General features: G+C 32.7%; 3 protein-coding genes across 8 annotated transcripts in view; 1 reads left to right on the top strand and 2 right to left on the bottom strand.

Annotated features, from left to right (window-relative positions):
- The window catches only part of LOC106422526, a 2882-nt gene extending 2366 nt beyond the window's left edge, over positions 1 to 516 (top strand). For 3 of the 6 annotated variants that reach the window (XM_022705220.2, XM_013863315.3, XM_013863316.3), the window contains exons 4-5: positions 1 to 24; positions 114 to 516. The exon at positions 1 to 24 is cut by the window's left edge and continues 142 nt beyond it. In XM_022705220.2, the coding sequence (XP_022560941.1) occupies positions 1 to 24; positions 114 to 330 (241 nt within the window). In that variant the 3' untranslated portion in view covers positions 331 to 516. Of the gene's footprint in view, positions 25 to 108 lie in introns of all 6 variants that reach the window. The other 3 variants (XR_007325139.1, XR_007325140.1, XM_022705217.2) reach the window with 3 other exon arrangements.
- A 15386-nt stretch (positions 517 to 15902) lies between these two features.
- On the bottom strand, positions 15903 to 18626 carry LOC106422550. The gene is made up of 7 exons (XM_013863341.3): positions 17885 to 18626; positions 17701 to 17787; positions 17228 to 17449; positions 16952 to 17110; positions 16811 to 16864; positions 16565 to 16708; positions 15903 to 16464 (listed from the first exon to the last, which is right to left on the bottom strand). The coding sequence occupies exons 1-7, from the start codon at positions 18029 to 18031 to the stop codon at positions 16081 to 16083; spliced, it is 1197 nt and encodes a 398-aa protein (XP_013718795.2). The 5' UTR covers positions 18032 to 18626; the 3' UTR covers positions 15903 to 16080.
- Positions 18627 to 46376: 27750 nt separating this feature from the next.
- On the bottom strand, positions 46377 to 47738 carry LOC106422529 (heat stress transcription factor B-4). Its single transcript, XM_013863320.3, has 2 exons — positions 47312 to 47738; positions 46377 to 47217 (listed from the first exon to the last, which is right to left on the bottom strand). The coding sequence occupies exons 1-2, from the start codon at positions 47588 to 47590 to the stop codon at positions 46504 to 46506; spliced, it is 993 nt and encodes a 330-aa protein (XP_013718774.1). The 5' UTR covers positions 47591 to 47738; the 3' UTR covers positions 46377 to 46503.
- Positions 47739 to 72089: the final 24351 nt, after the last annotated feature.

The raw sequence follows: 72089 nt of genomic DNA, 5'->3' as shown, positions 1-72089 counted from the left end.
ATCTACAAAGCCTGTTACTCTCAGGTTTCAAGAGATTGTTTCTTCTATATAGTTTCTTGAACTGCTACTAACTAGGCTTCGATTGATTTACATCCTTTTGGTTCTTAGTGCAGGAACAACATTGGTGAATGTTCTACTCATGATCTTCCCAGTAACGATGAGACTGCATCAGATTCAGCGGTGGAGAATGGTAACGGCGGTAAAGATGCAAAGGAGGATCAGCTCAAGGAAGCAACAACCATTCTTCAGAAAAGAGTGTTCAAAGCATTCTCGTCAGCAACCCGATGGTATGTTGTTGTTATCTACAATGCCACCAATCAAATGAGTTGACATTTGGTCGAATGCTTTGAACATTTTTAATGATTGTGTGGTGAGTTTCTTTCACTTTTTGGTTGAATGCTTTGAACACTCTTGTTCTCTCTAATCATTGTTCACTTTTTTTATTCACAACACCAAATTTTATTCACAACACTCTTGTTCTTTCTTTTTTATGAAAATCTAAAACAATTACTAATCTTTGTTTTTATGTTTTTATTTTAAAATAAATGTTTAAAATGTTATCTTTTACTATGTTTTATTTAATAAATAATTTTTTTTTTAATGTTTAATATTTTTTCTTAAGAACTTTTAATTAATAGACTTGCATTGGAGCACATAAATGTTATCGTCTCTTAGCGGAGTCTCTTAACTCACAATAACTCTTAAAAAAAAATAAGAGACCCTAAATGGGTCTCTAGGTTAATGATGCTCTTAGAATATGGATGTTAAAACTCCTCTCTCTTCCCATTATACCACAACAATTTTTTATTATTTTTTTACAAATCATTCATAATATATCATTAAGGAAGAAGAAAGACTTGGTCAATCTTTTGCATAATTAAAAAGGAAAGCAATAAATGTTTAAAAGATTTCTAGAATATTTTCAGCTAGATTTTCGGATATTAGTTACAAATATAGTATTATCCACGTTCTACCATAGTTAGAAAACAACAGAAAGCATAGTAATAGTATACCACATAAGTAGATGAAAGACCTTGTGGAAAAATGTATGCTCTAGAAATGTAGATATATGTTTGTTATTTAGACCTTATGATCTTCTCGACTTACAAAACATATAAGGAATGAAAGATTGTTTATTTTGCCTTAGTAAATGGAAATGTATTTGATATATTTGGTGTTCAATCTCCATTAGATGATTGTGTATTCAGTGGATTGTAAATTCTAAGTCACCGTATATGGTAGATCACGTTTAATAACACTTTTAGCACATTTTTGAACTCATTATTCCAAACATCTTTTGAATCCAAAAATATTTTTCTTATATGCACATGCTTTTCTACATCAAGTTTTATATATTTTTCCAATTACTTAAAATGACTCTAATCATATTAAAAATTACTAGACTAACTCATATCTCTATAATATTATTTGAGAAATCGGTTTCCTACGTGTCGCGCTCAGATTAAGTCTTACGACGGTTATTTACAGAGGTATCCTTAAGGAATTAAAAATATTGAATTTAAATACTATTATAAATTTTTTATTTAGTTTCCTTTTTACTTTTTCTAAAAAATATACAAAAAAAGAACATTCATAAAGTTTAAAAATGAATTTTAAAATGAAATATACGTATATACAATATAATTTCATTAGAAAGGAAAGTTCACAAAATAATAATATTCCGTTTAAAACATATGTTTGTTATTATATAACGAAAATATACTTTCAAAGTAATAAAAATATTTTATATATATCTAATTTTTTTCTTAGATTAAAACTGAATATAGTTTATATAATGTGATTTCACAAAAAAAGGTTCACAAAGATAAATAATCTTGATATAAAAAAAAATATTATTCCTTTAAAAATACTTTACACAACATAAAATAAATATATTTTGAAAGTAATAGAAATATTTTCTTTATATCTATCTAGTTTCTTAAATGATTACATAAAATAATTAAAGAACATAAACCGATATATGTTTAATTGACTAAAAATAGTTTACAATTATTATTATTTAATTTTTTTCATAATCTTTAACTTACTATAATATCTTACAATTACAGCAAAAATACGTATAATAATATGATTTCACAAAAACAATCACAATTTTAGTGCTGACTTTTAAGAGATATTAAAAATGAAACCTAAAACAATTGTTAATGATAAGAATATGTTGATCAAATAATTACAGAATCTTTTTAAATAGCATAAACTTTTAATGAGGCATATATATTTAAAAAAATATATTATTTTTTGATAATGGTTAGTTTCTTTTTAATTTTATGTTTTCTTTATGTTTGTGGAACTTAATATACCCATAATCAAAATACCCAACCAAATATGAATTCTCATTTTTAAATAATTTAAAATAATTTTCAGTTTTCCTTTCAATAAATCTAAGGCATACAATTATTTATAATTTATAAGATATTTTAATTATTGTAAATATTGATATTATTAGCTATAGTTATGTATGTAATTTCTTATTGATCATCTCTTTATTTCCTAATATTTTTTTAAAAATCAACATATTATTTTGATAAATATTATAAAAATACATGCACATTTAACTGAGAAATAAAACTAATTTAATTTAACTTATTTAAAATAAAAATAATTATACTTGAGTTTGAATTTGTAAGAATATATGTAACTCAATATACTCATAACGTGAGTGACTCGACAACATAACATGAGTAACGACAGTAAAAATATAATTTTATGATAAGAATCTATTTATTTTTATACATATAAATTACAGGATGACTCAAAACCTATTAATAAATAAAAATAAAATATTAACTAATTTTTACAATATAATTTTATATATATGCATGAGACTTCATAATATTATCGTTATATTCATTTATGTAATTTTGAATCAAACACTTTAGTTTATTTTTTTTTATTTAATTCTAATCACAATATATATTACGTTATACATAGTCTCACTAAAATATATTTACATATCTAAAAAAATATACAATCTAAATGTAAATAAAAATTTAATCAAAATTAAGTTTATTTAGAATAAAATATTATAGTTGAATTCAGAGAAATAGATGCAATCCAATATACCTAAGTAATAAACAAATTGATTGTTAACCCAAAAACAACCAAACTGACTAGATATAACCCCTGTTCGAAAACGCGGGTAAGGCGTCCGATTAAGCGCCGGCGAGACGTTGGGCGGTGCTTGGCCGTGGCGATTTCGCCATAGGCGGTGAACAAATCGCAGGTTGCAGTATAATTTTTTTTTTTGAAGTTTTGAATGTTCAAAACTGATGTTTAATGGCAAATCTACGTATATGTGACATAACTAACACGAAATCACACAACAATTTGATGATTTACATGAAAATAGTTGATGGCCGCCATGGAATAGCCCTGCAGAGTCGAAACCCTAAAAAAAAGTTATGGGGAAAATGATGAAAAATTACAAATATGCCACTCAGTAAAAGAAAAAATAAATAAAAAAAGAAAAAAACATTGGTGGCGTCAAACCCGGGAAATGAGCCATTAAACAAACAACTCCTACCGCTAGACCATTGGAATTTAGTGGTATCTCTTCAAAACAAAGTCTAATATTACATATATTATCCGAAATTTTGAAAAAAACATTAAAAACTAGGCCCCGATTAATCCCCGATTTTCTACCAACTCGCTAGGCCCACATCAATCGCCCGACTCACGCCTAGCGTAATTCCGAACAGGGGATATAACATATCCAAATCATATGTCTAATTAAAATAATATGATATTATTAATAGAAATTATACATATAAAATATAAATTGATTTAAAACCAAAAGTAAATATCAATTAATTATAATATATTAACTTTATAGGAAATTTATACCGGTGCTAATGCACGGGAGAATCACCTTGTAAAATGTAACTACTGGAATGACACAAGCAACAAGCAAATTTACGAAAAAACCATCCTTCACTTAAATAACCACAAATTTCCCATTAAAATTAGGACTAATTAACTCAATATACATGGGGGCGTCGGAAATTAGGTAGTTGTGCTTTTTTTTTATTAATTGGCGAATCGTGTATGCGGGGTGGAGAGAAAGTCGATCGTGTCCTCCGTAGAACCTGAGAATTATAGGGAGAGTAGGTGCAGAGTGAAATAGGGAAGTGTCAGCAACAGCAACTGATAGTGGAGAGGTGCCAGACTGTACGAAGTTGACTTTTGTGAAATTTGTATGGCGTAGATTTGGTTTACATTGTGGTGGTAAGAAAAGTAACGTATATGGCCATGTAGAATTGGGTTAATTTGTTTCATCTTGTGGTGTTAAAAAATAAACGTTTGTGGCCATATACAATTTCACCGAAATTATGCGGTTTGTATAGTCAATTAACTAGAACCTTTATCCGAACATGTTTCATTAAGTCCGGTTATCTAATTAAGAAACCAGTTTAAAACGATTTTTCAATAACATTAGTTTCATCAGATTAGATTACAGGGCACATAGTTAGGACAATATAACTCGATATAATCTGGTAGACTTAAAACAAGTTCAACGCCAAAGATTGGAGTGAAACTAATGTTTCAGGATGTTAACGATTACAACAATAACGAGAACGAAGAAAACCCATGACATAAAAAATAAAATAGCGTAGGAGTATATCGCCGTGGTCGCAAGGAAAATGAGCTTTGACTTCTTGGTGAAGGAGTGTGTTTGATACGAGTGCTTGATCCGTCTGTTGGGGGTGGTTTGTGTGGTTTGTAATAGTAGTTTGTAGACTGGTGATTTGGGATCGTAGTAGACGTATTTCATCACGAGCTTCTAATAAAGTCCGTTTTTGCCATCCATAAGGCTCTTCTTTATATCAGCCCAATCAAAAAACCCATGAGCTTTGCAGCGATAGAGTTGCAGTTTCGAAATTCCGGTTTAATATTTACTCTAAATATACTAACCGGTTTTAAAACAAAAAGACCGGTTTTTTTAATATTCCTTACAAATGAAAGCATTCAAACACGGTATGTATATATGTATTTGATCCACTAAAATCGAAGCCCCATTAGTAACACTTATTTGATGAACTGCAACACCAATTAAAATCCAGAGGTTTTTGATATATAAAAATAGAGTTGCAGTTTCGAAAATCCGGTTTAATTTTTATTCTAAATATACTAACCGGTTTTAAAACAAAAAGACCGGTTTTTTTTAATATTCCTTACAAATGAAAGCATTCAAATACGGTATGTATATATATATTCGATCCACTAAAATCGAAGCCCCATTAGTAACACTTATTTGATGAACTGCAACACCAATTAAAATCCAGCTCGAACAAATAGTAAGTGAATGCAGGGATTGAACAAGGTAGTTTCAAAACTTACAGGACAAACTGATGCATTCCGTGGGGGCGTTGAGTATTGACTCAGACTCCCCATAACTTGAGAAATTATAGCATCGTTAGAGTCACAGTGGGGTTGGACGATATCTACCTTATGTTGTGCATTGTTAGTAGTGTCAACGTTGGGCCGTGTGGGTTGTGTTGGGGCGGTTGAGACCGGTTACAATGGCGAACTCGCGAAGAGAAAACCTAATCGGTTTCCCAGCAAACCGAAACCAAGCTTTGTGTTTTTTTCCCCACTTTTAATTGTCTAGATAAGATATACCTAGTAAATCTTCCAGAAAACCCAGGTTTCTCGCTGATGTCAACAATTTTACCAAAGGGAGACATGCGTAGTGTCTGAATCTCTTCATCTTCGAGGGAATTAAGAATGTGATTAATGGCCCTGGAGGATTGGTATGTAAACATCATCTCCGGAATGGGAAGCACTGCATCCGTAACATCGTCTTCTGGAAGATCTACGATGCGAGATGAGACCATTTTGAAAATGAATTTCAGAGGTTTTGGGAAACTGAACAGTCTAAGGGAAGTTATCAAAAGGTTTGGGGGTTTCGTACAAGTTGAGAGGTGTTTTACAAAAATTAAAAAATAAATTTAGATATTGTTTGGCTTTTGCAATATGTAACCGGGAACATAACTATTACAGAAGCGTGCTTGACTTAGCTGACAACATGTCAATCTAACTGTCCGATAGGCAACACTAGGGATAAGAATGGTATTTTTATTTTTCCGGTTTATTGAAAACGCGGAATGTATTTTTTTTTTTGAGCAACCAAATTTCATTTAAATTAAATGGGCTAGGCCCTAGAAGAGTTCATATTACAAAGAGTAGCTTTTGCCAAGAGGTCTGCTGGCCCATTAAGCTCTCTTGGGGTAAAGGAGAAGACGCAGAAAGAAAACGTAGATGATAGAGTTTCGATATCCGAGAGAACTCCGTGGAGGATCTTCGGTTTTGCGATCGAAGTGATGGCTCGAACGAGCACAAGAGAGTCTGATCGGAGCCAGATTTGAGTGTAGCCAAGTTGGATGGCGTGTTGAAGAGCAGATCGGACGCTAGGGCTTCAGCCAGGAGAGCCGATTGCACATGAGTCTGGTGTTGTGACTCCTGGAGAGTTGGGGATCCTGGAGGTGTGAAGATCCATCCAAGTCCCGTCGATTCAGAGGCCTGATTCCAAGCTGCATCACTATTACAGAGGATTGTTCCTTGCGGTACCGTTGGTGTCAGCGCAAAAGCTATTCCCTTTTTTATGGTTCTCGGAGGATCGGAGGTAAATTGGGCTCGCTTCCATTCTTGTGCATCTGCCATTGCTCGCGACACTACCGCTAAGGGTGATTGGTGTCTCGATTCGAACACTAGTTGATTGCGTGTTGTCCAAAGAGCCCACAGGATCCAGAAGAGGACATTCGTAGAGACGCCTCTTGGAGGAAGACAGATCCATCGTCCCGAGTCTTCAATTGCATTTATGATTGATGGGCATGCAGAGGAGCAGAAGCGTGATATCAAAGGGACGAGACTCCAAACCTCAGAGGCAAAGGTACAATGTAGGAATAGGTGATCCATAGTTTCGACCTGCCCACATTGAATACACATTGTATCACTTAGCACTCCTCGCTTTTGCAGATTGAAACCAGTTGGAAGCGCTTCGTGGAGGATTTTCCAGATTAGGAGTTTCAGTTTTGGAGGGCTTTCCACGTTCCACACTGATTTATGCCAATTGAAAGAAGCTGGGACCACCGGTTGATTCGTTGCAGGCAAGAGGCTCGCTGATGCTGCTGCGTATCCTGATTTTGCTGAATAAGACCCCGATGCTACAGGGTACCAGACATAAGAATCTTGTGCGCCAGTTACACTTGGTCGGAGAGACAAGATCTCCTTAGCAAGATCAGGTAAGAGCTCTTGTAGTCTTGTGATATTCCAAGTTCCGCTCCCTCTTAGGATTAAGTCAGAGACATAAAGGTCACTCTCATCTTCTTTTGTAGGACCAAAGGGGAGTATGGCAGAGGATGGTGATATGCATGGTTCCCCCCATATCTTGGTGGTCGATCCATCTCCAATGAACTTCCCAAGGTGCTCGACAAGTAAGTCTCTTCCAGCTTGGATTCCTCTCCATCCATGTGATGCTTTTTTCGTTAGGCTAACCTTCAGTAGACTATCGTTTTGACAATACTTGCCCATCAATACTCTAGATAGTAGACAGTTAGGATTGTTGAGCATTCTCCAGGGAAAGAAGCTGGGACCACCGGTTGATTCGTTGCAGGCAAGAGGCTCGCTGATGCTGCTGCGTATCCTGATTTTGCTGAATAAGACCCTGATGCTACAGGGTACCAGACATAAGAATCTTGTGCGCCAGTTACACTTGGTCGGAGAGACAAGATCTCCTTAGCAAGATCAGGTAAGAGCTCTTGTAGTCTTGTGATATTCCAAGTTCCGCTCCCTCTTAGGATTAAGTCAGAGACATAAAGGTCACTCTCATCTTCTTTTGTAGGACCAAAGGGGAGTATGGCAGAGGATGGTGATATGCATGGTTCCCCCCATATCTTGGTGGTCGATCCATCTCCAATGAACTTCCCAAGGTGCTCGACAAGTAAGTCTCTTCCAGCTTGGATTCCTCTCCATCCATGTGATGCTTTTTTCGTTAGGCTAACCTTCAGTAGACTATCGTTTTGACAATACTTGCCCATCAATACTCTAGATAGTAGACAGTTAGGATTGTTGAGCATTCTCCAGGGTATTTTAGCTAGCAAGGCTGTGTTGAAACGTTGTATATCTTTAAACCCGAGACCTCCCATACACTTAGGGTTAGTTAGTTTTTCCCAAGAAACCCAACACATCTTCCTCTTTCCATCATTTGAGTCCCACTAGAAACGAGTCAATACTGATTGTAATTTCTTGCATATACTAACTGGTAGTTGAAAACATGTCATAGGAAAGGTGGGTATTGCTGAGAGGACTGCTTGAAGGAGGGTCATCTTGCCGGCTGTAGATAAGTACCTCGACGACCAGGAGATCGCACGCTGTTGGATTTTATCAACAATGGAGACAAAGAGGTCCTTCTTGCGTCATCCAAAATGATCATGTAAACCTAGATACTTGCCTACTCCAGCCTCTTTAGTAATATTGAGAATCTGCTTTGCTCTGTTCTTTGAAGCTAATTTGGTTTTCTTGGCAAAGGTAATTGATGACTTATCTGAATTTATTCTCTGGCCGGATGCTTCTTCGTACAGGTTTAGGATCTTGAGCAGGGTGGAGCAGCTTCTCTCATCTGATCTTATGAAGAACATTATGTCATCAGCAAAGAGTAAGTGGTTGATCCTAGGGCAGTTAGTTGCTACTTTGACTCCTGTTAGAGTTCCATCTTGTTGAGCCTTTTTGCATAGTCCTGACAAAACCTCACTGCAGAGGATGAAGATATAGGGGAAGAGAGGATCCCCCTGTCTGATGCCGCGTTGAGGGACAACCTTCCCGAGGGCTGAATCATTTATCAAGAAGGAGTAGGAGACTGATGAGATACACTCCATGACCCAGGTAATCCATTTCTCGTGAAACCCCAATCTTTTTAACACTGTCTTGATGAAATTCCACTCTAACCTATCATATGCTTTGCTCATGTCAGTCTTCACTGCCATGGAGCAATGTTTCTTTGCATCAGAGGTCTTGAGATAGTGGAGTGTTTCGTGGGTGATCAACACGTTATCCGAGATAGCACGTCCAAGTATAAACGCGGATTGATTCTCTAATATTACAGCTAGTAGAATTGGCTTCAATCTCAAAGAAAGGATTTTCGAGATTGCCTTATAATAGACATTACAGAGAGCTATTGGCCTGTAATCCGAGACTAGCTTGAGGGGTTTGATTTTTGGTATAAGCCTTATGAATGTCGAGTTTATTGTAGATGGCAGATTACCAGTACTGAAGAAGTGTTGTATCTCACGTGTGATTGCAGGTCCAACAGTTTCCCAGTTGGATTGGAAGAAACTAGCAGAGAATCCGTCTGGGCCAGGAGCTTTATCCGGATGTATAGAGAACATTCCCGCTTTTATCTCAGCGGCCGTGGGGAGAATGATCAGCTGCTCATTCATCTCTGGTGTGATCTTTAGCGTCAGTGCTTGATGGACAGTAGAAGTACAGTCTCTGTTTGAAGAGGTAAAGATTTCTGTAAAGTACTTTGCTATACATTCCACAATCTGCTCCTCCTCATAGATAACATCACCGTTTTGATCTTCTATAACTGATAAGCGGTTTCTTGCTTTCCTCCCTTTTGTTGCAGCGTGAAAATAGCCCGTGTTCTTATCTCCGAGGGAGAGCCATAGTTGCCTGCTCCTCTGTTTCCAGAACTCCTCCTCTGATCTGTATGCTTGGAGGAGAGAGAGATTTATGGCCGATATGTTTGCATCGTCTGCAATGGGGGCCGAGAGAGCTTTGTCTAGAACGTCTTGGAGGTGCTCAATCATCTTCCTACTGTTAAGGTGCTGGGTACGGCTCCACTCAGCAATGGCTATGCGGCATTGGGATATTCTGGAGGTGACTTGAGAGCCAGTGTGTTCATTCCAAGCCTTTTCCACAATCTCTTTGTTTGCTAGTTGGAGCGTAATCTTCGATCATATCTAAACATTTTCCTTGATTTTTTCTTCGTAGGATCAAAGATGGTGAGAAGAGGTCTATGATCCAAAATCTCATAACGGAGATAATGGTTGCGGCTATGAGGGAACAGGTCTGTCCATTCACTGTTTGTAATCGATCTATCCAATCTACAATGGACTACATGTGTTTCACGTTTCCCTCTCCAGGACAGGCAGTTACCGGTGTGTTGGACGTCAAAGAGATCGCATTGTGACAGGAAACTTCTGAAAGGTACGAAGCTGTTCTCTGATCTATCAGTTCCTCCCAATTTTTCTGAGTTTTCAATCATTTCGTTGAAGTCTCCTGTCAGGAACCAGGGTCCTGGTCTTGAGGAAGAGATCGCAGCCAGAGAGTCCCAAACCTCCTGTCTTTTTCTCATATCAGGTGCACCATAGGTGAAGGTACAGTTAAATGCATGCCCCTTTACAACTGCAGTTGTATCGATAAAGTTGTGCCGTGAACTAACAATTTGAATGTCAATACAGCTGTTCGAGAATAAGGCGAGACCACCTCCACCATGACCGTGTGGAGATACCAGATAGTGAGAGTTGTAGCAGAGGTCTCGTAGCTCATTAAGAATGAAGCTGTTGGGATTTTTCGTCTCCATTAAGAAAAGTACATTCGGAGAGTGTAGCTTATGGAGATCTTTGAGTCGCTGGACTGTCTTGGGATTCCCTAACCCTCGACAGTTCCAGCTTAGTACAGCTAAGGAAGAGGAGGATCTTGGGTGTGAAAATCCTTCTGAGGTTTCACACTTGCAGGTACGCTCTTCATTACTGGTCTGCCATTGCTGGTAGTAGGGATCGACCCAACGTTTGATGAATTTGTTTGGTTTTATCTAGAGGTTGGTGTCGTATGGTTAGCTGAAGAAGAATGAGCTGACGAGAAGTTGCGTTTTTGAGAGTTAGCTCCAGTTAAGATTTTTGACCTGGGAGATTGCTTTTTCTGTTTTGGAGGTCTGCCTCTATGTTTGGGAATAGTCATTCTAGGGCCAGGGAGCAAGATGGGATCAGATGCTGGTATAAGAGGCGGTTGGGTGCTAGCATTTGCTACTCTAGTGGCAGCTGCAATGATTGAAGCCGCTGTTTCTTCCATGATGCCTTCCGCATTGCTCTGCAGAACACGTTGGCGACGAGCTTCTCTTTCAACTGGATCAGCACAGTTGGTGTACTGTATAGAGACATCTGCCAGTTCCTGCATCACTTCTTCTGTTGTAGGGACTCGGGGGGGGGGGGGGGGGTGGGTAGTCGCTCACTGCAAAGTTCCTTTCCAGAGATCTCACTGGCTCAGGGAGAGAGTCCTGAGCTTCTTGAATTGGTGTATTGGGGTCAGTAATATGTAGATTGGCCAGAGATCTAACGCGGAATGTCTACTTACCTAAATAACTCTCATTTCATAGTCATCCAGTGCAAAAACTCTTAAAATTAATAGCAATATATGTTAATATATCATAAATTAAATAATTAGAAAAAGGGAAGCTTTGTTTGTTGGGTCTTGTTCTCGAGAGAAGTCGGAGACATCTCCTTTCCAGAGTCGGCTTTTTCGTTATCCATCTCCGACTCCGACAACAACTTCTCCGTCACAGCTGACATCCATTTCGTCATGTCCTCCTCAAGTCGCTGTCATCCCTTTGATTCACAAAACCCCTAGCTCCGATTTGGGTTCGACTTTAAATCTCCAAAATCGAAACTGTAAGTGCTAAATCCATGCAATTCCAAGTTTTTATTACATGTTTTTAACATATATTGTTTGATTAAGACTTAACTGAAAGTGTGTAGGACTTTTTGATTCGTTTTCATAGAAATAACTTTTGGCTGGTAATGATTCATGTAGGTTAAAAGTAAATTGAAAGGTTTAGCATTCTCAAACGTTATGAATGTACTTGTTTCCTCTGGTGCCTGATTCCCAGGTATGCTACATTGCCTGTTTAAGTTCCCTCTATGTTCAGATAAAGATCTTGAGTGATTGCTTTTATCTGTTTAGCTTTGTGGGGTTCATCGCAGCACATCCCTTTGAGCCAAATCAATTTTCAGTTGGGCTTACTGTACTGATGGTTGGGTTCATGTGATCGAACCAACAGGACCAGAAGGGAAGTGGGGAATGTTTCTACCGCCAGAAAACGGTGCGGGACCTAGCGTCTCCTCATAACACGGGTTAGACCTACAGCCGAGCTGAGGTGAGGTTCTGAATCAGCAAAGCTCCGCACCATGATGCAGCCTACCAAGTTATTATTGTATTTACTGTTTTCATAATACTCCCTCTGTTCCTAAATATAAATTTTTTAGGTAAAACACACTTATTAAGAAAATTACTTTTTATCTAAAAAGTATCATTAAAAATTTAAATTAAAAACTATTCAACCAATTACAAAATAGAACTATTAAATTTGATTGGTTACACAGTTTTTGATAAACTTAAAGCTACATAGAAATATGAGAACATCCTACATATTGGAACATAAAAACTATTCTAAACATCTTATATTTAAGAACAGAGGGAGTAGATGTAAGATGAAAGCAATAGAAGTGTCTTCCGTTAATTGTAGTGTTTTGCTTGTTCCCGGATGGATGTATAAGGTTTGTATGTGGTTTCTTTCACTTTTATAGTCTCAGATGAATATAAGGGCTCGTTTGCAAGTACTTCTGGAAAGAAAACTAAATAAAATGTAATGTACCACCAAAGACCAATGACCAACGTGTAAATCTAATGTAATACCACCGAATGTAGCACCAACCTAAATGAAATCTAATGACCATAGCCTTAAACTAAATCGAAACTCATCACTTAAGAGGACATGTTTTAGAATTATGCCCCCATTTAATTATAAATTCTACATGTGTGTTTCTTCCTTGGCAGTTTTTTGATGTGATCCATGTTTCTCCAATCAATAAAGATTGCAACAAGTGATTAAACCACCATGAAAGGGGATAATTTGATAAGAAAGAAAAGAGGGATGAAAGAGATGACAATTACCAAAAGTTTCCATAATTCTGATCTTGATTAACCTAAAAATAAACCAAATTCAAAATTAATGTAAACCGGATCGAAATTAAACATTAAATTAAGTTTGGTTTACATATTCTCAGATTTCCGTCAACAAATCTGCCACAATATAAATTAAATAGTATGCCACCGCTTAAAATAAAAAGTCTACAAAAAAAATCTAAGTCGGATATATAACTCTGTCATAAGAAAATAGGTCGAACATAAGAAAATAAGTCGATTAGATAAGAAAATAAGTTGACCACAAAAATCTACCATTTATAACAAATCTGCTTCCTCATTCGCCAGACATATCCTTAAAAGCCGGTTTTCTATTCAAATCGAACAATTAAATCTGTCGTGGAAATAAATCTAACGTTTCTAAGAAAGTTTGACACCACTTTAACGGTAGATTTATTTTTTATACATATTTTATAAACAAACTTATTACTCGATAGATTTTTTTTTTTTTGAAAATAATTCTGCCAACGATTAAATGCTAAGGGCACTTTGATAATATATATGTTTTGTTATAACTATGGGCAACAACAATTTCGACAAGAAAAATATTCTAATAATTTTTGAAAAATATGAGTCATTCTAGTAATATTACAATTAATTTGTGTCATTCTAGTAAACTTCTCTATTTTTTTGCATTGTAAAAACGTTGATATGAATTTTTATATATCATGTCATGCCCTGCTATGCCATGTCATGTTTCAAACTCCCGGTCTCTTTGTGTAAACAAACTCAGTCACTCCTTACTTGCTTTTGGTGGGACGCTAATCCGGAAAAGAAAAAGATGTGTTGGGTATCTTGGGACACATTAGCTTTGCCAAAATATGCAGGATGTCTTGGCTTTCGAGATATTGAAGCCTTTAATGATTCTTTGCTTGCAAAGCTTTGCTTGCAAAGATAGGATGGAGGTTGATCAAGGAACCACAGTCACTGCTAGCTCAAGTTTTATTGGGAAAATATTCCCGGAACCAGTCCTTCTTAGAGTGCACAATACCAGCCACAGCCTCCCACGGATGGCGAAGCATACTGGCGGGTAGAGAAATCTTGTTGAAAGGACTAAGTTGGGCAGTCGGGGATGGAGAATCAATCCGAGTGTGGGACGATCCATGGCTCTCGTTTGTGTCTCCAAGCCGACCTATGGGACCACCAAATATGAAGGACCAGTCTCTAAAGGTCAAAGATCTGTTATGTCCCCTCACAAATAGATGGAACCTGGATAAGATCAGAAGCACACTACCTCAGTATGAGGATATTATTTTGCACATAAAAACTAGTTCGATACAATCTCCGGATACTCTAATTTGGCTGCAAGAAAAATCAGGAGAGTACTCTACAAAAACTGGTTATGGCTTGGGTATGACGTCTAAGCTGATGAGGGGAGAAGCAAACGATCCAGTTCACTGGCTGCGTGATATATGGAATGTAAAAACAATCCCCAAGTTGAAAGACTTCTTTGGAGAGTAATAAAAGGAGCTATACCGGTCAGCTCAAACTTGGAAAGGAGAGGGCTCCCGAGATTTAACTGTAAAGCGTGTGGAGCGCATGAAGATGACCTGCATGTTTTTCTCAACTGTCCTATTGCAGTGGAAGTATGGAACCAGATACCGCTTGCTCATAAACCCCTCACTTCCATCCCTTATTTGGCAATGCTAATCAAACAAGGAAAAGACTATGTCCCTTTGCCACCGACGGGTCTAAATGCCCCACTATGGCCTTGGGTGGTTTGGAACTTGTGGAAAGCAAGAAACAAGCTAGTCTTTGAAAACAGAGCCTTTACAGCCCAAGAGATTTTTCTGAAGAGTATTAAAGATGCGAAGGAATGGAACGATGCACAATCGGTACGAAAAGCTACTACTCTCAACAACTTCTCACCATATCGGCCTCCAGTTTGCTCTTCTTGCCCCCCTCCGACTTTTCCGGCAGATATACTTGTTTGCAATGTTGATGCAGCGTGGAAAGCAGTGTCTGGAGCTTGTGGCATTGGTGGAATTTACTCTGGTGATAATGTTCGAAACCTTCCCAACGTTTCTGAGGCTCATAGCCATGTCTCTTCAGCTTTAGTGGCAGAAGCCTTAGCTGTACATCGGGCAGTTGCCCTTGCTGTCTATTCAAACGTGTAATCCTTGGCTGTTCTATCTGATTCCCTCTCTCGGATCAAGATGTTGAAGAAGAGAGTGACCCAACCTGAACTGTTCGGTATCATGTTTGATATCTATCACTTTAGGACTTTCTTTGATGTAATATCCTTTGATTTCATTTCTAGAAACTTCAATGCGGAAGCTGATTCTGTGGCAAAATCAGTTCTTGCTAGGTTTGTAATGAACTCCATTCATGGAGGGTAAACTCTTGATAAGTAATGCATGTTTGTTTGATCAAAAAAAAAAGAATTTTTATATATAAAAAGTGTAGTGAAAGCCTAAAAGTGACAATTTTTTTTTCTACAAGGACAATAGTATAGCTAGTTTAGTTGTTCGTTTTTTGCAGTTTTCCCTAAAATAAAAAACAATCAACCTTAGTCTCTTTGGTCTCGTTGTTGCATAGTGTATCCCACTGATATCTCACCGCGTCTGCTCTCTCTCTCTCTCTCTTTTCTCTCAGTCAAACTCTCCATCGCTCACACCATCTCTATCTCTCCTTGGACTTCATTTTCATCTCTAACTCGTCGAAGGGCATCATAGCCAGGCTCACCTTTCTCCCATGTTAGAGTACTCTCCTTCCGATTCATATTTTATTCTGGCAATTCACTCTCTTTCGGTTTATTTTCCGTTCCTTTCTTTATGTATAGCTGTTGAGACGACACTCAGTTATCTACTGCCATGTTATAAGTTTCTGGAACAGTTAAACCCAAAATATGTTATAAGTTTCTGATGTTAGAGAGATAACCAATCAAGAAACTTATATAAAGAGTCACCTAAATATTCAATCCATTAAACTATCTGATGATTTTTGATTGCGTTTTATCGGTGTTAAGACCAAAAGGATCATTTAATAATCACTTGGAAATCACTAACACTATATGATAGTGGAAAATAACATAGATGACTGATAATGGCATAGTTGCATCTACAACATGTTAATATGTAATCATGTACAATACAGATTTCGACCAGGACCACCATAAAAGAAATAATCCCCCCAGTCAGTTTCGTAGGCATATCTTATATTGTAACAACTCTCTTGGGTAGTGAAATATTCAGGAACATGATCATGAATTGGTTTCCATGTATTACATTCATCATATATCTTAAGTTTTCTAAAATAACTAGCTCTTTCATATCCTTCCGATGCAAAACCCCCACTTCCCATGTTTGTCATTGTATGTTGTAAATTAACTCTATAATTTGTTATTTCGCCTCCCCATGTAATTTCGGTTGCCCCATTTCGTAGATGATTGAACAATATGGAAGGCCAATATCCGATAAATACATGGTGATTAAGTTTCAACCACCAGTTCCCTGTCCGGGGATCCTATGATAAAAAAAAAAAATTTTAGTTCTTAGCTTTGAAATATATCTTATGAGTATAATTGTTGTAGTTATGTTGTGAAAGAATTTTGTATTATATTTGCCTTCCATATAGTTGTCGGAATCTCATATTGCTGACCACCTAAGGTAGAAACATGACCAATAGGTTCTCCTAAGACATATGCTTGATTGACAGGAACAAAGCCTGGACAATCAATATTGTAGCAGCCTGAACGGTACCCATCTGCCTATTTCCATGTTAGAAAACATACATAAAGAACAATAACCATATCTATAAGTATATATTCCAACAAAATATAGCCAAAAATGAAATAATATTATCAACTCACAGTCCAGTAAATAAAGAATCTAGCGTTGTCATCACCATAACGTCCTGGATAGACCTAATTAGAAATAACGCTTATTGAAAGACTACAAAGAGAATACTATAATATATTTATAAATATGGAACTGAAATAAGAAGCTAAGACCTGCCAACCAAATTCAATAGTGTTAAGGTTAGAAGGAGGACCCGCCACAAGCCACATTTGTGCTAGGCTAAATTCTCTTGGCATTTGCACATAAGGTTTCCACACATTTATAACTGCTTCGGCTCCACGAAAGATTCCATTTACGCGGAGGGTGGCATACTATATATGTTCATACACATATATATGAATTACAAAATACAAATTTGTAGACATGTACGACTAAAGAGAAAGCAAAATGGTCTTCAAATGGTTATTGAATCATATAAATGAATGCACCTCATGGATTTCATTAGTCGAATTGGCTGGTTTTCTTCGAGGAATGTTGTTGGGATATTTTTTGCCGTAGCTTTCTATTGATTCCGCTCGTAAAATATCTTCTCTTGTCGTTCTTCTGATTGGAATAGTATTTTGGGGACATTTTCCATTGATTGTCCAGAGTTGAGTCACTATATTTGAAGTATCATTGTTCCATTTATCGGGGTCACCACTTGGTTTCATCTAAAACATAACATTGATACATATATATATATGAAAATATATCAAATTAAACAGAGGAAAATTAAACCATGTCTTAGTTCTACTAATCCGAATTTGACAGTTTGACATGGGTGCTTTTGTATCACAACTATTTGTAATGCTTTTGGAGTTAGAAAATTATAAACAAAATTATCAAAATCTTATATTGAACATAATATATACGTTCATGACAAGAAAAAGTGAAACTTAAAAACCGGAAAAAAAATTCAGACCTGAATAGTATAGTTTTTAAATAAAGGATGATCATAAATAGGATGACTTTTCATATGGACACAATCTATTATACCTCCGTATGGACTCTGCATATATTAAAAGACGTACGTTAGTAAGAATTAAACGCAAATGAAATTGGTGTAATTAGGAGTAATTTTCTCTATAGGACTAAAATTAATCAACCTTGATGGATTTAACAGCAGGTTTGTTGAGTTTCTTTAAAAGTAGATCTATTTTAGCATCATGAGTATCTGAAAACTCTCCATCGATGACAATTGCTGGTATGATTAGAATGCCAAGCACAAAAGTCACTATGATTTGATTGATCATGACTTTTTAATTCTATTTTGGACTGCTACTAGGTCTTCAGGTTTATATAATTAACGTAGATGAGATGATTGTGTATTGAACATGTTTATACTTTTGGTGTTTAATATCAATCCACATATAACAAAAAAAAGAAAGAAAGTAACAAATCAATATCTCTTATAATTTAATTGTGTCTTATTTCCCTTAACTTTAATTCACTTTTCCAGGATTGTCTTTTACCTAGTTTCTCTCCCATCTTTTAATTAAAAGTAGACAATCCAATTGAACATGTAGATTATTCCTTGGAATATGTTACTTCATTTCGGGCATATACACATGCTATTAATGTACTCATATGGTTTCCTACAGAAGTGCGAAAATAAAAATATGTTAAATTAATTTATTTTCTGTATACTTTCTCCGATTCCTTGATAGTACTTTATTAAGAGCCTAACCGCAGCAGTTGCGGATACAGTCGTGGGCGCTTCCAAATGCAGAAGGTTGCGGTTTAAAGCGTTATAAACGATTTGTTCGATTGTTACAACAATTAGAAATAGTTGTGTTTGCCGGATGATTATGACTAGTTAACTATCAAATGCAACAGCGGTTAAATAATAAATTAACAATATTTACATTTTTAATATAATTATAAAATGTTAAAAATCATATTATTATAATAAATATAAAATTTCTATTTTATAAATTATATTATTAAAATTTTAAAATTATATAAATATTTTTATTTTAAACATTTATAATATAAATCAAATATATATATTAGTATTTCTATTTTTCAATTTAAAATTATACTTGAATATATTTTTTTATATAATATTTTTTAAAAAAATTTCCCTCCAGCAACCGCAAATGTTAGCTAGAACCAGCTTTTGAAATTTAGAGGTTTAGAGCTATTTGAAGCGATTTATAGAGTTTTGTGTGATTGTTGTAAAACGCCAACAACAACTACCAACCGCAAAAGCTGCGTTTGTGGATTGTAGGAGGGAAACCAGTCATACCCTCAATTGACCGAACCAGCTATAGTATCCAACATGATTTAATGTATTATTCTTCTTTATTCAGTTTTGTAAAAGTGTAGGCAAACTTGGATCAATAACCAGACACTCAATCACAATTTACTACACCACAAGAAATAATATATATAGATCAAGACTATGAATTATTCTGTTACGAAAAAAAGACTATGACCTAGGGGTGTTCAATCCGGATATAGGTTTGGTTTCGGTTCGGTTTATTCGGTTTTTCGGTATTTCGGTAAGTAAAATATAACTACCATTCTAAATCCATATTTACACCGGTTCAGTTCGGTTTATATACCGTCGGTTTTCGGTTTATTCGGTTTTATACCAAAAAAAACATAATTATTTAATTTGAGATCATATTTTATGAATTTTAGATTCATGTTGTCAACGCAGTCATTTATTAAAAAAATTATATGTTTAAATAAAAGAACAAAAATAAAAACGCTTCTATCATCTAATATTATAATCAAAATTAAAATTAGAATCAAAGCTTGAAATTTTGAAAATATAAATAAAAAACAAAACATAAGCATGAAAGAACAATTTTTCTACTCTTCCTTATTTAGTGTTCATCAAAGTCGTGCTTCTTCGATTGAACACAAGTCTGTTCGTTTATAGACAAGAAAAAAATTGTGAAGAATTTCCACTAATTGTTGTCCATCAAATTTACAAAAAGATAAAAAAAGACTAAGAAAATAAGAAGCCTCGGTTGCGATGAATTGTTACTTAATTATAGTTCAAGTGTTTTACAAATTAGGGCTTCTTTATTACTGTAAAAAATATGAAAATAGTTATTAGCAAAAAAAATTAATTTATATAACAAATAGACTTTCATGCGTTGTTATAAAATATATACATATTTACATGTTTCTATTTTTGATCGGTTTTGTTCAGTTTATTCGGTTTAATCGGTTATAAACCAAACCATATCCAAATCCTACGGTTTTTATAAAATTATATCCATTCGGTTTATATGGTATATACCAAAACCAAATCATATTGTCTATTTCGGTTCGGTACGGTTCGGTTTTACCATATTGAACAGTCCTAACTATGAATTATAAACTCTAACCCAAAATTAACACTCCAAAATAAAAATTAAAAAAATATATATAAATTGTATACTGAAAAGGACCTAAGAATTCTCACTTTTATTGAAAATTCCAATAAATTTAGTTCCATCTAAAGTTCCAAACAGATTTACTAACATCAGTAAATAGATTACTATTTTAATAAATCCAGTGGAATCTATCAGAAATTTCTGAAATATTTCCGACAAAACCAATTAATATTTATTTCAAATATATTTGTCAAGAATTTGTAAAAAAATCTCGACAGATTTTCGAAGTAAATAAATAAATATGTACTTTGAATAAATTAATGAATAATCTTTTAGAAATTTATTACAGTTTTTTCATAGAATTAAATAAATATTTATTTTTATTAAATATATGGAGAACTATCTGAAATTTTCAATGAATTTTGAACAAAATAAATAAATATATAAATATTCCAACCTTTGGAAGACCATTGTAAGGACACTACAAGACCCTCTGAAGACCCTTAGAAAGGTATGTCTTCCAATCTCAGTCGACCATTTCTCTTGTCTGCATTAAATAAAAATTTATATTTAAATTTGTCAAAAATTTCTACAGATTCTTGACAGAATTAAATAAATATTTATTTATTTATAACACTTTTCCCTATTGGTTCTCTTTTTCCCTATTGGCTCTGTTTTTGGAAATATGGACCATCTATTTTGGAGAATTAATCCAAAGATGGAGGATCATCAGTTTGCATAGATATTATGGTACATTTGGAAGGGTCGGAACAATAAAGTATTCAGTAATCTTGATATTGATCTCAGGAAAACACTTCGACTAGCAGAAGTAGAATCAACATTTTGGACTGAGGCACAGGTTAGTAACAACATGTGTGCACAAGAAGTACATGTCATGCCTAACTTAGGAACCACAGGAAGATGGTGCTTCACAGATAGTTCTTCACAGATGGTTCATGAAAAGATAAGGATCTATTTTCAGGGAAAGGTTGGCTCAGTACATTACCAGGGTATGATGGTTTACTAGGGGCAAGAAATGTAAGGGCATGTCTTTCACCGCTTCATTCGGAGATGGAGGCATTAATTTGGGCAATGGAATGTATGAGAAATTTAAGACAGTTTCAGGTTACGTTTGCAATGGATTGTTCTCAATTGGTGAAGGTGGTTTCAGAACTAGAGGAATGACCAGCATTTTAAAGCTACCTGGAAGATATTAAGCTTTCGAGAAGAAGTTTCGTCAACTCAGATATTGTTCATGTACCTAGGACGGAGAACACAAGTGCGGATAGTTTGGCATGTAGTGCTCGGCAACAACCGTCTTTCGTAGTACACATAGATTCAGAGTTAACACATTGGTTTACAGAGTCCATATGAGTCCGTGAATGTTTTTTACCGTCAAAAAAAAAAAAACACTTTTCAAGCGATCTGCCTTTAAATCTCACTAGACTCTTTCTCCTGATTGCCTTAAATAAAATTTTGAATTAATAAATTTATTAGGAATCCGTCAAAATATCTCGACAGACTCCTGACAAAATTAAATAAATATTTATTTATTTGGAAACTCTTTGTAAGAACCTTAGAAAGGTTTGCCTTTCAATCTCACTCGATCATTTTATTTTCTATATTAAATAAAAAATTTATTTTTAATAAATCTATTGTGAATCCGCGGGAATTTCTAAAAGCTACCGAGAAAATTATAAATATTTATTTATTTGGAAGACCCTTGGAAGGGTCTACCTTCCAATATCATCGACCAATTCTCCTTTCTGCCTTAAAAAAATATTTTTTATAAATAAATTTATTGGAAATCTATCAAATTCTCAAGGACTTATTGTTTAAGGTTGAAAAATAGGCCACTCCCAATTCATTAAAGATCAGTGGCCTGTTTTTTATTCAGTTTTGTAAAAATGTAGGCAAACTTGGATCAATAACCAAACACTCAATCACAATTTACTACTCTCTCTCTCTCTCTCTCTCTCTCTCTCTCTCTCTCTCTCTCTCTCTCTCTCTCTCTCTCTCTCTCTCTCTCTCTCTCTCTCTCTCTCTCTCTCTCTCTCTCTCTCTCTCTCTCTCTCTCTCTCTCTCTCTCTCTCTCTCTCTCTCATGTTTGGACCAGAGACATGAAGGTAATAAGAGTGGTTTGAAGTCAAATAGAATGTAAATATATTTGGAGTCATGAAATTGTGGAAGGAAAGTTGTTTATAAAAGATGGTATAACTGGTACAACCTGTAATAAAAATCATGTAAACAACATGTTTAACTTGTACACGAGAAATCGGCCAGTTCATACATCAATAGATGATCGAGGTTCCGATCAGTACATACACACGGACCATGTGCTAAAACATACATTAGCATATAATATATTTAAATTTCAGAACAATATCCATACATTGACCGTATCTCTGTTAGTCAAATGGTAAGGTATGTTTATGTGGATTTAACGGGTGCTTACATGGCTTTTATATTTTAATTGATTAATAAAAAATATCATTAAAATCCGTAGATGGGGAGGTGTCAAACCTGGGTCCGGATCATATCTCACCATATGCTCAACCACTGTGCCAAACCGGATAATTGGTTGGAATATCTATTGTGCGTTATTTATATCTAATATGTTTTATTTAGATATTTTCCACCTTCCTATGTATTTTGAAAAAAATAATAGGAAGATGGAAATATCTAAATAAAATATATTACATATATATAAGACACAATAGATAATACAAATAATAATCTGATTTGGCACAGTGGTTGAGGATATGGTGAGATATGGTCCGAACCCATGTTTGACGCCCCCATCTACAGATTTAAAAAGGTATTTTTTCATTAATTAATTATAGTGTAAAAGCCACGTAAGCACCCGTTAAATCCACATAAGCATTCGTTACCATTTGGCTTAAGGAGACACAGACAATGTATAGATAAACCTAAATATCTTTGTTCGTGTATGTAATTTAAATATATTATATGTTGATGTATGTTTTAGCACATGTGTGTGTGTATGTACTGATCGGGACTGCGGCCTTTTGTTGATGTATGAATTGCCGATTTCCCTACTGGTACACCTAGTGGTTTCTGTTGTACTAATAGTATAACTACTATAAATCTTAAGAATAGTTTAAGTAATAAGTCTGGTACAACTAGTAATTTTGTGATTTTTCATAAGAAACATATGAAATGTCAAACTGGTACAACTATTAGTAACTTATACAATAAGTCAACTAGTACTAGTATTACTAGTATAGCTGTTATATCGAGCGTAACATAAAAACAAGTATACCTGGTACAACGAGTTATCTCTGAGTGGCTTTGTCACAGCAGCGACAAAGATGATAGCGAGAACGATGACAGCGACTACGACGAAACCAATTACGAAGAAAACATCAAAAAAGAAAGCGGCAACGAGGGAAGTGGCAACGAGGGAAGTGGCAATGACGGAAGTGATGAATGAGTCTCACTTATGTGTTATGGAACTTGCTTATGTGTTGTGGATCTTAGTTATGTGTTAGGGATGCTATTTATGTGTGTTTTAAACTTTGTAATTGACAAAATTTGTAATGTGTTTTTTTCTATCAGATACTACTGGTAAAACTTCATATAAAATACTATTTATGTTTCTGTGTTGTAATACTGATATAACTATATATTGTAATGCTAATACAACTATTACGATTACTTTTTATATACCAGGCAAGAAATACTGGTACAACTACATATTTCAAATTCTCGACCAAAATACAACTATGTACAAACTTGTATAACTCAAAACTTGTTACAACTATGTATACGACTGTACAACTAAAATCCTGGTACAACTACATGTTAATAAGTTTATCATGTTTTAGTTGTTTACCACGTTTTAAATGTGCAGCACGTTTTAAATGTGCAGCACGTTTTAAATATGATAGTTGTACCTTCTTTCCTTTAGTTGTACCAGGTGTACTTGCCAGAATAATTTTGCCATAGTTAATATGGTTGTATTAGTTATACCAAAACCTATCAAGTTCAAACAAGTTGCACAACACTATGACAAACACAAGTTCACTGCTAAATCAGAAACACACAAGTTTTAAGTTTGACACATACAAAAACAATACAACTACAAAAGCAGCACACCACCACGAGTTTTCCTATTCAAGTCGTCCATGTCGTTGTTCTTACCTCAGACCATTGCCACTGATTAACGCCATGGATGAACGACAAATCAATCACAAGTTCAAGTTCTTTTTTTGCCCCTTTGGTCCTTTAGCTTTAGGTTGTTCTTAATTTGACCTCTTAACTCATAAATATGCAGATAAAACCTTTTGAATTAACCCTAAAAACTTTCAAATGTTCACTCTAACCCATATGGTATGCAAATATATATATATATATGCATATGCAATATAAACATTTAGATGCACCTTAAATAATTTAAATGAGTAAAAACAAATGTTATAATGTATTAAATTCATGAGATAGCAATATTTTGCTTAGTTTGATAACCCAATTTTCAAAAATTATTAGTTTAGGCTAGTGTTAATGTAAAGAGTCGATTTGAAAGTTTAATATGATATTATTATAAGTTAAATCTTAAAATTAGAGTAGAAGTGGGTTGTAAAAGATAATACAACTAGTACAAACTTATTTTTAAAATTTTTACAGTCAAATATCGTCACAACAGCAAAGGATGTTGATAAGACACATATGTAGAGTAGGTACATGTAATTTTAATGTGTGGGTCAAAACATAAATTCATATACGGTAAAGTATATTTTAGCGATTATTTTAAAATGAAAAATTGATTTATGTTTATTAAATACATAGTTTAGAACCTAAATTAGTAAAATTGGATAAATAGAATTTTAATTGGTAAAATGAATAGTAATAATTAGATCATATTTATTATTTTATTATACAGTGAATCAGGTTACAATTAATATTTTTACGATATTTGGTTCACAAATATATATATAATTGTTAGCAAATGGAAACAAATAAATATTAGCAATTATTACACCATGATTTAGTTATATGGTATTGCATTAAAATATATTTGGTTGACAAAAATACATATAATTGTTAGCAATTATTATGTTGTGATTTAGTTAAGATTAATCATGGGTATTACGGGTCTATTTTTCGGTAATCATTTTATTGGATTTTGAAAAGGAACTCATTCATGTATTATAAAAACTCGAATCAAGTCCTTATGGGTCCGGGTGGGTACGGTTCTCATGTATAAGAACTAGAAATTTTCCAAATACCCGTTATATATCCGGTTCAGGTTTGAATATGTTTAACCGATTTGGTTCTGATATTTTATATTTAAATTTTGTAAATTTACCAAAAAACTAAAAATGATCAAAAATATTCATTAGATATAATTTAAATCGGTTATTTTTATACGAAAGTACCCATAGATACAATTTTATTTGGGTATTTTGTATCCAAGCATATATTTTTATCCATATATACCCAAATAACTAATATATTTGTTTTATAATTTTAATTAACAAATATTTATTTATTTATATCCTCGGATTATAATCATATATATATAACTCAATGTGGGTCGGGTTTAATATTGGTTTTGGATATAACAATTTAAGAGTATATAGGCCGAGCATACAGGTTCGGGACCCTGATTTTGGGTCAGTTCGGATAATTTTTTAATGTGCATATATTATTAATTGATTACATTAATAACTGAAATCCTGATAAATACAAGAAAATATACCCTGCTTTTATTCAAAACAGATTACATATTTTAAAACCATGTAGTCTATATTTATGTATCAATAAAACCTGATTAAATATTCTATAATCAAAATTATTTCTGTTATAATTTTAACCATATAATATTTTGCATAAATATAATGTTTATTTTGTAATATTTAAATGTCGATGCACAAAACAAATTTATTTTGATCAAAAAATAAATCCGCGCTTTGAAAGTGCGGATCAAAATCTAGTTAGATAATTAAAGTTCATTTTAATTATTTCATATAGTAACATGTTTAAAATACTGAATTAATAGTTTCTTATAATATTGAAGTTAATATTTACACATTTACCATATAAGTATAAATAATGTAGTATTAATAAAAAATAAGGTGATTTGTATCTCGACACGAAATTTAACCTAATTTAGATTCATAAAATTTCGGTTCAGTTTTGGTTTGGGTTTATTTGGGTTCGGTTTGGATTTAGTAAATCTTGTGAAAAACTATACCAAAATATACAAACACTGTACTAACAACAAAGCAAAAGAAACATGAGTATGCAGAATAATGAGTCAACAACAAATAATATACTAAAACGACCACAAACCCAAGTAATGAGAAGAAATGATATTGTGTACGTATCGAGTACATAGAAGAATTATGAGTACATATAAATGTCTCTTTGAAGTCTCTGAAAGAGAAGATGATTGGAATAAATGATTTTGTGTTCTTATTTGAGAAATCAAAAAAATTATATAGGATTTTGAATTTAGTGTTTCAGATTTTTAAATCGTCGAATGGATATATAGGAAAAAATCATAGTGAATATATGAGAATAAGGTTTAAGATAGGATTTGTGAAGAAAATATCACAGGAGACTTACTGTTTGACTCGAGTTATGAATAGAGAAAGATATGATTTGAGAGAAGTTTGAATTGAAGTTATAATATACTTGATCGGGTTTTAGGTATATACCGTACCGACTTGAACACCATTGATACCAAATCTAAGGATCCAATTGGTTTTTTAGAAAGATCCAAACCCAAATTATGCCCGCTTTTATGTGGTTGGATTCAGTGGTGGACCCATTAAGGAAGGAGAGGTGTCTTAAGAACAAATTATTTGGGCTTATATGATGGTTAATCTAGCCTAATAACACCCCAAAAATCTCCTTAACACCATTTCACATTATATTTTTTTTTTAGGTAACATATTAAACCCTCTTAAATCTGATGCTGGGTCCGCCATTGACCGGATCCGGTTCGGATTATCGGGTTAAGTTTATTTATCCAGGTGGCCAGGCCTACCTAAAATTGCAACAACCGGGCAGTTTTGTTTGCTCTTTGCTTCCCATTAAAAGATAACTTCGCCTCTATCATCAAATTTTTGCGCCATGGTTAATGCTTACAAAACTAAAGTAAATTTAGTGTTTGCCCAATATCCTCTAACGTGGACAAATGTCTGTGTTTTTCTTATAAAATAATAATTTCATTTTATTTTTAGTTAAGGCCTTATTTAAATGATAGGTTATATATACCTATACATTTCATTTAAACATTATTCCCACACCACAATTATTGCTTCAAATAGTTTATTTAAAAAACCATATAAAATAATAACTGAAACTATTATATTAAAGAAAACACATTAATATTGGAAAATCAGACGCAATAACTAATTTGTAAAACAAGAGAATATAATCTGTATGTTTATATCTTATTCATAAACATAAAGAGCCAATTATATATAGGGAATTACACCGTCATAGAATCATGGAAAGACTAGAGAAAGAAAATACAAAATATGAAAAGAGTACAAATCATAAACTAATAAAGAAAAGAGAAACTAGAGTTTCTCTCTCTCCAGCCACCGGCTTTCTCTCTCTAGGGCGCGGCCGTCTCTCTCTCTCTCTCTAGGTATGGGCCGGTTATGGACCGGGCCGGTTATGGACATCCACAATATGATTTATAACACTCCCCCATGGATGCCATAACCGTACATAATTTGTAATACGCTTTAGATGTTGCCTCATTAAAATCTTACCAGGAAAACCCAGTGGGACAAAACCATGGTGAAAGAAAAAGAGTACAACACGTATTACTCCCCCTGTTCTGAACATCACTGAAGGTCTTTCAGTCTACGCATCCCAATCTGATGCGTGAGCTTCCTGAACGTGCAGGTAGGAAGTGATTTGGTGAACAGGTTGGCTGAGTTGTCACTGGAACGCGCTTGGACGACTTGGACCTCGCCGGCTTTCTGAAGCTCGTGCCTAAAGAAGAACTTAGGCAGTATAAGCTTCGTCCGGTCTCCTTTGATGTAGTCTCGTGCGTCATTGCATTCGGTCATCCCACAATCAACTCGGATATGGTTGGTCATGGACCGTAACCACACAGACTCGCGGCTGGCCTCGTGAATAGCCAAAATTTCTAAATGGTTTGATGAAATGGCCGCGATTGTCTGCTTCATGGAATGCCATGAGATGGCCGTACCACCATGAGTAAGGACGTAGCCGGTCTTAGATCGAGCATTGTGAGGATCCGAGAGATAATCTGCATCAACAAAGCCAACTAATCCTTCTTTGTTATGGTTAATATAAAATAAACCCAAGTCTTTCGTTTCCTGCTGGTAACGAAGAATATGTTTAATCCCGTCCCAGTGCGTTTGGGTTGGACAAGAGCTAAATCTAGACAATAGATTCACAGTAAAACATATATCTGGTCGTGTGTGACTAGCCAGATGCATCAAAGCTCCTATGGCACTGAGATATGACACTTCGGAACCAAGGACATCTTCATCGTCCATCTTAGGACGGAATGGATCAGTGTCTAGGCCGAGAGACCTCACGACCATGGGGACAGATAAGGGGTGAGACTCGGCCATGTTAAATCTCTTGAGTATTTTTTCTGTATATGTCATTTGATGCACAAAGATTCCATCTCTTATGTACTCAAGCTGTAATCTCAAACATAATTTCGTTTTTCCTAGATCTTTCATCTCGAATTTTTTCTTAAAATATTCAACTGTTTGGGAAATCTCTCCAGAGGTTCCTAGGATATTCAAATCATCAACATACACTGCTATGATTACAAAGCCTGGCCGAATTTCTTTATAAAGATACAAGGGCTGATCAGATCATTCTTATATCCTTCTTTCACTAAGTACTCACTTAGTCTATTGTGCCACATTCGGCCTGATTGTTTCAATCCATAAAGTGATTTATTCAACTTTATACAGTGTTGTTCTCGAGTACTCGATTTGTTTTTCAACTCTATACCCTCTGGTACTTTCATATAAATCTCATTATCCAGTGGCCCATACAAGTATGCAGTTACAACATCCATTAACGACAAGTCTAATTTTTCTCTTATAGACAGACTTATCAGGAATCTAAAAGTAATAGCATCCACCACAGGGGAGTATGTCTCCTCATAATCTATTTCGGGTCTTTGTGAGAATCCTTGTGCAACAAGCCGTGCTTTATATCTAACGACATTACCATGTTCGTTTCTCTTTCTCACAAAGACCCACTTATGGCCGACTGGTTTAACATCATAAGGTGTCCGGACTATAGGTCCAAAGACATCTCTCTTCTTTAAAGAGTTTAACTCCACGTTTATAGCTTCTTTCCATTTGATCCAATCTGATCGTTGAGATCACTCATAAATAGACGTGGGTTCATGATCCTCATTATCATCCATGATTTCAAGTGCTACATTGCATGCAAATATATCATCAATGTCAACATTCTTTATGTTCCATTGTATCCCAGACAAGACATAGTTTATTGGGATCTCATTATTATCAGGACCTTTAGTACCTTGAATCTTGGCGTCCCAAGAATCAGTATTAGATACATCAGGGCCGGCCGCATCTAAGCATTCATGATCGGCCGCGATCGCTATTAGGGTTTTGGGATCGGCCACGGATAAGTCTCGGGATTTAGGAACGGCCGCGGTCGTGTCTAGGGTTTAAACAACCTGCACCTTTCTTAGTTTTCCGAGGGTTCTTATCTTTGGAACCTATTGGTCTACCACGTTTCAAACGTTGTCTAGACTCTGTAGCAACTTGATTGTGTCGCTCTTGAACATCAATTCTTATTGGTGCATTAGCAGCTGGTATATATGACTTAGTCACTCTTTTCGGGTCAGCAAAGGAATCTGGCAATTGATTAGCTAGCTTTTGTAAATGTATAATCTTTTGGACTTCTAAATCACACTCTTGAGTCCGAGGATCTTGCAAAGATAAGGATGTTTGATTCCATGTAATTTCTTTTACCAGTTTACTGCTATCTCCCTCTAATGTTGGATGTTCGGATTCATCAAAGTGACAATCCGCATACCTGGCCTTAAATAAATCACCCGTAGTTGGCTCAAGGTATTTTATAATCGTGGGAGAATCATATCCAACATATATCCCCATCCTCCTTTGAGGTCCCATCTTTGTTCTCTGTGGTGGTGCAATTGGCACATAGACGGCACAGCCAAATGTCTTAAGATGGGATATGTTTGGCTCATGACCGTAAGCAATTGTAATGGGGAATATCTATGTTCACTAGACGGTTTTATACGAATCAGTTCGGCCGCGTGCAAGACCGCATGTCCCCAAGCTGTGGCCGAAAGCTTAGACCTCATAAGCAATGGTCTAGCTATTAGCTAAATTTGTTTTATGAATGATTCGGCCAAGCCGTTCTGTGTATGTACATGTGCCACGGAGTGTTCCACACTTACCCCCATGAACATACAGTAATCATTAAACGCTTGGGACGTGAACTCACCAGCATTGGTCTCTATCATTCTGACCTTAGCATAGTAAAAGGCCAGTAAAGAGAGCATGTATAGACTCTAGGACTTTCTTATTGCCTTGGCCAATCTCTATGATCTGAAGGAACTCTTTGTTTCCTTCGTCCTTAGTCTCAATATGAAAGCCATTCATTCGAATGTCTTTAAAGCTCAATAGGCTTCTCTTAGAGCTGAGTGAATACAATGCATCAGATATCTCTAGATGCGTACCCTTAGGCAACATGATATTAGCCTGGCCGTAGCCCTCTATGAGAATTTAGAGACTTTTATATCAAAAACTTTCATTCATTAATAAAATAAGTTCAAAGCAATCAAAACATAGAAAACACAAAGCAAAGAACACAAAAACATAGATGTCGAATTCAACTTCATTCTTTTAAACAATCAGACGTTTCATACTCTATAAGATCATCTTGTTCATGATTAAAATCATCTTCACCATCTTGATAAGTCAAATGAGCTTCAGGATTCTTTCATTTCAAACTCTTTTGGTAGAGGTCAACGAGATGTTTGGGAGTCCTACATGTCTTAGCCCAATGATTATCCATACCACATCTATGGCACATGGATTTGGTCGAGTATTGTGGTTTAAATGATGTACCACGGTCTCGGCCATGACCACGGCCTCCATAAGAGTTTCCTTGGCCACGGCCATATGAGTTGCCTCGGCCTCGACCAAACGAGTTTCGGCCTCGACCACCACGTCCATGCCATTTTCCACGACCACGGCCGTGTTGGCTATCACTCTGGACATGGTTCAACTCTTTCTTATCCTCTATGGCCGCATGTGCCTCAGGTAATGGGTTTGTTCCAAAAGGTCTCAATTCATTGTTTCTCATCAACAGTTCATTGTTCTGCTCAGTGAGCAAGAGACAAGAGATTAGATTAGCATAAGTTGTGAAGCCCTTCTCTCGGTACTATTGTTGTAACAACACATTGCTTGTGTGGAAGGTGGAAAAAGTTTTCTCAAGCATATCCTTATCCAGTTATATCCTCACCACACAGTTTCAATTTAGAAACTATCTTAAACATGGCCGAGTTATACTCGTCCACGGACTTGAAGTCTTGGATTCTGAGATTCCTCCAATCATACATAGCCTTTGGTAATAACACCGTTCTCTGGTGATCATATCTCGTTTTCAACTCTGTCCAAAGGTCTAGAGGATTCTCAATAGTCAAATACTGATCTTTGAGACTCTCAATAAGATGATGGTGTATAATTAATATAGCTCCATATCTATCTTTCTCACTTGCATTATTACCCTCGGTGATACATTCACTGAGTCCCTTGGATTTTAGGATGATCTTAGCATCAAGTGCCCATTGCAAGTAATTATCCCCAGAGAGATTTATGCAAGCAAAATCCAAGTTGTTGATTTTCGACATCTGAAATCATATATTTCATTCTTAGGATTTATAATGTTCTTATAATGCATACAAGACAATCAGATATATAATGCAAATTGGTCACACGACCAAACGGATATGATGCATTTAGTTCATACGATTATGCATGCATGATATGCTAACAAGCCGCACGGCCAAACAATCCGAACATGCATAATGCAAGACAAGCCGCACGGCCAAGAGTATGAACAATCTTAGCAATCGGTTTCTATATGATCTTAATGCAATCGGTTATTCATCTTTAGCAAGAACGATTCTAAGTGATCATGAAACCTCAATAAAAAAATCAAGCAATGCATCAAGGGGTTTAGTTACTATCAACCTAACGATCATATTCAATGAGATTAATGAAATTAGGGTTTCAATATGAACAAGCCGGTCGGTTTCAAGTTTTAAACAAGATGAGAACTAATCAACTTAGGCGATTTCTATCGCAAGATAACATTCAATTAGTTCATCAATTCAATCAACCAAATTCAAGTATGAGATTAATCAATCCTAGCAATCGGTTCTATGTGATGATAATCAGATTCAAAACATTTAATCACATAAACAATCAAATCAAATTTCGATTAGGGTTTGCATGGTATGGATGCCGCTAGGCTTTAGGAAATTAGGGTTTCGATTTTAATCAAGTAATAAGATTCCATTTAGGTTATTAGGGATTGGATCTATTGCCTTAGGGTTTGGTTCTTAGGTTTTAGTTTTACCTAAACCTCAAGTCGGGTTGAATGGACCACCGAATAGAGAAGAACGCGAGCTGATCGTTGCTGTCGGGTCGCGAACGGGTTGCTGTCTGTCGCGAACGTATTGAAGCTGAGACGAGTTGCGAACGGGAGCAAGCAGCTATCGGGTCGTGAACGTGCTGGCTATCAAACGGTATCAGGTCGCGTCGAGCAGGCTGAGATCGTGTCTCGCGAACAGGCTGAAGTCGCGAGCTGAGGAACGGATTGAGGTCGCGTGCTGAGATCGGGAACGCCTTGAGTATGGGGTTTTACGTTCTCGATCAAATTAGGGTTCATCGTCGGGTTTAGGGTTTATCGTCGGGATGAGATTAGGGTTTTAGGGTTCGGACTTTAGTTTAAGGTTTAGAGGGTAATCGTGCTGATAACGTGTTGTAAAACAAGAGAATGGAATCTGTATGTTTATAACTTATTCAAAAACATAAGGAGCCCTTTATATATAGGGAATTACACCGTCATAGAATAATGGAAAGACTAGAGAAAGGAAATACAAAATATGGAAATAGTTCAAATCATAAACTAATAAGGAAAAAGGAAACTAGAGTTTCTCTCTCTCCAACCACTGGCTCTCTCTCTAGGGTGCGGCCGTCTCTCTTTCTCTCTAGGTATGGACCGGTTATGTACATCTGATTTATAACAAAAACAGTATAATTCACTCCATAACCCAAAAAAACTGATCGTCATATTGTGTATAATTACAATATATGCTACTTTGCCTTTAATGATATGGTTTCTTCTCATTCTCCTATTTTTTTTTTAATTTGTTTGATTATTTTTTTCCTTCTGGTATTATTTTCCTTATATTTTTTAAAAATTTGATTGTTTTAAACATGGAATCTGACTAAGAAGGATACAAAATTTTGTGTATATTTCATAATTTGAATTTTGTAAATTGGATTGAAAAATTCAAGAAAAGAATAAGTAATTATAAAAAAGTAAGTTATTGTTCTATTTAGAATATAATAGATTGTATTATACGTTGTATATAGCCCTATTTGTTATAGAATACTGAATTTTATGTTTTCTTAATGTAAAAATTATGGTTCTTGGGAAATTTGTAATTTATCATTTGGATTATACGTAGTACTATTCTCATTATGTTATATTTTGTAATGTACTGTTTTATTCAAAAAAAATTTCTTAATAAACGTTTGGTAACTATAAACGTGATGTTATATATTGAAAAAATCTCACTCCATTCTATATTGGTTTATGTAAAATGTTAAAATCTATATATTAACTGTTATGCTCTATTTTTCACAATTTTGTTTTACTAAAGTATTTTCACAATGTTACGCCATGAAAATTTTCATATTTGAGTCATATAACTTATTGTAAATTTATGTTGTAGTTTGTATACTTTATACTAAAAATAGAGTTCCTTTTTGGTATGGGAGTTTTGCAAATATGATCAAAAAATTTTAGTCAAATGCAAAAGTAAAATATGTTCTTAAAAATATTTTCATTTTTTTTCACCCAAGAATTTAAAATTATTCACAAAAATACCAATTTTTTTTCTTTTTTTATTACTCATTTATCTTCATCTTCCTTATTTATTTACAACATTGTCATCAATACACCAACCACCACAAATAATCTATTTCAAGCTCTAAATGAACCTAAATCAGCACATACATCTTCATGTACTCATTTCTTATACACACAAACCATTTCCCTTTCATTTTCTCTCTTATTTCATCTCAAAATCCCAATTTTTCATTTCATAATTTATAATCTTGTTAAAGTTACTCAAGTACATGATTCTTGGTCAAAGAACGAGTGGGTAACTTTCATTATGAAGTTATATGTGATGGTATGAGGTAAACATGAACCTCGTCAAATCTAAAAATGATATTTGAATTTTTTCAGATTTGTTTTGTGAAGAAGACTTCTCTATAAGTATTCTCCGTCGAGAAGATTTCTCTAAAAGTCTTTTGGTCAATGCATATATTAGTTTTGCAGTTTACTTTTGTGTGTTTTTCATAGAAAAATTCTCTAGAAATCTTTAAATTTTTCTTTGTTAACAAAATAAAACGAGTAGACTTTTCTAAAAGTGCTCGGATAAACTAGTAAATTTTGCCATTGACCGAAGTTTTGTTGAACTTTGACTTTTTATAGAAGACTTCTCGAGAAGTCTTGTTTACTGTTACATGAAGTCTCCGAAGTGTTGCAAGAAATCTGTGTAGGTTAGTTTTGTAATAGAAAATAAATAGTAAAACATTGAATATTAATTAGAAAGAAAATTCTCGAATTTTATTCTGTGATTTTGGTCACTTAAAAGTCAAACATGGTCAATTGCAAAAGTAACCTATGCAGACTTCTTGCAGCAGCGAAAAGACTTCATGCGACTGTAAGAAGTCTTCAACAGGAAAACTTCTCTAGAAGTCATATAAGAAAAAGTCAAATATTTGTAAAACTTTGGCCAATTGCAGAACTAACATTTTTATTAGAAAAGAGTTGATATTTTTGAGAATTTTTCAATACAAAATTAAGCCAATATTTTCTACGTCAATGTTTATTAAACTTTCATTTTCTCCAAATTTAAAACGGATTTGTTAATTCATGTGTATTAATCAATATCGGAGTTCATGAATGAAATTCATAACTTAATTGATGATAATTGAGGTTACAAACTTTGATGTTTGTTAATGTTTCTAGGTAATAAGAGAAGAGTTATGGAAACGTTTTCTCCGTTAAGTTTTGTAAAACTTTTATTTCCAATAATGTTAAGTAACTTCAAGATATGTTTTTAACTTTCAAGAGTGTTATGTAACTTCAAGAATATTAAATTATGTGGTTTAATGTGTCTTCTTAGATCATAAGATATTTTTTTTTTAACTTTCATGAGATTTAAGTAGCTTCAAAGTCTTATACCTATCCTTATCTTGTGTTATGAACTTATCTTATGTTTGATATGTTTTAAAACTTATATTATTGTGTTATGAACTTATTGTTTTGTTTGTTATATTGAACTTGTGTCAACTGTTATATTATTATAAGCCTCCCATTTAATTTATACAACCATAATCTTAACAAAATATTTATAATGAAAACAATAGTTTATGAGTACAATAGCTTGAATGAATGAATTAAGCATTAAACAAAGAATTTTTTAATAGATTGGAGACAAAATAGATATATTAATTACAATATTATATAAAGTCTAAAGTCTGATATTGTCCTCAGATCAGAAAAAAACCTGCCTATTCAAACGCTAAAAAGGCTAAAATAGAGAAAAATCTCAACAATAAAACTTTTTATGCGTAAATAATAAATAAAAGAATCACATTAGGCTGAATCTATAGCTTTTTCGAATCAAACATATAAAACACACAAAAATACATATCCAAAATTTATAGATCTACTTTTAAAATAGTGGAAGATGAAAACCATGAAATGAAAAACCTAAAGAAAAACAAGATAGAGTAGTGAGAAAGACATGAGACAAAATGATGAGAAATTGATATAATGTTTGGCGTCTTCAAGTTCAAATAGATTAGAGAGAGGTTGAAGAGTTTTAGAGTGAGAAACATTACATTTTCGTTGCAGCCATTTGAGAAAAAGAAAAAAAATGTGTAAAAAAAATTATATAATGAGACAAAATTTTCACTTAGATTAAATATTTTCGGTTTAGAAAATTTCCTGGAAAGTTTTCTAGCATAAAATGCATTAGAAGAAACCCTAAATTTACTATTCGTCCAAGAAGATTTCCTAAGAAGTATTTTAATGCATTAGACTTCCCAAAAATTTTCTAAACCTAAAAATCAAATAACTAGACTAACTAGCAACATACACTTCACTAAATATATGATCAGCTTCCCAAGAATATTTTTCTAGACGACTTAGAGCATGATTATCGGCTGGAACATTTTTTGGTCTTTAATTTTTTTTTTTTTCTGATTTAAAAAAAATAGAAAAAAAATAAATATGAACCAATTGCGGGCCGCCACGTGTCAGTGGGATCCGCAAACAGTTATGAACAACCCTTGGGACGTTACTTAATTAGAGACATTTGAGTAAAGTTTATAGCAAAAAAATGGTGGATCCCACACCAAAAACATTAAGGATCAATGTTGGGACTACCAATAATGTTGCTCTTATGGATAAGTCTGCTAATAAAGTCTGAATTTTGATTCAGATCTGAAATAACATGAATATCCAAAAAGTTAAAATAACTTTAAAATATAGAAAATTTTAAAAAATTAGGCTTAAATAATAAATAAAACAATCATAAATAAAAAGTTTGTCAATTTTTGCTCTTATATGGAGCCGCAGTTGGATCCCGCGACGGCAAGACACAGCAGAAGATTTTTTTGTGGCCATGGATTCTGGTGAGAGCATGCTGATTTAGAGATGTGACGGCGAGCAAAGAAGCAGCGGAAAAGACATGGCTGTAAGGGAATAAGGTCGTGACCAGATTGGAAACTGACGACGACTGGATTCCAGGAGGAGGAGCTCACCGTGAGACCTGGACACAACGGAGGTGACTTGAACAGAAGACAATAGCGGCGGAGAAGGAGTTGATCTGGTGGATGTGGTCAGAGCACGAGCTTGAAGCGATGAAGATGGGTGAACCTTGAAACGGAGGATTGTCGTGATGAACATGAGGCTGAGCGGATTAAATACATATGGATTTGAAGATTTTTGAACACGTAATGCTATGTAATATTGACATATCTTTTTTTATTGCAAGTATTTTCACGGAAAAAAAAACAATATAGCTTAAAGAAAAGAACGAAAGAGCAGTGAAAATTTTAACTTTTTTTTTTTTTGTCAACAAATACAGACTCATATCAACTCTGCGAACCAAGCAGGTAACACTGCATCCATGTGAACGACGAAAGAAAGTTGTTTTCTGGCACTGCGTGCTAGACTGTACGCCCGAGAATTCTCCGTTCGAGGTACAGGAACGATCTTTGTGTTACTGAAACTTCCCATCAGGACTTTTATGTCTTCCAAATACATTTCGAATGCCGGCCATTCTTCTGGTTCCGAAACCATCTTCACCAATTAAGAACAATCTGTTGCAAACGTGACCTGAAACTGATGCAAATTCCTCATACACTCCACTGCTCAAATTAGTGCTTCTATCTCCGCATGAAGAGGTGATAGAGATGCCCTAACATTTCTTGTCCCCATTAGACCGTCAAAACCCTCTAGGGTACTATACCAACCCTGTCCGGAAAAAAGGATCCTTATCTTTCCATGACCCATCTGTAAAGCACCATCTCCCTTGAATGGGTTGTACATTCCTAACTTCTATTGGTTGTGCTCCTCGATGTGTATTTAGTAGTTGTGCTTATGCCCAAAGTATTGACTATGTTTCTGCTATTCTTAATGTTTCGCTAGGCTCAATATCAATATTACTAAACACTTTGTTATTCCTCCCCTTCCAGATATACCATAAAATCCATGCAAATTGATGATCGTCAATTTGCGGGCGTACTCTCCAGAAGAGATGATCCATATTAAAAAGAGAGACCCAGTCGGAAAGTTATCCGGGTTTGATGGTATCTTTGAAAGAGCCCAAATCTGACGCGCTGGTGGGCATTCAAAGAACACATGATTGATTGATTCCTCTAAAAGCTCCACATCTATCGCAAGACATCTCCCCTTGCATCCCTCGTGCTTTTAGATTTTTCTTAACCGTTATACATCCTGAAATCAATTGCCATAAGAAATGTTTCATTTTTGGTGGACATTTCACTTTCCAGCAGAATGCTTTCAATATATCCACATTGGGTCCATAAAATTCTGCTGGTTTGTCCTTATCTGGATAAACTTGTTCTACTTGGTATCCCGACTTTACCGTGTATCTTCCATTGTTAGTGAAATGCCAGCCATCCTTGTCCACCACCTGAGTTCTACTCAGTGGAATACCTTCAATAATGTTCGCGTCGTGAGGATCTACCAAACTCCTGATTACCTTCAAATTCCAATTTCGTGAGACTGGATCAATAAGAGAGTCCACTGTAAGGTCCGGGTGATTGTTGTGTTGATTTTTGTTTGCTGGTCTCGGGCGAGTGGTTGGGAGCCAAGGGTCATTCCATACAGAGATAGATGATCCTGTTCTCACCCGTTTAATTAGTCCTTTGCTAACCAGAGATCTATCTGATACAATACTCCTCCAGCCATATGATGGGGAATATGAGCGGATCGGTTCCAAGGGTGAAGCATTCATGTAATACCGTCCTTTGAAGACTCGAGAAAATAAATTATTTGGTTTTTCTATCAGACGCCATAGCTGTTTTGCAAGCATAGCCGTATTAAAATCAATAAGATCCTTGAAGCCCAGACCTCCCTCTTCCTTATTTATACATAATTTATCTCATGATTTCCAGTGCATACCTCTTGTATTTTCCTCTGGACTCCACCAAAATTGTGCCACCGCACTCGTCAGCTTTTTCGATGTTGCTTTTGGTAACCGATAGACATACATCACATGATTTGGTAATGCTAACATTCTAATAAAATTGTCTAATGTTGGTCTACAAGTAACATTCTAAATAACACTGTCATTTGTATTGTCATTTTATTAATTTATAATATATTATATATTTACCAATGGCATATATTGTAATTTTTCTAGTAAATAATTGTTTATTAAAAAAAACAATTGAGGAAGCATGTGGTGATGAAACTTCATCAATAATGGCAAACTTGTGAATATAGTAATAAAAAAAATATTATATTAAAATGTTTCTCTATTAATAAATAAGGAATTAATTCTATTTCCCTTGACATGGTAACAATCAAGGTCTAACAATGGCTTCGTTATTTGTCCTCCTTTGTCCTACGCTAATTTGATATATAATTTAACAATGATAAAATTCCCTTTTTAATTCCCCCCCCCCAATTAAATGTAAATATGTAATAATTTAGAAAATTTGGTTTATAATTACATAATTAGAGAAAAAATATATCTTATTTCATGCAATGTAATTTAATTTATGTAGAAATATGTTAATAATTCAAAATATATTTCAGTCCGCTCAGGGTGCGGATTATCACCTAGTGCACTATATGCTAGAAAACTTCTAGTCTTATAAACCCTAAAATAAAATAACTAACTAAAGAGCAACAAAATTTAATTAAACATAAGATCAACTTATAAAATTTTAATATATAAAAAATAAACACATATATGTCAAATTTGATTTTCTTCAAAAAATTAAGATTCTAAAATCTAGCCCTAAAATACAAACAATACTACAACATATGTTATCAAACTCTAAACCAAAGACAATCATGACTTAAAACTTATATTCACTCATCTATGTTGGAAACTTGGAAACATTCAATTTTAGTAAATCTAAGTTTATATTATTTTAAAAATGTTTATAATTACATGATTTATATTTTTTTTTTGTCCGTCAAAATATTTTTAATAAAATTTATAGAATTTATAAGATTTAATACATGAGAAGACTTTCTGAGAAGACTTTCTCATAGAAGACTTCACTAACCACAAAAGAGTTCATAGGGTTATATTCGTTATAGTGCATAAAGTTTTTTTTAGTCATAAGAGTTTAGTTGTAATTTCACTATCCTTTTGGATTAGTTTTGCATTCGACTAAGTTTGGAGTGCATTTTTGCATTTAAAATCATGGTTTCGATCATTTTTGATAATTTCCCCTTTTGGTATATACTATATTACTATTAGAGTTTTTCTTAGGTTCACCACTAACATATTCGACAATCAAAATTTGTCAAATAATATTATATTTTTGAAATAAAAAAGGTAAGAAAATTTAAAAAATAACAGTAATTGCCAACAAAAAGAAAACAATTTTTTTAACTTTGTATCGCCGTCAGCAAAACCCTAAATCCTAAATATTAAACTTTAAACCCTTGGGTAAATCCTAAACCCTTTTGTTAGCGGCGTTTAGGGTTTAGGATTTTTATTGGTTTTTTGTTTACTCATAAGGGGTTGGTTGTAATTTCACTAGCATTTTAGTTTAATTTTGCATTTGATTGAATTTAGGATATACATATGTTTGCATTTTTTTTTACATCAACGACTATTCTATTAATCAAACTTGAGGTGGTTTGAATAATCAGACCAGAATAGAACGACCAACGTAACAAAGCTCACGATAAAAAAAGATCTCGAATTAGCTACATAGTCAAAAATCTCATTTCGTGCTCTTGAGATATGAGAAATCTTGAAGTCTGGAAAACATATTTCAAGTGTCTTTATAGCCTCCAGTTATGTTGCAAATTTTGGCCAAACGTGAGGCCCCCTTATCATCGCGATTAGATCCTTGCAATCCATCTCAAAGCTCTGACATGAAGAGTGTTGTAGGATACTCTCCATTGCCCAACACATTGCTTCCACTTCTAAATATAAAGCAATCTCTCGCCGTCTTAAGTTCTGTGTCCCCATAAATTGAACAATTCCCAAGCTATCCATCCAACCCCAACCGCAACCACTGAACTGTGCTATGGAAGTCCATGAACCATCCACCATACATATATTATCCAAGCTTATACCTTGGGATTCCTCAATCCCCTGCTCTTGTGGAATGGGGGTTTCCATTCATTTGCATTAAACCAAGCTTTGCATTCACTTTCCACATATCAGACTAGCTCCAAAGGATCCATTTCTATCCCTTGAAAGAGTATCATTCTGAGCCTTCCAAATATATCAAATTTTCTGGAGATCCTTCTCCATGGATCCCTGTATAATTATAAGGATCCCTATATAATTATAGTTCGACGATGCTATTCTTCCTTCAGAAAAGGTAGTCCATATTGGCATAAATACTTGGCAGTGGAAATATGTTATGGCTAAATGGTGCTGTTGATAGGGCCCATCCTTGCAGTGCTGGAGGAAATTTGAATATGGCATGACAAACATTTTCTTCTGGTTCACCACATCTAGGGCAATAATTATTGCATCTCATATTATGGTGTGTCAGGTTTCTCGTTACTGCCACATGACATGTTATCAGTTGCCATATAAGATGACAAATCTCTTGAGGTGCTTTAATTCTCCAAGCAAAGGCTTAACCGTGTATTGGTCGTACTTTGTGTAATTCTAGCATAATGTATCTCGGCGATGAGTTGAGCTTATGGCCTAACTTCGAATAAAAGGTATGTCATCAGGGACAACATAATTACTAGTAATCCAACATCCCATTCCTTTGATAAGGTTACTGATTCGCATCTTCGGGTGCAACACAGAGGCAGAAGGTCAAGCCGGCACAGCCGGTGTGGTAGGGATCCAAGGTTCCTCCCACACCTTAACCTCATATCCAGAATGAACTTTTTTCTAATTCCCAGTAACAGTAATTTCGTGCCGCTGTAATACTGGTCCTCATCCTCAACAACATTTCCGGTCGCATCAAAAAGATGAGTAATTCTATTCCTTACTCTCCTTTCTTTGTTAAAGCATGAAAAAACTTTGTATTTCTATCGCCTTCTCTTAGTCAAAATACTCTACTTTTTTTTGTTTCCAGAACATCACATCTGCCTTAAGAGCATCAGATAGTTCCTAACAAGCATCAGCTATATTTCCCTAGTCGTAACATCATCATTTGAGTATAAACCCTCGACCTTATCTTTTAGATCCTCGACAAGTTTTTCTGAATTCAAGTTGTGCTGTCTCCTCCACTGACTTAAGACTCTGCGGCAGCTTGAAATATGCTCCATAATATTTGCTTCAGGAGGAAGATATGAGGACTTCCATCCCTCAATAATCACTTGCCTTAGTTCTTCACTATCCAACCACTTTTTATCAAATTTGAATTTTTTTTATTTCTTTTTTGGTTTAGTTAGAATATCTGCTAGGGCCGGACGATGATATGAGCCCCATAACCTCATTTACTTTACAACAGAGTGAGGAAACTTCTCATGCCAGTCCTCAACTCCAACAGCTCTATCTAATCGGCATCGAATATTTGTTCTTCCTGCTCGTTTTCCTACCCATTATAATATATTCCTAGTAAATAGAAACTTCAACATACCACAATCACTCAGCATCTGTTTGAATGGCAGGAATGAGCTATCAGGGCGTCGTCTGCCCCCTTCCTTTTCATTATGATAAGTTATTTCATTAAAGTCCCCAATCATAACCAAGATTCGGTTCATGTCGTTGAGAACCACATAAGACGTTCCCAAACTTCATCTCTATGTTCTAACACATGATCACCATAAACAAACGTCATAAAGGCTTTTATTCCATAAATTACTGTCTCACCGTCAATCATTCTGTTATTTGAAAATAAAACATTTATTTGAAATTCATCCATAGAAAATAAATCTAAACCTCCGCTGAGTCCAAATGGCTCAACGGTAAACAAACGATCAAATCCTAAGTCGGCATGAATGTTTTGCAACATCAGCCTCCTGTTCTTCGTCTCAGAAAGGAACACAAGTCCTAAGAGATGCTTCTGACACATCTTCGTTAAGCGTCGAACTGTGAGGTCGTTCCCAATCTCCCAAAAGTTCCAACTGATTGTCTTCATAGTATATGTTTGGATGGATTTTTGGAACCCATCAAACCATCATGCTTGGTTGAACTCACTCTTGGTCTCTTTGAACTATGACCAGAACGTCTTGACTTCTCATTTGCTCCTGGCAAAGTAAACCCAGAAGACTTGGCTGATCGCATGCGTGGAGATCCCCGACGAAGGAACTCCGGTTTTTTTACTTTGAATGCCCAAAAGGCAGTCAATTTGTTTGCGCTCCTCATACGTTTTAAATCTTTTTGACATCTTGGGCGCTTGAGGGCCCGAAAACTGAAGATGAATGCATATTGTCCTCCATGTCTATGAGCTCATCCCCCAATAAATCATCATCACGAACATCATAGTCCATCATACCGCCATCGTTCTGTTCCAATAGCTCCATATCATTTAAAGTGCCAATGATTTGATCATTTCCTATCTCATCCGCTGGAACTTGATTACTCGGAGAGAATGTGAGAGATCGAGCCACACTCCTATTACGGATCGTGACATTGTCTTCTATGGATGTTATCTGACGAGATGGGGTCACAATAGTGCTTGCCAGCCTTTTGTTAGATCGTTTCCCATCACTCATATGTTCCTCTATGTTCCTATGAAAGAGTTCGTCACTTATCAGGTTCTTCTTGAAGTTAGATATTTTTTCATAAGGAACAACATCACGTGAGACTGCTTCAACGTTATGAGCCAGACCTGCAAATTTACCACTCTTTCTTACTGCAGCCTTTGACTTTTCACGCCAAGTAAGCTCCACAATACGATCATATGGTCCAGTACCATAACGAGATCCACCATACCAAATGTTCCTTGGTGTATTGGTGTGTCCTCTTATGATTCCATTATAATGTGATCCATGGTGGTTGTTGTCTCCTCTGTCCTGGTTCCCATATGTCTCTGTGTTCTTATATTTGTCCCTATAACCAAAGCTTGATCTTGGGACATTAGAAAGATGTGACTGTAACTCATTCCTCCTATGATCCCTCTGCTATGGTTGATAAGAATACTCCAAATCATTATTGCGATGATCCCTCAGCGAAGGCTGGCGACCAGGCTGATCTTAAGGCAACTGTACTCTCACAAACACACCACCCCGCTCCGGTTGTTGACTTCGAGTGGTAATGTCTATAGAAGGACAGGATCATTTCTCATGAGACATTAATCTACAAATCGTACCATGCTTAAAGAGCATTTTATATTTGATTTCAATAGTAACCTCCTCTCCCTCAGAAGATTGAACCTTTCTTTTGAACTTTAAAGGACGCCTAGAGTCAACATCGATGAGCATAGAACCTTCTGAAAGTTATAAAGTATCGACATATCCTAAGTCTAGCACCTATACTTTTCAAGTTGTTAACCGTTCGCAAGTGTAGCGGAACCCCAATTAGCTGAACCCAAAAGGGAATGATCCAGGGGTAATCATCATGAACAGTAAGCTCCCATCTCACCAACAAAAACATGCAATAATTGTAATGAAAGAGCCCCTTTCTAAGAACAAAGTTAAGATCATCCTCTGAGGTAAAGTTAAATAAAAACTTTCCATTTTCCATATCATTTGAGGTGATTCGATCCTCCATTCCCCACTGGTTTGGCATTGTTTGCAGTAGTTTCTCTACATTTTGCTTCTTAAGGTTGAGGATCTTGCCAATCAGAAACATACGGTACTCTTTGATGACATGAAAATCATCTTGATCGGTTAGCTTTATCGGTGCATCGTCATCCTCATGGAGGATTCAATTTTCTTTGATATCTGCCATATGAGCAGACTTAGATCGAAAGGAGGACCCCATACAAAGGTATTGAGATCGTGCAAAGGAGACACAAGTACACAACAGGTTTGATCACATCTTCAAAATATCTGTCCCCACTCCTCTGATGTACGTCGAAACAATAAGCCAAGAGATGATGTTGATGAAGATCAGATAAGAAGCTACAAACGTGAACCAAGATAGCTCCCCGGTTAATCAATATGTAAAGGGACGTGACTGATCAAATAGATCTATATTTCAATGGGAATATTCGAACAGAGAATCAATCATGGATTCATTACTTGGTGAGGACTCCAACAGGATATCTCGTAGGGTTCAGGATGGGATCACGGATCACAAGGAGTGTCTGATAGTCTCCCTTGTGGTGTTGAGAGAGCAGTCGAGGATGCTGGATGAGGATGACGCCGTCATAAGCAGATGGATCTGTTAATCGCCATTGTTGTCCCCAAAGACCTAGCCGCTCTCTCATATACAAATCCACATACATTTGCATTTAAAATCAAATTTTGATAATTTTTGGCAATTTTCCCTTTTGATATATACTATATTACTATTGTACGTATTAATATAATATAGCTCATTAGGTTATTGAAAAAGATAACCTCTTGCGTATAACTGAAAAGAATAAGTGAAATATAGGTAAATTTCGCTATGGAGTTAAATATACTATTAGCATAACTATATTTTAATTTGCATATGCAAAAATTGTTACTATTGACCCGACGCACATTTGTCCTCGTTCGTGGATACAGGGCAAAAACTTGTATTTCGACTCTGAACTTTTTTGTATTCAAAAAAAAAAGTTTGAAACTTTTGTGAAAAATTAATGTGGGAATAAGAAAAAACACAAGTCAAAAACTTTTCTTTAGTGTTCGGTTATTGGACCTTGCTCGATAAGCGAGAAGATTTTAGTAAAGCCCAAAGATAGTATAAACCCATAAAGAAGCCTAAAAAAACTGAACTCCTTCAGTATGATGAGTCATCAAAACGATTGGTTGATGGAGAGGGAAGCTAGCCAGAATTGAATCATCTGCGAAGACATAACCGGGTTGTTGTCTAGAATGTATGGATGAATATATTGATTCCTCACTTTCGGTTCATGAAAGCGATGATAGAAGCCAGCGATTTGAAGTTTGACTAGAATCAAATGACGTGGTTTATTTGATTCGGAAAAAGAAAGAAGACAAACAAAACACAAGCACGAAAAATAAAGAAACATGTGAAAGCATTAAATAAAAGAAATCAACAAACTAGATCGGTCCAATAAACATGAAAATTTCGAAAATGCATAAAGTAACCTAAAAGCGTTATCTGCACTAGACATCACTGTCATTCTCATTTTTCATGAAGAACAAAACAAAATTGAAAACTCGATCGATTAGAAGAAGATTATTAATAAAAAAAAAAAACAAAGTCTTTAAGATTGATGATGCTCATTCATAAACAACATTAGTGCTGATAATGCTGATACTTAACAAAACAAAAAAAAAAAAAGAGACTCTTAACGTGTAGAAGCAGTCATGAGATTCAATCCAAGATCTGACTTATCCAACACAAGTCGAGTTTTGCTACTTTGATCTGAGAAATGATGTGATCTCTTCTTGGAAGAAGCCAACGAAACTCCAAAAAGCTTCGTCTTTCTCGTAAAACTCTCGTGATTAGTGTCATCTTCAAGAAGAGTAATGGAGCTTTGAGAAGTAGGAGGAGAGTGATTAGGGACAGTGGCATTATTGTAATAATCGATTAGAGGAGGAGGTTGTTGCTGTTTCTGTAGGAAAGAGTTACTCGGAGCGACAGGCTTGACATGGTTCTGAACAAAGTAGATAATGTCGTTGTACAGTTTCTTCATGTGAGCAAGCTCCGACATTAACACCGTGTTGGTCCGCCGTAACCTCTCGTTGTCTTCGGTTAATACGGCGACTTGCGGGTCGAGGGTGGTGGGGACTAAACGTGGTCTCGGGGAAGGAGATTCGCACCAGTAATGGTCGTCCATTGCGGCGGTGGCGGCGTCGACACGCGGTGGTAAAGGGAAGAAAGAAGCGCCGCCGGAGAACGGAATCTGCGGCGGAGGATGGTGAGTGATGAACGGAGAGTGTTGGTTTGGAATCATCTGAGATGTCTTTCTCCGGTGGATCTCGCAGAGTAAATGCTTTTCTCCTCTTCTGAAAAACTCGTTCGCAAACTCCCATCTGTCTGGAACAATCTTTCTGAAACCCTATAAACAAAATCAGACACAGATCTATCAAATCAAGACAAGATCAGTGTATAAAGATCGTGTCTTTAACGAGACCAAACATATATGCACTTACGTAAGTGTTGAGCTGACGAACGAAGCTAGAGAAGTTGTTGTGTTTGAAGTAGTTAGGGAGAAGGTCACGAGCGAACTCCGGTGGACGCCAAACGATGAAAGTGGTGTCGTCGTCTCCCCAAGAAACAACATGATCCGTCGCGGGATCCTCGACAAGTTGATACGTTTTGGTCAGAAACGGTGCAGGAACCGCCTTTCCTTGACCTTCCACCATTAACTGTATCCTTTCTCCGGTGCCTCCATTGTCGTAACCATAGCTATTCTCCAGCATCGTCGCCATAAAAGAAAGAGAAGAGGGTGAGAGAAAAAGAAGACAGAGGTAGAGAGAGACGGTTGTGTTTGTTTTGTATCGGTGTGGTTGGATAAAAATGGAGCCTGGGGCGGTACTCCAGTACTGAGTACTGAGTGTGTACTAACTATTTTCTGTTTTGTTTTTCTGCTTTTTATTTATTTTGAGGTTATAGATCGTACGTGTGTATCTGTCCTCATGTGTAACTACTATTAATTAGTCTTTTTTTTTTTTTGTTTATATACTTTTATTTTATAATAATTTATGGATATTTCTTCTGGTATATATGAAATTGGAAGACCCGTGTGTGATCTTATTTTTGCATGCCCACAGACACACACTCACACAAATAGTGTTGGTTACAAATTGAGATGGTAAGAACATCTTTTCTTTGTAAAAACATCTTTATTGTAAAAGTCTTCAAAATGAGGTTCTAATATCTTTCAGTGGACATGTTTTAATCTCAATCTCTCAATGCACATGCTTTACTATAGATGAATATTTCGTAGGACATCATCATCCCTTGATATCTCAACCAAATTTTTCCTATGAAGATAATAAAATTGAAAATTATGAAAGAGGCGACAAAAGAAAGAGAGAAAAGAGAAATAGTCTCTCGGATGAGAGATTTTTTTATGTTGAGAATTTGCCTTAAGTTTGGCAGGTTATTATTGACTTAGATATTATTGTGATTTAAATTTTAGCATATGTATATCATATATAGAAACTCCTTTCAAAAACTTTGTGAATGTTGATGCTCTAAGAAATGTAAATGAAATTGGAAACCCGTGTGATACTTCTGCATGCCCACACACAAAAAAAAATGTTTGTTAAAAGCTGACGTGAAAATACAGATGTATAATGCAGATGGTTTTGAATGATCATCAAATGATTAAACTTTGATTCAGAAAAGAAATATCATGGATGTCAATTGATTAGACTATTGACCAATACGTAAAAGAGTGATTCTTCTTGAATAATTTTAACTTCTAATCTATTAATTTAGGGTTTTATTTTTATCTACCATTAACCGGTAACAGTAGGACCATTAAAAAAATTAGTTAATATGACATATTTGATTATTTACATTAATAATAAATCAATTATAAATTTAAATTTTCTTTTAAAGTATAATAAAATCTATTGAGAAATAATCTAACAAAATCTTACAAAATCTTACTTAAAATTTTAAATATTTTTACAAAATAACATATTAATTAATTTCGTAATTAGTTATATAATATTGTTATAAATTAATGTTAACTAAAATTGTATTATAAAACAAGAAAATGAAAATTATATATGATTTCTTTTATAGTTCTATAATTATATTATGTATATTATATAAAAATAGAAGTGCTATATGAATTAAATATGAAAAAAATTATTTTTTAAGTTGTTTCATTTAAATATATTATCATTCATCGTTAAAAGGAGCTAAAATTAAACTATATAATATTTTTATACAAAAATAATTTTATTAACATAGGTTAAAATTTTATATCTGCAACTCTATATTATCTTTTTATTTATTTTGAAACTCTCAACAATATATTTTTTAATGTTTATATACAAAAATATAATAGTATATAATAACCTTTAGTTCATATACTATTTAGAAATATGTTATAGAAAACTACGAAATTCTAGTAATTCATTTAAAATATTAATGAAAAATCAAATTTTAATTATAATTTTTCTTTTTAATTTTAACAAAATCTGTTGAAAAAAATTAGAAAATACTACCAAAATTTTAAATATTTTTTTTATAAAATAATGTATTAATATAGTAACAAAAACAAATTCAAAATTCATGTAATCTTCTAAACGTGGTAAGATTTACACAATATATAATAACAAAATTCATGTAATTAATATTGAATAAGAAATATAAAAAATAATATTATAGATTTACACAATATATAATAATAAAATGGAAATTATATATTTAAAATCTTTATAATAATATCAAATATATTTATAAAATGAAAAAATATCCGCACGAATATGCGGATTAAAATCTAGTTGTTTCTTTACATTTAGGTTTACTGGCTATTTTCTTTTTGTGACTACTAGATGAAATATATATTCACTCCGTTTCAATATAGATGATGTTTGATTGTTGTTGTTTCATAACTTTAATTTTATCAAAAACTGTGTAGCCAATTATATTTTTAATATTTTTTTATAATTAAATAAATTAATTTAAAATTATATTTTCAATGATTTGTTTTAGAATTATTTTTTTATAATATGTGTGTAAAGAACCAAAACTTCATTTATTATGAAACGAAAGGAGTATAACTGTAAATATTATAAACTCATGTAAGAAGCGGGTTTTAAAATCTCATCATATATAACCGCTTCACTGGAATATAATAAAATTACACGTTCATATTTCATATTCACAATGTATAATATGATGACTAGGCCGTTCACCACACAAAAACTGTTTGGCGATAATATCCCACGGATCCGTAACTATTGCAGTATAAGATATCGATATACGTCGTCAAAGAGTTTTGGAGAATTTTCCGTTACAATTGGTTTTAATGTTTTCTATTTTATATCAGTTTTAAGCTTCTTTTTACCCTTAAATTATATATTATATATTTTTATTTTTATTAGTAACAAACCAATTATCAACAATAAGTTTATTCTCAAAAAGAGGTTATGATTAAAGAAAATTGAAGTAATTTTTTTCTCTTTTCTTTCACGTTAAAACAGCGGTTGTGACTATTAGATCAAAATTAAATTGGTCCATATCGTTTTAGTATCAATGGAAGGAACCAACGGAAATTTTTTGCATGTGTTGACCATGATCGCTATCTTACTGGAGCAGATCAAAAAGATAAGAGAGGACATAAGATCATTTCAGGAACAATGGCAAGACATGTATCTATCCTTGAAACACTCATCTCATCCTAATTAAGGGAAACAACATGCACAAACAAAGGCAAATGTTGAACAAGACTATTGTGGTGCAAGTGGTGGTGCATGAGGAGACCAACACAACGATGGAAGAACTATACGAAGAGCAGGTGACGTTGGGAAAAAAAAATTAGTGTCAAGGATGATCAGTTTGATATTAGACATGTTGTTTCCAGTGATTCCAGAGCTAGAAAAACATAACCACACAACGATTTAAGATTCTCAATTCTCAGCACAAAAGACTTTAATAGTCGCCATTATATATCATGGGGTTCTCTTTTCAAAGGTTTAAAGGAGTACATCAAGGATGTTGAATAGAAAACGTCCATGATCTTGAAATTTTAAAAAGCTTAAATTTGGGAGCACTTACAAGATATTTGATCAAAGATTTTTGGAGGATAGAGAGAGAGAGAATAGGTTGAAGTCAATCAGTCTGAACCTTAAACACAAAACGTGGGAATTGATAGGGGAATACCTAAGTTGGGGCTTGGAAACAAGTTTCAAATCGGAAAAAGAAGTTGCTAAAAAAAATTGGAAAAAGAAATAATGAATATGTTTTTTCAAAACAAATAAAAAATAATAATGAATATGATATATGGATTTCTATCAATATTTTGGTGAATTTTCTTTTATAATTGCTTATAATATTTTTATATTAGATTTAACCCTTTTTTTCTTTTATCGTTATGTTTTATTTCTATATAAAATTTATATGATTAATAAAAACTAACTTCTAATAATTAACTTTATTCTTAAAGAGAGATTATGATGAAAAAATACCAGCTTAACCTTATTCTTAACAGAAACATAACTTTATAGTGACTACTTTGATTGGACTACATGGATTCAGTAGCACTCCACCGCTTCGCCTAGCAGCACGACGCTTTTATTGCTTTCCCACAACCCCGTTTTCACGGTTTAGCCTGCTCCCATTTCGCTCGCCGCTATTACGGAAATCGTTTTTGCTTTCTTTTTCTCTGGCTACTAAGATGTTTCAGTTCGCCAGGTTATCTAGAGTAAGAAAAATGTCAGCTTAACTTTCTTTACCCACTAGTCTTCAAGTTTAAATGCACCATACCATATTGGTCGATCACGTTATACACACCGTTTTTTTCTTACTCTAGCTTAGCCCAATCAAAGTAGTCAATTAAAATGACAAGTGATATTAGTGTCGGAAATGATACGGAGGCGTAAAACATTAGCTTTAATTTTCAAACAATTTGAAAGATTTTTATAAAAAAAATTGGAAAGTTTTTTTTTAAAAATAGGCCTTTATTTTACGAATACAGTTTTTTTTACTAAAATTCATATAAAAATTTCATAACCATAAAATTTCAGATCCGGTTTTGAGCGAGATATTAGAATTTCCGCATTGTCACTTGCGGTAAAATCATAACTGTTAATTGATTTTTTGTTTTGTAACACTTTCCTTTTTGAAGAAATATCGAAAATGTGTGTGACAATGTAAAAATAAAAATTTTGGAAGTTAGCAACCTCGATTACTGAGATGATGAAGGGAATATGTGTCTGAGTGTCTGAAATAAAATAAATTAAACTAAATTTAAATAAAGAATGAAAAAGTGGCTTTCAAGGCAAACCCGTGACCCCTTCTTCCTTCTTTCTTTTCTGACACTACGATCCCCTTCCTCACCCACTACTTCCTTCTCTTGCTTTCTTAAACAATCATTTCTTTTTTTTTTTTTATCTGTTTATTCAATAATTACAACTTTAGTATATACCAATTCAATTACTCTGAATTTACCCTTTTTGCCATCCTTCTTTTCACTTTTTTACGTGGGTCAACACTTTTTCCTTTATGAGGTTTTTTTTGTCGACTAAAAGAACCAAAAAAACAAAAAAAACTTATTGTTATTACTGGAAAACAAGAAAAGAAAAGAAAAAAAGAAAACTTTATGAGGTTTCTTATATATTCTTCTTCTCACAACAACTGTTTTTGTGCGCTCTTCTATTCCCTCAAAATATAGTCTTTGTTTCATATGTAAACATTATTTTTGCTCCTTTCTATGCTAAAATTTGATGTTTATTTTGCTCCTTTATTTGAATACTTTAGTAAGATAATCTTTTTTGAACACGCACACACAAAATGTCTTCAAACTTATTTATATACAAAATGATATGAATTTTTACCTTTTTAACAATATATATGTGATCTATGCTTTTAGATATTGTTGTTTAATGGACTGTTCATGCGAAATTTAAAAACAGGAGTTCTTCATCTTTCTGGATATTGCAAAAGGGTACCTTTATTGACAAAATCTGACTTACAGATTCATGTAATTTAAATTAAATGTATATCATGTGTATAACCCGCCTTCTTTTAGTTGCATAGGTCATGTGAATATATCACATGAGGTTCTGTTTCTCCTCGGGCAACTACCACTTTTCTCTCTCTCATATTATATCAATTACGAGAAAATTCAGTTAAAAAAATGTTTTATCTTAATTTTGTCTTAGTTTATAGAGAGATAAGTAGATAAAACCGTCGCTAATTAGCATGTAAAACGATCCTTTACTTTTGAGCTTGTTCTTTTTATTCTTAGATAGTAGATACCAAAGAAAACTTTATAACAAGAAAAAAATCCTTATAACAAGAAACAAAAATGTTCCTCAAATTCCCCACAACAGAGAAATGCAAGTCTGATTCCTTACTCAAAAACCATAAAACAATCTAGACGGGAAAGAAACAAAAATGGACCGAAGGAAACATATATAAAGTGCTTAAACAGCCACTAAGACTAAACAATTTTAAAATAAAATGTAGAAGGATGACATGCATAAATCTAGAAATGGTCTAAATTGTTTCTTTCTAAAAAAGGAATAAGTGTATGAGTTTCATATTGATGAGAAGTGCAGACTACCGAAATATTATATCTTCTTTACATATACCTAAAGAAGGATAAAACTAACATCTCTATAATATTATACGAGAAATCAATTTTAATACACGTAGCACTCATGTATTGAAAAAATCAAGATTATTTACAGATATACTTTTAATAAATTAAATTTTTATATCTATATAGCATTATTGGAAAAATTATTGAGTAGCGTATGTTAATTAGATTTTTAATTTAGTTCCACTTTTTATTTTTTCAAACTAACTTATATAATTTAAAGGAAACATTTATAAAATTTGAAAACGAATTTGAGAAAAAAAAATGTTAATATATAATGTCATTTCGTTAAAAGGAAAGCTCACAAAAATAGTATTGATATTTTAAAATAGATAATTTTCCTTTTAAAACATAATTTTAAGCAACATAAAAGATATTTTCACAGTAACAAAAATATTTTCTTTATATCTATCTATTATCTTAGATGTAACGTATAAGTGAGTTCATAGAAAATATAAAAGTTCACAAAAGTAATCTTGATATAAGGAAAATAAATAATTTTTATATTAAGACATAATTTTAAGCAATATAAAACATATTTCTAAGTAATAGAGATATTTTCCTTTCATCTATCTGTTTTCTAATTGTCTAAAATGGTTTATTACTATTATTATCATTGAGATGTTCTATTCAATTTTTTTGCATAATCTTTAGTTGTCTATAAATATATTTATAATTAACAACAAAAATAAAAATATATAAGGTATTTACACTAATAAGATTGATAAAACTAATTTAATTTGGCTTAATTACAATAAAAATAGTCATAGTTCAATTTGAATTTGAAATAAATATATGTAATTCAATATACTCAAATGAGTAATTGGACTAATACAATTTCTTATATTCAAAATAAAAGATTTAAGTAAATAACAACATATTATTTTATAATAATATTTTATTTATCTTTACATATAAATTACGAAATGACTCAAACATATTAATAAATAATAATAAAATATTAATGAATTATTACAATTTAGTTATTTTGAAAATTTTAATACATGTATGAGACTTAAAAATACTATTGTTATATTGATTTATGTAATTTTGAATTAAATACTTTAGTTTATATTTTATTTCATTCTCAAAAGAATATACAGTAAGTTATACATAATTTTAATAAACATATTTACATATCTAAGATAAAAGCCAAGATGTGAAAATAAAAATTTTAATACTTAGAACAAAAATATTATAGTTAAATTTAGAGAAATAGATGCAATCAATATAACCAAGTGGAACCGAACTGACTAGATATTATATATCTAAAATCAGATATCTAGTTAAAGTAATATAATATTATTAATATAAATTACACAGATAAATTATAAAATAATTTAAAAGTAAAATATCATTCAGTTATTATATTATATATCTACTCTAAAATATATATTGGAATAATCATGTAGTGTATAATTTTTACAACATTATGTAGGTGGAATATAATTTAGTGAAACTTATAAAGTAACTCTTTTTTATTTATCCTATCAAATTTTAAGATTATCCAAATAATATTGTCCGCTTATTTAGTTCATAACTAAAAAAAATCCTTCATTTACAGAAAGTAAAGTTTAGGTCAACAGTTATTGTTCTTATTTATTTTATCATTTTTACTATACTCATAAATAAACCTTGTAAGAAATTTTGAACCATATTCCGTGATATTAATGAAAGTTTTGATATTGAATATCGACTAGATTTAAAAGAAGAGAAAAATAGAAAAAGAGATATTCTCAACTTAGATTTGTCCCGATAAAACTTGTAGAAGATTATTTAGGTAACTAGATTTATATTTCATACCATTATACATTTCAATAAACCTAATTAATATTAATATTTTATAATTGAATTATGTTTTTATTAAAAAGGGAAAAAGTAAAAACAGAAGAAATAAAATGAAATCCACGAAAGAAGTATGGCTCATCCCGACCTCTAATCGTCTTCTTTAGCTCCTCAGCACTGTGCTCTGCTTTGTGTCGACTTCGTTTCGTCGAATTCATGGTCATGCTCTGTTCCAATCGCTGCGACCAAGTTTCCTCCACGGCATCAACTCGCAATGTCACTTCTTCGTTTAATATTCGAAGGCTCCAATCTCGTCGTGCTCTCTACTTCACCCCACTGTCCCCGCTACGTCGGAATCAGCCCTTACCGTCACGTCACGGAGCGAAGGAAAGCTTGTCGAAGAGAAAAATGGCCAATTTGGGTAATTTTGCAAGACAGGTCCTCAAACTTTTTGACTAACACGGATTTTCCCATACCTTTATGTTTGTACATATTGCTCCTCGAATTAATTCCAAAACTTTCAATTGTGCAATCTACACCAGCCAGTATTCTTATTTTCAGCATTGGTCCCTCAATTTTCTTTTGTTTTAATGTTTGCTCCAATCTTCCAAATTTACAGAAATATCCTTATAATTTCGTCTTAAACTTCCAAATGTGCACTTTTGACTCTGATATATGAAAATTTAATATATACATATATACAATAACTCAGAAATTAATCGTGGATTAATCAATGATTAATTTTAAGATTTTTATTATACTTGATAGTATATAAACTAGTATACATATCAAAGTAGTGTGAATCATGTGTGGTGTAGTTTTCTTTTGAATAACTCGGGTTTGAGTGAAAGAAAGAGGAGTTTTGATGATTTTTTACCTGGAAGAGGAAATACTGTGCGAGATTTATGGTAGATTTTTTCTGGATTTTGTATAGATTTAGGAAATATATTAATCAAAATATAGAACTTTCCATATTTTCGTGATTTGGTTATAATATGTATCCTACGTTGTTCAGAACAATGTAGAGAGTGTGGAAAGTTTATTCTTGTGAAGACGTAACATAAAGTAATAAGCAGTACATGTTATGACATATAAACAAGAAAATGCAAATCATAGAGTCGTGGCTATAAGTTGCAATAAAGTTACATGTAGACTAACGACATCTTGATATAATATAACCTAACGAATTCTAACTAAGATAGAATATACAAGAAGTTTTGTTTGCGTTATATACCCATGATAAATCTATGTATAATACTTAATATCCGATTTCTAAACTAAGTAGATAGCTAGAATGAGTATTCTTTCCGTAGCTATAATATAAAATAAAATATGATTCTACTATTTCAAAAAAAATTTAACATATAAATAGTCATACTTACGTTTCCAATGGTTTTCATTTTTTTTTATATTCTAAAACTTAATTTACTATTTTCCCATTAGAAAAGGGTAAAACATGTCCAAAATAACCAAAAATAAATAAAATCATATTGTGAAAGATAAAAGTTTAAAATATCTCTTTTTTTCAAATTCTACGTTAAAAGAAACTGTAGACACAATTTTGAATATAATACTTGATCAATCAGTTGAATATATTCATACAATACGAAAAAAAAAAGAATCTTTAAGTATGAATCTCTCTTTCTTTTCCATACATCTTACCTTCTATTTTATAAAGTTGTTTATGCTCTGAGCCCACCTGATTATGGATGAAATCACAACAATTAATAAATTTATTTATAAAAAACTATAAATAAAAGATAATTCAACTAATCACTAAAAATTGTGAAATATAATTCATTAAACAGTTTCAATAAAATTAAAGTTGTGAACATATGTTAAAAAAAAATTTGAAACAAAAAAAAATCTTTTAAAACATCTAATCTATTAATTTAGGGTCATGTTTTTATCAACCATTAACAAGTCATAATAGGACCGCGTAAAAAATAGTTAATATGACATATTTGATTATTTACATTAATAATCAACCAACTATAAATTTGAATTTTATTTTTTTTAATTATAACACAATTTGTTGAGAAAGAATCTAACAAAATCTTACTTAACAATTTAAATATTTTTATAAAATAAAGTATTAATTAATTTCGTAATTAGTAATATAATATTTTTATAAATCAATGTTAACCAAAATTTTATTATAAAAAAAGAAAATAAAAATTATATACTATTTTTTATAAATTCTATAATTATATTATGTATTATATAAAAATAGAGCTATATGAACTAAACATGACAAAATTATATTAAATAGGTATAACAAATTTAATTTTTTTAAATTCTTTTATTTAAATATTTTTTTACTCATCATTAAAATGGGATAAAATTCGTAAACTATATAATATTTTAATACAAAAATAAATTTATTAACATATGTTAAACTTTTATATCTACAACTATATATATTTTTTATTTTTTATTTTAAACTCTCAACAATATATTGTTTAAAATGTTTATATACATAATATAATAGTTTATAATAACCTTTAGTTGATATACTATTTAAGAAATGTGATATTAGAAAACTATGGAATTTTTATAATTCATTTAAAATATTAATGACAAATTAATTTTTAATTATAATTTTTTTTAATTTTAATAATTAAAAAATATTTTGATAAAAATTTAGAAAATATTACCAAATATTCAAATATTGTTTTTAAAATCTTATATATTAAAACAGAAGTCACAACCTGGATTCATGTGTGATTTTTTTTTTTTAAATGAACATATTCCTAGAAAGTCATGTTACATTTAATCTTTAATCTTATCATTTAAATTTTGGGCCTACCAAAATTTTTTATTGGGCTATCAATATTTAGATTTAAACAATAGATGATTCATTGAATTTGTAGATAGTATAAATTAAATAAATATAATTTAATGTTGTAATACTATACCTCTATATGTTAATTATTTAAATATTTGTCGATATTAACTTTTAAAATTATAAAGATTTTTTTTTTAAATAACAAAAATCATATTATCTAACAATGATTAATCTTTACTACCTTAAACCAATGAAAACAAATTTTAAACTATACAGTTTATTTTAAAAATTAAACAAAAACTAAATGTTTAATTATTTACTAGATAATATAAATCTATGAAGCGAAAAGTTTAATTTTTTTAAACTTTCTAAATTTGTGAAATGTTACAATATTTTTGAATATGACAATAAGGAAATATCTTACTAATCTTTATATATATAGTTACGATTTTAATAGTGAAATAATAATCCGAAAATATATATATATAGAAGAAGATACAAATACATGTGAAAGTTTGAAACAACTTATTCAATGAAAAAAATATACCGTAAACTTATTATGTTTTAAAAATTGATAGATATTATAATACTCCCTCCGTTTCATAATAGATGATGTTTTAGAAGATTTTTGTTGTTTCAAAATAGATGATGTTTTGATATTTTTATGTTATTTTTAACTTTATTGAAAACTGTGTAACCAATTAGATGTTGTAGTCATTTTTGTAATTGGTTGGATGATTTTTAAATTATATTTTTAAAACTAATTTATAGAGAAAATAAAATTTCTTAATCTTTGTGCACTAAGAAATAACATCATGTATTGTGAAACAGGCGGAGTATATACCAATTTAGAATTGAAAACAAAATATTTATATAAAAATAAATGAAAACAAAAATCTGCGCGGTTGCGCGGGTCGAGATCTAGTATATCTTATTAAAGTAGAAGTACCATTTAGATATGTTTGGAAATATGTATAGTAGTAAATAAAAGAATAAAAGGTTGTTTGGAAACATTGATAGCAATGTATTAATTTAATATTTAATAATTAACTTCCTGAATCTACATATACTATACGAATGTGCCAGTAATTTTGTAATATCTTTAGACATGTTTTGTGTTGGTCCAATGCTAATCAAACAAGAAATATGACACACGTATAAAATGTAACTGTGAGATTAGAGATCAAACCAAGCTACACACCCAAAACAATAACTGATCAAAAGAATACCATTTCATACAAACCCAAAACCATATAAAATCACTAGAGTTATGTATAAACTACATATAGATGTTAAAAAAAAACCAGATATACAATACTAGAAAATGAATTACCCAACATACAAACCTTAATTTTTTATGGACTATCAAACCGGTCATTGTTATATTGATTATTCAACTGATCAAATAATTGGAATGCCATCGATTTTACTGCTCACCTTAAAATTCTTACTACAATGTTTATGGCTGACAACATTTTACGGGCGTCCATGTTACATGACATAATGATGAAATACATAGTTTAAACAATAAACAAAAGTAGTTAAGATAGATTCGTTAAATTTTTCGTTTTCTAAAGTTTGTATATACTGAAAAATATGCACCCGTGCAGTCGCACGGGTCAAGATTTAGTGAAAATTTAAAATCTAATATATTTGTATTGATATGATGGTCATAAGATGTGGGCATATTTAGTTTTCTAAAAAAAAAATTATATCCTACATTTAAAAGTCCAATAACTATAAACCATAAATATCCTAATAATATCCATATTTTTTAAAACTAAAATATTGAAAGTAAATAAAATATGTTCAAATCTAACACAAATATCGTAAGGGATATATACTCTCATTTACCGAATTTTCAAATTGGTAAGTAAGTAAGTAACTAATACTAAATGTTTATATTTCACGTATAGTAATATTTTTTCAATTGCATTAAATGTGAATATATTGCTTGATTTAAAATAAAAGTATCCTTATTACTTAAAGTTTTTAATAGGGTATTTATATGTACATATCTTATCTAAATAATATATGAGTTAAGTATAAAATAGTTTACATATTTGCTTAAATAAATCTATTTTAATTCTTCTAATATTCAAATTCAAACCAAAAAATTATATATAATAACAAGTTATAATAGAATTGATGGCGTGAATTGGATCTAGCATGATAAAAATGTTAACTATAGAATTATAAAAATGAAAAAACATATATAAATTTAAAAATATGGTTAATGTGTATAGATATACTCCTTGTTCGGAAACTCGCTAGGCGCTACGCGTGCGGTCGGATAGGGTCTAGCGCCGAATCAACTAATCGGATATTATGCGTGGATTAATCGGGGTGTAATTTTTAAGTTTTATATAGATGTTTTAAGGTAATATATAGTATATTTGATTATTTCATATTTTCATTTTATTGTAGCTAACTCGAAAATATATTAGTAAGTAACAGAAATTAATATAAGTAATAAAAATTAATAAAAAATTAAAATATATTAAACAAATCACTATATATTAATAATGCCGAATAAGAAATATAAACAATAATATTATTGAGTTACACAATATATAATACTAAATTGAAAATTATATATCTAAAACATTTGTAATAATATCAAATACGTTTATAAAATGAAAAAATATCCGCACGTACGGATTAAAATCTAGTTATGTATTATAAAACGAAGAAATCTAAACAATCTAGATAACTTAATTATATACCATTATCTTAATTTGGTTATTTGTTTTGTAGATTCTCAAAAAGAACGGTTGAGTTTTCCAATGAAGAAACAGACATACTCCAAACTCTTCTTGCAGCCCTTTCATGATTTCGATATTGGGGTTCACACTTGACGTTGTTAGATTACAATCTTTAATAATTAGGAAGGTGGTGCTTGCTTATCGTAGTTTTTCAAAGTTTAACTCTACAGCAGCAAAAGATTAAAAAAAAAGTTTACAGTATAAATTTGAAAAGGTAACAGATAAAAAATAAACATTAATTTTCTTTACAATATACAAAAAACCACATAAAAACTCATTTGGGAAATCTGTTTTTTTTAGAGCAAAAAAATGGTAACTATGTCCCTTTAGACTAATTTATACTACTTTATGTTCTATTAAACTAATTTTTTCCAAAATGGCAGTAATGCCCTTAAAATTGCAATTTTTTTAAAAAGATATATATTGAGTTCGACAAGGGGGATCAATCGATCCCACTTTACAAGTTATAGTGGATCGATCGATCCCGATCATTATTCAGAACAAAAAAAAACGCGAAACATATACTGATCGACCTGGTCCATTTCACTCGATCGGCGAAGGTCGATTTACACAGATCGACCGATCTGTAAGAATAGATCGATCGATCCCATGCAGAGGAAAGAATCCCAAATCGATTTTCTTGGTTTTGTATGATTATATCCGGATTGATTCTCACTTGATTTGAACCAAACAAGCATGATTTCAACTCTTTAAACTCGATTTCTCTGGGATGAAAGTGAATATTCTCAAATATTCTCAGATATTTGAATTTCTAAAAATAGGAATTTGAATTTCTAAAAATAGGACACGCCTCTTCAAGAATGTTCCATCGACAACAACCAGTAGCGCCCCTTTGAATTTGAATTTGTAAAATATGATATTTTTCTCTGGGATGAAAGTGAATATTCTCAAATCGATTTGTCGATTTTTTTTGTTCCTTTTTCGATTTTTTTTTAAATCGATTTTTTTAAGAAAATATAAAAGTGAATATTCTCAAATATTTTGTTTCCATATTTTTAGGAACTGATTTCTTATCCGTAGAATACAACTAATATGTAGAAATCAGTTTCTACAGTTTTTAGAATTATAGTAATGTTTAGAATTTGATTTCTACATGTTTTAGATTTATAGTAAATTTGTAGAAGTCGGTTTCTACATGTTTTAAAATTAGATTAATGTGTAGATTTTGATTTCTAAGAATTTTAGAATGGTAGGTTAAGCGCGGAATGTGTATTCTACATATTTGTAGAATACTCCTATTTACGTAGATCACGTATTCTAAACATTGTAGATTCAATGAAAAAGTAGATTTCGTTTTCTACTTCGTAGAATGTCATTTCTACTTTTTTTAGAACATAATCTGAAATTTATAATTTTAACTTTTTTATAACTGGAAAATATACCATTAAGTTCATATAGGTATTTTAACAAATGTTACTATTTTTTCAAATTTTTTTTGTTTGTAAAACTATTTATTAAAATTATTTTCATAAATATTAAAGTGTATTATAGGAAAATATGACACAAAATATAGATTAGTCTAAAGGGACATAGTTACTATTTTTTGCTATAAAAAAACAGTTTTCCCAACTCATTTTATGATGCATTTATTACAGTTTTATTTTGCCACAACTTTGGGCTTATCCCTATATATTAATCTTGAAGCATTACAACATGTTTTCGTAGTCACATGTCATCACTAGAATAATTTTTAAAATTCTCCACTGCTCCCTAAAGTTAAATTCTTATGTGGAAATTCGCCAGAAACGTTCTCCCCACTAGAGATAATCTATTGCGCCGTAATATCCCCTCTAGATCATCTTGTATGAGGTGTGGCGAACCGGAAACATTGATCCACCTGATGTTTACTGCCTGTTTACTGCTGATATTTGGAGCCTTATCCCGTGGTCCTCGCCTTTTGACACCTCCCTCAGCACCTCGTTTCAATTGGAATTGGAGACATCTCGAGCTAAAGTCTGCCTCCCCCAGTGGGAATCACAACTTACTTGTTTCCTTGGATATGCATGCTGGCACATATGGATCTGCAGGAACCAATTGATCTTCGACAAGCGCCCCTTTGCTCCACAGGAGATCCTCAGGAAAGCTATCTCTGCATGCAAGGAATGGGAAAACGCCCAATCGCGACAGTTGAAGCCTCAGATTCCCAAACAGCTCGGTCCACCTCTTTCCCCTTCAGACCCCAACACCGTGATATGCTACACTGATGCAGCTCGGAAAGCGGCTGGGCTGGCCTGGATCTTCACCGATCACACCTCCAAAGAGATCACTTGATGCTCTCAGTTCCAAGATGCTGTGGGTTCTCCTCTAATGGCGGAAGCCCTAGCTATCTGCTGTGCTCTTCTCCATGTGTCGTCTCTCAACTTCAAATTCATCTGGCTTTGCTCAGATTCCCAAGGGCTGGTCACAGCCATCAACTCGACTCGTCGATCGATTGAACTCTTCGGGATTCTCTCGGATGTCGCTTTGCTTATCTCCTCAAGTTTCCTTTCTGTTTCGGTTTCTTTTGTTTATCGTAACCTTGATGGGCCAGCGGATGCTCTGGCTAAGGTATGCTTATGTATAAACTAATCGCTTTGGGCTTTCAAATCCGTTTTTCAGTTAATGTATTATGTTGCTCAAAAAAAAATCTTTAGAAAAAAGGTTTGTCCAAATAAATATATATTATATTTTTTATTAAACTAACTATCAAATTGATTAGTAGTATACAAAATAATATTCTCAATTATTTCCTTAAATATAAGCTACGGAATTACCTAATATGATTAACATGTATATAATAATTATTGATTATGAATAATACATATCTGATAACAATTTTTGTATCTTCTCTCGTTTTGTTTAATTTTATATTATTAAAAGAAATTAAACAATCATATTAATCATATAATGAAAAAAATTAGACTTTTCCTTATATGTTATATTTTGAATTTTTTAAAACGACTATAAATTACTAAAAATGGTAAAAGTCACACATTGAAAATTTTGTGATCAATGGTTTAATTTTTTTTGTTCAAGCAAGATACAAATGATCATAAATCGTATGAATATGAAGTCTCATTAATATATATATATATATATATATTAATATATATCATTTAAATTAAATTCTATACAATATAAAAATATAAAAATATATTAATTTCAAAATTTGCATAAAACAATTATTGAGATCTTAATATTTTAATTTTGAAATTAGTATTGATAAATGTCACATTAAAAAATTTGTGATTAACGGTTTAAATTTTTGTTACAGCAAATATAAAAATGTTTATAAAATAATATGATTAAGAAGTGTAAATAATAGAGAAAAAGACAAAAATAGCACTAAATCAAGTTTATGTTCCCAAACTCGCACTCAAGGTCAAAAGTCACAAAAATAACACTTAATGTTTTATCAAAAGTCACAAACTTAGGGTTTAGAGTTAAAGGGTGGGGTTTAGGATTTAGGGTTTAGGGTTTAGGGTTTAGAGTTTAGGGTTTAGGGTTTAGATTTTAGGGTTTAGGGTTTAGATTTTAGGGTTTAGGGTTTAGAGTTTAGGGTTTAGGGTTTAGAGTTTAGGGTTTAGGGTTTATGGTTTAGGGTTTATGGTTTAGAGTTTAGGGTTTAGGGTTTAGAGTTGAGAAATGAGGTTTTGGGGATAAGATTTCAAATTTTGAAAAATAAAAAAAATTAAAATTTTCAAAGGATAAACTTAGAAAGGTGCTATTTTGGTCATTTTAGTTTTTGAGTGCTATTTTTGTGATATAAACTTAGAAATGTGCTATTTTGGAGATTTGCCCTAAATAATAAATATTTATATTAAAATATACTATATATATCTATGTCAATATCAATAAAGTTTAATTATATACCATATAAAATAAATAAAATGATTTTTTTGATTTATTTACCAAAAACATGAACGTAAATAAACAAAATGTATTGGTTTTGATTTATGTGTTTACTCTAATGTATATACTTTTATGTATATAAATTATTTTTAAATTGGTGGCTTCTAATATATTATTTGATCCTGACAATCCATGAAATACACTTCTTTAAATCGAAGTGATTTTTAATATTAGAAGCACTATATATATATATATATATATTATTTCATTCAGATTAAATATTTTAGTCTTGCTTTTTATTCCTAAAAAGCTTTTAATGAAATATCATGATAAGATTCCAATCACCTCCTTTTGAGTTTGTTCGAAGAATGAGGGATTTTATTATTCGTCTAATATGTGTTTCTCCCTAATACCCTATCTAGCTATTATAATTGTAAGAATTAGAAATTTGAACTATTTATTATAAGTTTTTTGGTATATCATTTAATAAATCAAAAAGTACTTACTTTATACATAGTTTACATATATTAGAATGGTAAAGTATTATACATTTTTTTATCGGTAATTACTAAACCTCAAAAGCGTAGGTTAATAAAATAAGTATTTTTTTGTTGTTCAATAATTATATGATTTTTAGACCGAACTGGTGAATATATAATAGACATACATTTATATTTCGAGTCTCCACTTATATTCTACAACAACTTGATATATTAGATTTGAACACTAACCTGTGAATAGAGTTTGCCGGTGATTTTCTTCAAAAATTTGATTCTTAAATATGTATTTGGAGTGAAACTAATTTTTATAGATGTCTTTTTAAATTGACATTTATTTTAGTTACCGAATTCACGGAAGAAGTTAAAAAATAAACAAAACTCATATCAGTGAAACAGAAACGAGAACGAAAGTACAATTTTATAGAGGTAGAAAATGAAATCACTTATGGAGAGTCAATAGTAAGCAAATCGAGAGCAGAAAATCTAATCTCCTTTCGTTATTTTACAATCGATTTTGCGTATCTTGTTTTTGTGATTTGTGTCACTCGCAAAACTTAATTTCTTTATGTGCATATGAAATCCTAAAAATAATCAAAAAGAGATGTAATACGTTAACTTTTCAACAACGATGATATATTTAAGAGACTAACATTTGTATTCATCATTTTACAATCGATAAAGATTATAGTGTTGTGAAATGTTAAATCTATTTAATGAATAAATATTAGTATAGAAAATTCACTCCGCGTGCGGGTTATCGTCTAGTTACTGATTAATCCTATAAACTTTGGATAGAACCGCATGAATTCTCGTTAGCCATATATATATATATATAATTGGTTTCATACAAATAAGAAATATTACATATAACAAATTAAAGTGTGATATTTATTCAAAGAAAATTAAGAAAAGAGTCTATAATACTTATCCTTTAATTTGGCATATAGATACCAAAAGTATTTAAGTTGTCATGTAGATAGTCGAGTGCTCGAGACCGTAGAGCTTTGGTAAAGATTTACTACTCGTTGATCCGATATGCGAAGGTAAGAATAAGATATAGTGCGAGAACCTATCCGGATTTTAATCTGAACCGTGGAACGCTTGATATTGCAAATCTTGATGGAGATGCTAGCTAGTAGATCCGATGTGTACGTAAGAAGTAGTTAGAAAACCGCATATGATTTCATCCTAAAAGCAATCCACCTAGAGATGTTTGTTAGCCATTATGTCAATAATTGCAGTAAAACTTACCATGAATAGCATGAAGGACGGGAGGTTTACAAAAGGAAGTATTTTAAGAAAAAAAATGTGGAAACGAACATCTAATGTAGCAAAAAAAATATCGATATCTAGAATGGATCTAGGATCTAAATTCTTATAAAATATTTATAATGATTATTTTAACAGTTGTATAAAGTATTGGAGGATTTGAAAATATTCGCGTTATAATGAGAAAACCGAGACAAGCCCAGAGCATCTTTTGATTATTGTTATTTTAGTTTTGTTAAATGATTTTGGTTATCGTATATCACTGCACTATAATATTTGGTATTACTTGATTAGCTTTCTTGAGTCTCCCAGAAAACAAGAATATGAAGGATAGATCAGAGCCAAAATAACTCAATCACTGTTAAGTGTTAACTTTCGAAATATATACATTCATAGACCATCATTTTAGCTAGTAGTTAGTTTAAAAAAAAAAACATTTTTGCTAGTAGGAAGATTAGCAATCAATGAATGATCGATCTTTGTAGACACTTTTCTAACTGCGGGTAACACTATTTTTATGGGAAAACCGTGGGAAAATGTGTATAATCAAATGCCAGTCACTATAAGAGATAAAAACAAATTTTACCATAACTCACGAAATGTAAGTTTTGAGGGTAGTTAGTATCACAGGAATCTTGCGGTATATTGTAATTAATAAAAAAATCGCTATGCTACAAAAACGTTCGATGATTAAATTATCAAACTGGCATTATTGATTTAAGTTTCATAACAACTATGGGTTTCCAATCAAAACCATTGACTGAGTTGTCATAGCTTGAGAATTATTATATTTCCTTCGTTATGAGATCATATCCACGTCTTATGAATTTTTGGTATGTATATATCTTTTTTTCCAGTTCAAAATACATGAATTTTTGTTGGTTTCTCGATTATTGTCATATAATTTTTTTTTGGTCAAAGTGGTCATATATATATACACTCATTATCTCATATAGTCATGTGGTATGTGAGTGTGTGTGCATACATCATCAATGCATGACATAGCCATATGGCGTATGGAGAGCTAGAAGATTCTATTCTAATATTGTCTAAAGTGAACTGAAGTTTGAATATCAGTATATCAGCAATGGCTTCTTTCATCACATGACTTCTCTACTTTCTTCTAAAATCGAATATGTAAGATACTAATTCATATCCCTATTTCCAATATTAGAACGTGATAGAAAAAACAAAGAGAAAAATACAAATCGAATGGCGTGAAACTACAAGTCTAATTTATAACTCAAGACACGTGAATTTCTAAGAGAGACCACAGTGCGAATAAGGATAAAAGGAAACATCTGCACCCATAAGTTCTTTTTAAATTAAACACATAATTCTTTATATATTTCGCAAGACATATACTTTTATAGTATTTTGGAAAGACTCAGAATCCTGTGGTAAATACGACAAGGTGGGTATCCCTACAAGGTTCTCTCTCGTGTCTCTTCTACTTGGTTTCTTCCTTTGTCTCATTCCAGAACTTGTTTCAGTGGCACGAGTTTACAAACCTTTGCTTAAATAGGTTCTCTAACAAGCTTCTATAGTAGATGCTTTTGAGAAATACTTAAATAAGAATTCCATTTATTAGATATAGGCTTTGATACATATACGAAATTAGACACGCAAATATAATTTCAAATTATCAGTGGAAGTGAATATTTTTGCATAAGGAAATTACATACGATATTAGACCCATCACTACAAGAAAACATCGGTATTATGACGGACATTCCGACGGAAAATGAAATCCTCGGAATATCCCGAGGAAATTCCGAGGAAAAATGTGTTCCTCGGAAAAAACCGATGAATTCCGAGGAAATATTATAGCCGTTGGAGAGCCGTTGGGGGATTTTACAAAATTCCGAGGAAATTCCGACGAACTAGCCGAGTATGAGAATGTGGAGATTCGCGGAGTATACCTGTCTTAGGGTGAAAACGAGTGTAGAAATCAGGTAGAGCTCGAAAAATCAAGGGGAATAGAGCCCAAAATTGTTCAAATCGGATGATTATAGAGAGAGAAAAGGGGGGGGGGTCGAATTATATGGGAAATCGGAGGGGATGAGAGTTCTGAGGTTTTGATCCAAAAAGTTCGGGTTTTGCCTTATAAGTCTGTTTTTGTACAAATACGGATCGATCGATGCGTTTAAAAAAAGGCTCCCGAGATTTTGTTCGATCCATCGATGGGATAATCTAATCGATCGATCACATTGTTACGCTTTGGTCCATCTTAGTGATCGATCTATGCGTTTTCGGACATATATCCATCGATCGATCCGTTTATAAAAAAACTTACAAGATTTTCCGAGGACATTCCGAGGAACGCTTGAGATTCTTGATCGATCGATGGGATAATCTAATCGATCGATCACATTGTTACGCTTTGGTCCATCTTAGTGATCGATCGATGCGTTTTTGAATATATATACATCAATCGATCCGTTTATAAAAAAACGTACGAGATTTTGTTCTCGATCGATCACATTGTTACCCCAAACCCTGTTTCCTCGGAAAAGCCTCGGAATATTCCGAGGAAATTCCGAGGAACACCTGATACACTCTATCGATCGATGCGTTTTGGTACATATATCCATCGATCGATCCGTTTAAAAAAAAATTGACGTATTGAAACCCCAAACACTAGTTCCTCGGAATTTCCTCAGAATATTCCGACGGAATTCTGAGGAAGAAAAGGGTTTCCTCGGAATTCCCTCGGAATAATCCGAGGAATTTCCGAGGAAATAGGGTTTTTAAACCGAAAACAACGTTTTACGGTTTGAATAACACCTATATAACCCTTATTAAGTGTCTTACGTTCATTATGAAGCCAAAAATTTGTTCCTTACCGTATAATTAACACTTTTCCGATTGTATGAACGAAATCCCACAACATAAGAGAAACACTTATACCTTTTAATGAACGGTAAAGGGAATACTTTCAATTAGTTTTGAAATTTGTTATTTCATGGTTTATGCTCATCTATACAAAGAATCCTCAATGGTATGCATTACAATTGTATAAGAAATGAAATACGGCAAAAAAAATTGATGTTTTGAAACCCCAAACACTAGTTCCTCGGTATTTCCTCGGAATATTCCGAGAAAATTCCGACGGATATTTTACTATCCGTCGGAATTTCCTCGGAATATTTTCATTTTACCGGGCAAATATTTTGCGAAAATTGAAATTAGAATTCCGACTGAATTTCGACGGATAATGTCCGTCGGACCCTAGGTTTTATAACCACGAGCCCCTTCTTCTTCCCCATTTCTCTCTTCTTCCTCTGCGCGACTCCTCTCTTCTCTCCGGCGATTTCCCCCTGAAATCCGACGATATCTCCGGCGATCTCCCCCTTCTCTTACACAAATCATGTAAGGACCCTATCCCACTCTCTTAGGTTCTATTTGTTAGGTTTTTGTTTAGTTTTGATAGATTTTTGTTAAAGTGATTGGTTAGGATTGTGATTTGGTTGTATAATAGGTTTAGAATTGTGATATGGTTGAATAATTTGTTTTGTTGAATTGATTTAGAATTTTTTTATAATTTTTTTATTTTTTTTTGTATTTATAAAATCGATTTTTGTATATAAAATCGATTTTTGTATTTTACAAAACGATTTTTCTATATAAATTCGATTTTTTGGATTTTACAAAATCTTTTTTGTATATAAATTCGATTTTTTGGATTTTACAAAACATTTTTCATATCTATAAAACTTTTTTTTGTGATTAAAAACTATTATTTGGGATTTAAAAATATTTTTAATATATATATATTATTAAAACTATTTTTTGTAATTATTAAACTATTCTTTATTTATTGAAACTATTTTTTGTTTATTAGAACTATTTTTATATATTTATTAAATATTTTTAATATCTATAAATCTTTTTTGTGATTAAATTATTTGGGATTTTAAAAAAAAAAATTAATTTATATATTTATGTATTTATTAAATATATTTTTTTAATTTACAGGTCTCATGATGATCAGACCCGGCCTCGACAGCATCCTTGAAGGACAAGGATTATCGCATATCTTTGTTGGAGACCTAGATGACGGCTCAACAGGCGGGCTATGAGGCACAGAGGAGGCTGAACCAGCAAATCATGGAGATGATGCAGAGGATGTACCCGAACGAGGTGTTCCCGGATGTGCCAGACCCATAGTTTTTTTTTTTCCAAAAACTCGGAATGTTTTATTTTTATTTGTGAAACTTTGAATATTAATTAATATGATTTCAATTTTAATTTTAATTTTATATTTTCGAATTTAAATTTCAAAATTTTTTATTTTTTTAAAAAAATTAATATTTTTTATATTCCGAGGAAATTAATTATATTTTTTACTCGATCGATCGATGCGTTTTTGGACATATATCCATCGATCGATCTGTTTATAAAAAACGTTCGGAATATACCGAGGGACATCTTCCTCGGAATATACCGAGGGACACCTTTCCTCGGAATATACCGAGGGACATGTTCCTCGGAATATACCGAGGGACATGTTCCTCGGAATATACCGAGGTATATTCCGAACGTTTTTTTATAAACGGATCGATCGATGGATATATGTCCAAAAACGCATCGATCGATGAACTTCCGAGGAAATATCCCGACGAAGTTCTCCCTCGGTAATTTTCGAGGAGATTTCCGACAAACTAGTGATCCTCGGAATTTCCTCGGAAATTTGTTTCCTCGGAATTCCGTCGGAAAATTCCGAGGGATTTCCGAGAAAAGAAGAAATTCCGAGGAATTATTTCCGAGGACTTGTTTCGTCGGTATGTCGTCGGAATAACGTTATTCCGACAAAATTCCGACGATTTTTTCCCTCAGTATCCTTGCTGTTTTCTTGTAGTGCATGCATTACATTTATTTATATTATTAAAAATATTTATAAGATTAATACATCAAATATATTTCATGCATTTGAATCATATATTTATAGAATTAAAGCTTCCCAAATTTGAAACATACAACTAAATTTTGTATAAAACTGTCAATTAGCTCATAATTAGAGTGCTAGTTGTTTTATATTTTTATAATTCAGGGGGTATCCGGACGGTTGAAAACCAACCTACTAATAACGTCATACATTAGTTGTAAATTTTCTGACAAAAAATATCTATATATAGAAAATTTACTATAACTTTTCATTTTACAAGAAAAGAACCTAAATACAGCTTCAAGGAAGAGAACATGCTTTTTTAAAATGATTAAGAACAATATTCAAATCATGACTCAAATGAATCTTACAATCTTATAAACTACTGTTGTTAACAAACACTAATTAAATTAAAAGAAAGTAGAGAAATTTAAGAGAGCAAAACGAATTGAGAGAAACGTCTATTTTTTTTTTTTTGACGTCAAAATGCCGTTCTATTACTCAAACTTGAGGTGGTCTGGGTAACCAGACCGGAATAGAACAACCAATAAAATGTAACTCTCTATGGAAAGATTTAGCAGTTTTAGCTAAAAAATTTGAAATCTGATTGCGAGCTCGTGGAACATGAATGATGTTGAAATTTGGGAAGCATATCTGCATCGTCTCTATCTTTTCCAATTCCGTCGCAAAACTTGGCCAGACATGAGGTTCCTTTATCATTGCTATCAGCTCCTTACAGTCAGTCCCGAAACTCTGGCATGTTGAATGTTGAAGCATGTTCTCCATTGCCCACCGCA

Source organism: Brassica napus, chromosome C6 (assembly GCF_020379485.1).
Source record: "Brassica napus cultivar Da-Ae chromosome C6, Da-Ae, whole genome shotgun sequence".
Classification (NCBI taxonomy): Eukaryota; Viridiplantae; Streptophyta; class Magnoliopsida; order Brassicales; family Brassicaceae; genus Brassica; species Brassica napus.
This window is presented reverse-complemented; position numbering and strand designations above follow the sequence as displayed.

Excerpts from the sequence above, each read along its gene's own strand:
- LOC106422550 (XM_013863341.3), bottom strand. The coding sequence starts at position 18,031 with ATGATCAATCAAATCATAGTGACTTTTGTGCTTGGCATTCTAATCATA. Across the intron at positions 17,450-17,700 it reads TTAAAAACTATACTATTCAG|ATGAAACCAAGTGGTGACCC; the intron begins GTCTGAATTTTT and ends GTTATGTTTTAG. Across the intron at positions 17,111-17,227 it reads CGACTAATGAAATCCATGAG|TATGCCACCCTCCGCGTAAA; the intron begins GTGCATTCATTT and ends GAACATATATAG.
- LOC106422529 (XM_013863320.3), bottom strand. The coding sequence starts at position 47,590 with ATGGCGACGATGCTGGAGAATAGCTATGGTTACGACAATGGAGGCACC. Across the intron at positions 47,218-47,311 it reads TTCGTCAGCTCAACACTTAC|GGTTTCAGAAAGATTGTTCC; the intron begins GTAAGTGCATAT and ends TTTTGTTTATAG.